This window comes from Silurus meridionalis, chromosome 12 (genome assembly GCF_014805685.1).
Source record: "Silurus meridionalis isolate SWU-2019-XX chromosome 12, ASM1480568v1, whole genome shotgun sequence".
Classification (NCBI taxonomy): domain Eukaryota; kingdom Metazoa; phylum Chordata; class Actinopteri; order Siluriformes; family Siluridae; genus Silurus; species Silurus meridionalis.
The window spans coordinates 19,725,357-19,797,445 of NC_060895.1; the positions used below are offsets into that span (position 1 = coordinate 19,725,357).

The 72,089-nt window shown below is 41.2% G+C and overlaps 3 protein-coding genes, 1 long non-coding RNA gene and 1 pseudogene across 4 annotated transcripts; all 5 read left to right on the forward strand.

Moving 5' to 3' along the window:
- The first annotated feature begins 5,836 nt into the window (after nucleotides 1-5,836).
- LOC124395032 lies at nucleotides 5,837-7,221 on the forward strand. The gene is made up of 3 exons (XR_006927592.1): nucleotides 5,837-5,944; nucleotides 6,024-6,084; nucleotides 6,859-7,221. It is a non-coding gene; the product is annotated as an uncharacterized LOC124395032 (long non-coding RNA).
- A 5,602-nt stretch (nucleotides 7,222-12,823) lies between these two features.
- LOC124394862 (olfactory receptor 52B2-like) lies at nucleotides 12,824-13,943 on the forward strand. Its single transcript, XM_046863345.1, has 2 exons — nucleotides 12,824-12,922; nucleotides 13,004-13,943. The coding sequence occupies exon 2, from the start codon at nucleotides 13,011-13,013 to the stop codon at nucleotides 13,941-13,943; it is 933 nt and encodes a 310-aa protein (XP_046719301.1). The 5' UTR covers nucleotides 12,824-12,922; nucleotides 13,004-13,010.
- A 12,310-nt stretch (nucleotides 13,944-26,253) lies between these two features.
- On the forward strand, nucleotides 26,254-29,485 carry LOC124394288 (olfactory receptor 52B2-like). Its single transcript, XM_046862433.1, has 3 exons — nucleotides 26,254-27,190; nucleotides 28,794-29,264; nucleotides 29,403-29,485. Exons 1-3 carry the CDS (start codon nucleotides 26,254-26,256, stop codon nucleotides 29,483-29,485), a joined length of 1,491 nt encoding a protein of 496 aa, XP_046718389.1.
- A 22,738-nt stretch (nucleotides 29,486-52,223) lies between these two features.
- On the forward strand, nucleotides 52,224-55,657 carry LOC124394780 (olfactory receptor 52E4-like; the record flags this gene model as incomplete). The annotated part of the gene is made up of 2 exons (XM_046863221.1): nucleotides 52,224-53,111; nucleotides 55,646-55,657. Coding segments are annotated over exons 1-2 (900 nt in total), but the record flags the coding sequence as incomplete, so codon positions are not given.
- Nucleotides 55,658-59,188: 3,531 nt separating this feature from the next.
- On the forward strand, nucleotides 59,189-62,765 carry LOC124394289 (annotated as a pseudogene).
- The last annotated feature ends 9,324 nt before the right edge of the window (nucleotides 62,766-72,089 follow it).

The following is a 72,089-nucleotide window of genomic DNA, read 5'->3' on the forward strand; positions in this document are numbered from 1 at the left end:
CCGCCCGTCCGTGGCTGGTTCAAGTGTGGTGAAGTCTACTGCTACAACTTCAAGCGGCCGGGAGGCTACAAACGGTGTCCAGGGCGCTCTAATTTTAGGCTGCGGCATCTTTGCTAGTACACATCGCTGACATTTCTTCCTCCCCAAAAACATCTCTGCCTCAACAGTCCCAGGGTCCTCTCAATACCCTGATGCCCCATCTGGTTGTGAACACTATTCAAAACTTGATCCATCAAGCAGGTGGGTAGCAATAACTGGTGACATTCCCCAGCATGCACATCATCGATTACACGGTACAAAAGGCCATCTTTTTCTCTGATCTTTTGCCATTGTTTGAGCAGAGAACGCACACTTTTGGACGAACCTAGTCTCTCTTGGGGGGTAGGTTTCTTTTGCCGGTTTCAGTTTCCTGAAATTGTTGGAGTTCGGCTTTTGAATATCCCGGTAAGGTGGGGGTATTTTCACACCCAACATCCTCATCATCCATGGCCAATGAAGCCAGTTGTTGTCTGACTGTACCTTGTTCCACTCCTGCAAGTCTAGTCCCAGGACTGATCCTGTCCGAAGCAAGTTACAGATCGCCACACAGCCATCATACTCAGCATCCTCACTTTCATGTTCTAGTTCATCCAAGCCTGGCCTCCTTGACAAGGCATCAGCTGCAGTATTGCATCGTCCAGGGCGGTACCTTACATCAAAGTCGAAAACTGCCAGTTGGGCCGCCCATCTCTGTTCAACAGCACCTAATTTAGCAGTTGTGAGGTGACAAAGGGGATTATTGTCTGTTATGATAGTGAACCTGGACCCAAGTAGGTAACTTGAAACTTTTCGGTAACTGCCCACTTAAGCGCCAACAACTCCAACTTCATACTGCTGTAGTTTTTATCATTTTTCTCAGCCCCTCTCAACCTCCTACTTGCATATGCTATAACTGTTTGTCTACCATTTTGTTGCTGGTACAAAACGGCACCCAACCCAAGGTTGCTGGCATCTGTTTCTACAACAAAAGGAAGGGCAAAGTCTGCATACCCAAGGTTGGTGCACTGTTAAGCTTGTCTTTGAGCTGTTCAAAAGCCTTTTGACACTGGGGGGTCCACGAGCTTTTATAGACCTGAGCTGCTTTGACTGAGATTCTCTCCCTTAGGCACACATTTACTACATCATGTAACAGGCCGGCTACCTGTGAGAACCCCTTAATGAATCTCCTATAATAGCTACAAAAGCCCAAAAAAGATCAGAGCTCCCTAAGAGTGTTGGGAACCGGCCACTCTCTAACTGCACTTATTTTGTCAGGGTCAGTACTCACACCTTGTGCTGAAACTTGATGACCCAGGAACCTGATTTCAGATTGTAGGAAATGACATTTTTCCACTTTTAATTTTAGTCCTGTCTCCTTCAGCCTCTTAAACACCGTCTCCAACCTAACTAGATGATCATAAAAGGTGGATGAATACACCAACAAGTCATCCAAGTAGATAAGTACAATTTGGAACACTAAGTCGCTCATGGTGGCCTGCATGAGGCGCTGAAATGTGGCAGGGGCATTGCAAAGCCCAAACAGCATACGGCGGTATTGATAGAGTCCAAAAGGGGTAATAAATGCAGTCTTGTGACAGTCCTTCTCATGGACTGCAACTTGATGGTAAATGCTTGCAAGGTCTATTGTTGAGAAAATCTGTGCCCCATATAACGCATCCAGGCTTGGTCTTAGCATTTAGTCTCCTATAATCCACGCACAGCTTTAGGCTTCCGTCGGCCTTGTGCACCAACACAACCGGTGAAGCATAGGGACTGAAGCTTTCTTGTATGACACCCTTCTTAAGTAACCCAGAGATGTGTTCTCTGACCTCTTCAAACTGAGTAGGTGGTATGCAGCGGTATGGCTGAGAGATAGGAGTTTCATCCGTCAAGGGGATCTCATGTTTCACTCGGTCAGAGTATCTTAGGTCTTCATCACTGGCTGCAAACACATCAGCATATTTTATGAGTAGTGCACCTAGCTTTTCCTGCTGTTCTGGAGTGCCTCCTACACGCAGCCTACTTAACAGATCTTTTAGGTCAGGTTCCTGCTCCATCGTCACCTTTTCCTGGTCAACAGTGATAAGGTGAAACCTTACCTCACAAGGATTACTCTCAACACACTGACAGGAGTGAAGCATTCCTAAATTAGCTTTTGAGGGCAGCCAAACATCCTCCACAGAAAAATTCACCACCTGAATGGGAAACACCCGATCACCTGAGGACACTACGGTAGGCAAGGCAATCAATCCACCAGGTAGTGGTGTGTTCCCGGTTCCAGCAGCAGAGAGAATTAATGGTCCAGAATTCTGTCTGCTGCTGGAACCGGGGAACACATCACCTGCCTTCCTGTACACGATGAAAGGCGTCTCGCCACACAGAGTCAAGATTTCCTCCAAGGGTGGTGTCAAACTCTGTAAGTACAAGCTGTCTGCACCTCTAAGCAATATTCATGCCTATTATGCCCAAAGATGAGGAGTCTGGATCTGCAGCATCCCCGTCACAAATTATCAGGAACCCACACTCGGGTACAGTTAAACCCATCACTTCAATGTCTAATTCAACATATCCCAAATATGGCAAGGGTAGCTTATTGGCGGCAGTTATCTTTAACCACTTAGCAGTACAATGAAGGTCTTTGTCTTCCCCATGTAGGTGCTCTCGGAAGAAGCTTTTCGTCAAGGTACTCACATTACTTCCCAGGTCCAGAAGGCATCTAACTGGAACACCACCAATGTGGATGTCAACTTCAGGGCACCTCCCAACCGCCCCCTCCAGGAATCGTTCTTTGGTTAATGTGCTGCATGTTGAGCCTTCAGGCTTTCCTCGCATTGCTCGGCTCACCGCAAAGGAGGGACCCCGTTTCCCTGTACCATCGAACCTGTAGTGGCCATGGAGTGGTCTTTGGAATTACGTGATGAGGTACACTGTCTAGCTATGTGACCTACCCCATCACACATTAGGCAGATTGGTTGGCCGTCCTCTGTATACCTGGGCTTATATTTTGGCTTCTCCCTTTGATTGCTATATGAACCGCCTTTTTGCATGGTAAGTTCACAAACTGCATTAGTGAGTTCACCAATAGCTTTACCCTGCTGACTGATTATCTTTACTACCTCTTGTAAGACTACTGCCATATCATTGTTTGCGTTGCTAGCTGGGCTTGACTGTTCTAACATTTCCCCACAACATTTCTCGACTGCTGGAGAGCGGAATTGAGAAGCTGAGAAAGAGCATGAGAGTAGACACGGAAATCTTCTCCCTCTAATTGTCTGCGTGCATAAAAAGCATACAACAACTGTGGTGTGGTACGTTTCTCTCTAAAGGCACCCCTCAAATATGAAAAAAGATCTTGAGGTTGTTTTGCTTCCCCTCCCATACACAGCTTAACTTCATCTAGGGCAGAGCCCCTTAAATGAGAAAGGATAAAGTCTACTTGATCATCAGTGTTTAAACCCCTCACTCTGATTACACGTTCAACCTCATCAATGAACTCATCTACAGTCTGACCGTCTTTAGAAAGATCACCACTAAATGGTACAATTTGACGTTCTCTTGGAATGTACACATAGGATCTGGTTGACACATTACTCATATTAGCAAGGGTAGACAGTACTTGGTCGTGTCTTCACCCTAGCTCTGAAATTTGTGACTGCAGCTGTGTCACTGGATTACCTCCATCACCATGGCCTCCAGCGGCAGCATTGTCCTCATCATGGCTGGTCCCAGCCTGAGCAGCCAACACATTGTCGTCCTGATCCATGTTCTTATGATGTCTTTACCTTAGTTAATCAATCACAGAATAGTCGCAGTTACTGCCATCCAGCCAGAACAGGAAATCCCTTTTTTTGCTTCCTTTGTTGATGTCAGCGCTGACGTGAACACCCTCCTGCAACACTGGAAGACAATCCTCTATTTCTCTGCAGGCTCTCCGAGCACATCACACTTCACCTCATCAGCATCCTCAGCACTGGTCCTCGACCTGCCTTCACCACTACCGTTGTCTATGTTACACCTTGTCCTACCTGACTTTCACCACAAAATAAGCAATGAAACCCCACTCCTGGTACCAAAATCTCTGTAGCCCGGGAGATGAACTAATAATGACCGCGGACACAGATAATATATGTTAACTGGGATCTTTTATTTTCAGACTGCACGTTAAGCAGTGCAGCGTTAACTATGCAAACTTTGGGGAAGATGGAGGTAGAAAGGTAGGACTAGTGAATAACTGGTTAACAAACAAAAAGTCCACTTCTCTTATCACAGTGCTAATATAATTGTTCCAAGTCACAACGGTAATGAACAAAACTCTTTGTTTACCCAACTAACATAGACATAACATAAACCAACAAACATAGACAACGGTAGCAGCCCTTTTTGTTAGGAAACAAAAAGACATGAATAACATCTGCACAGAAGTCTGAATAAGGCTGCTTAAGTAACATGAAAAGTACATGAAAATACGATCCTTCCTACCGTTACATTGTGTGTAATTAGTGCATAATACAGATAACACAGTGCAAATATCATTACACAACATGACATGCTCTCACCTTTAAACCTGGATTATTACATCACATTAAATAACTTTTAACAATAAATTTATAGAGAGAATGAAATTAATTACAATGTCTCAAACTTACTTTTTACCACAACTCTGGCACATGCTATCACCGGATATTACAGACTCGTTCCTTCTCTACACACATTAAAGACATAAAATACAGAATCCATTTCAATAAACATACATGTACATGGCAAATGAACCCATTTTGTGGAATTATGAACAGTGAACAAAACTTACTCTGATGCTTCCCGCTCACCCAGAAACACACAGAGCTTACGAAGCACTTTCTCCCCTCTTGATTAAACAGAGTAACCACATCTCAATATCTCTGGTCCACAAAAAATTATATGCAAAACTATATAAGAAAGTCTTATACTGATATTTAATCACTTACACTTCTTTTCCACACCAAACGAGATATATCCAAAAAGAAATCGGTCATTCTTTGTGGCTAAATACACCTGCACCAATTAGATGTTGCGCTCTGTTCCTTTTTTACTGGAAGGAAACAACCCTTTTGCGTTATAGTCCGGTTTCTTAAAGGGCCAGCGAAACCTTTTAGCAGTGTATAGAAAAGTGCATTAGTACACACTGTGTGTCACCCACTTAACACAAAGCCTAAATAACATGAATAACCTGTTGTCTTTTTAACCTGGTTACATATATATACACACACACACACACACACACACACACACACACACACACACACACACCAGGCCAAATAATGACACCTTGTGACCCTACCCTCACCCGAGCTGTATCTTCATATACTTTATCTGTGCAAATAAAGCCAACTGACATTTCAACCATGTCACCTTAAGCATCCCAAGTGCTACTCATCAGGGAATGTAAGGTAGTAAAAATGCCTGCCTTATCTCTAAGTCCTGTGATTAACTCTGACATCACATTAAACCCCAACAAAGGCCTCTCCAACTGTAGCTGACTGAAGCTTACTGTGGCTTTGACCTACTCACTAAATAGAATGATTTCCCCATTGGTAGCGAAAACCTCCAGACCAGCACTGGGTCTCATTATTTCAGATAAGGGATGAACATCATGTGTTGGTTAGTACTTTTTCCTCCAGTCTTGATCGATGCTAACCTGCACTCCATTGTCGAAAAGCATGTTTACTCGATGAGCTCCAATTTCTCCTTTCAGTAGACACTTTTTTTCCAACAAACTGCATGGTCTTTTCTCCTGAGTCTTCAGGTTAGCTTTTGTAACCCACCTAAGCTAACTGAAGTGCAACACTCTACTCTGCCTGCGGGTGGCCCATCCACCCCAGGTAATTCACCTAAAAACAAGCACGCTTTTCCTTCGGTGAAGAAGTTGCTAGAAAGCAAACAAGGACTGGTATGAGAACTATTCTCTAAAGAACAGAGATTAAAATAAAAATCTCGTACCATATACTAAAATATTGTGTGTCTATTAGGTTAAAAGCTGTGTAAGAGAGAGTTAGGCCGCATGACAGCGAGCTTCTCAAGATACCTCCGGTAAGGATTGGTAATGCTAATGAAGGTTATGCTAATTGTGCAAGCTTAATTAAGGAGTAAAATACCGTTCTTTTAAAACCAATCGAAGTTATGAACCTGATTCTTGCTGTTTGATACCATATAGACATAGATTCAAATTGTTTTATGTTGTTTAAGATGCTTATAAAAGATCGCTAATCGCGCTAGCTGCATGCTAATTGTTAACATTCTATAAATTCTATTTGGTTTGTCATGCTAGCTTAGCTAAGCTAGACACCACTGTAGCAGATCTTTAATAGTGTTTACACCGCTAAAGGTGCCTTTATACTGTTTTTTTTTACTTGTTGACTTAAAAGTTAATATACATTTATTTAAATTAAGGGTAATTTAGTTCATTTAATTGTGAATTAAATGTTTGTGTGTATATGTATATAAGGAGCAGAAGTTTATCTTAGCTGTTAAAAAGAATAAATATGTTAAAATTTGATGGTTAAAATGTTAAGATGCAAAAACTGGTTTAAAAAGTAAAAACGGTTAATATCTGGTTTCATAAATAGGTTTCTGAAATCCTATGATTTATTTTGTACTGTAAGATGGAAATACGTGATTGTTGTTCATTGGAACTGACTTATGTTATGTGGTGTAATGTGTGCCTATTCATTTGCATAATGATTAGAGTATTTATAACCTTTACAATTGGTTATATTTGATTTGACATTTGAATGGAGAAAAGTTGATTAGATTTGAACAGAAATGAGGCAACTGTAATTAATGCATTCTGTACTGTATGTATAGATTGGTTTTTTAGAAAGGGATAGACCATCTGAATCTGACCCTAGTGGTCAGTGGCGAGGCAATCCGCAGAAGTGAACGGATCAAGAGCCCGGTGTGGCCAGCCGTGGCATCTTTGGACCAGCATCATCCTGTGCCTTCATTTGTGATACAGATAAGAACATACGTAAACCTATCCGGGTAGTGAAAAGAACATACTCTACGAAACACACACACACATATCAACAACTTCTATGGACTCTTTCTTTATTTGAGTTTTTTATTTTGAGTTTGTTGTGCGCTGTGCACCCAGGAAGCCTTTTTAGGTAGGCAGGGATTGTAAATAACTGCCAATTTATTTTGTATAATACATTTTTTTCAAATTCACCTGTTTTGTGCTGTCTGTTCTCTGATGACCGTTTACTATTTCAGGCTCCATAGTCGTATCTAGAGCTTCTGATACTAGCCCAGTTTTATTTCTTAATACTTAAATTAGGTATTATTTACATTAACCTGACAAGGAGGTTACACTTTTCTTTGGTTTCCTGGTGGTAGTACAAACCAAAAGTTTGGACACACCTTCTCATTCAAAGAGTTTTCTTTATTTTCATGACTATGAAAATTGTAGAGAATGGCACCCCTGTTTTTTTTATTGAAAACGAGAGGTATTCTATCAAACGAAAGGCCTGGGGGCCACACCAAACATATTAAAAGCAATCTTTTCATGGATAATGAAACCTAACCAGGTATCCAAGAGGTAAGAAACAAATTGGATGGTAAATAATTTATTAGAGGGTATTTTATGGCTGTTTTAAGACAGGGGTCAAAACAGAAAGCTAACATAAGTGGAAGGTTAAGTAAATGTCCACTGTTTTAGTCGCTTTCTTGTGAATGCACAGTATTTCCATGAAGATCTGTCCAACAGCAAATCGATGTGCACATTAATATGCTATTTTGCGTCTCTGCGTTTCCTTTCGAATCAACTGTATCAAATACATATTTAATCATGACATTTTTTTTTAATGTTTTACCCATTTTAGATCACTCACATGGATTTTTAAAGTAAACTATACGAACATCTTCTTCTTCTTCTTCTTTCGGCTGCTCCCATTAGGGGTCGCCACAGCGGATCATCCGTCTCCACACCACCCTGTCCTCTACATCTGCCTCTTTTACACCAACTACCTGCATGTCTTCCCTCACCACATCCATGAACCTCCTTTTTGGCCTTCCTCTTTTCCTCCTACCTGGTGGCTCCATCCTCAGCATTCTTCTACCAATATAATTTATGTCCCTCCTCTGCACATGTCCAAACCATCTCAATCTCGCCTCCCTCACCTTGTCACCAAAACATCCTACATGCGCTGTCCCTCTAATAAACTCATTTCTAATCTTATCCATCCTCGTCACTCCCAACGAAAACCTCAACATCTTTAGCTCTGCTACCTCCAGCTCCACCTCCTGTCTTTTACTCAATGCCACTGTCTCTAAACCATACAACATCGCAGGTCTCACCACAGTCCTATAAACTTTCCCTTTCAATTTTGCAGATACCCTACTATCACAAATCACTCCTGTCACTCTTCTCCACCCACTCCACCCTGCCTGCACTCTTTTCTTCACTTCTAACACACTCTCCATTACTTTGCACTGTTGAACCCAGGTACCTGAATTCCTCCACCTTCTGAAGCTCTTCTCCTGCAACCGCACCACTCCACTGCCCTCCCTCTCATTCACACACATGTACTCTGTCTTACTCCTACTGAGTTTCATTCCCCTTCTCTCCAGTGCATATCTCCACCTCTCCAGGCTCTTCTCAACCTGCTCCCTACTCTCACAACAAATCACAATATCATCCGCAAACATCATAGTCCAGGAGACTCCTGTCTGACCTCGTCCGTCAACCTGTCCATCACCACTGCAAACAGGAAAGGGCTCAGGGCCGATCCTTGATGCAGTCCAACCTTCACTCTAAACCAGTCTGTCGTACCTACTGCACACTTCACTGCCGTCACACTGTCCTCATACATGTCCTGCACCACCCTTACATACTTCTCCGACACACCTGACTTCCTCATACAGTACCACAACTCCTCTCTTGGCACCCTGTCGCACGCCTTCTCTAAATCCACAAATACACAATGCAATTCCTTCTGTCCTTCTCTATACTTCTCCATCAACATTCTCAAAGCAAATATGGCATCTGTGGTGCTCTTCCTCGGCATGAAACCATACTGTTGCTCACAGATGGTCACCTCTTCTCTCAGCCTGGCTTCCACTACTCTTTCCCATAACTTCATGGTGTGACTGATCAACTTAATACCCCTGTAGTTACTGCAGGTCTGCACATCTCCTTTATGCTTAAAGATCGGTACCAGCACACTCTTTCTCCATTCCTCAGGCATCTTCTCACCTTCCAAAATCCTGTTAAACAATCTGGTCAAAACCCACTGCCATCTCTCCTAAACATCTCACGCTTCCACGGTATGTCATCTGGTCCAACCGACTTTCCACTCTTCATCCTCTTAATCGCTGCTCTCACTTCCTCCTTACTAATCTTATCTACATCCTGCTTCACCATCTCCACATCATCCAACCTTCTCTCTCTCTGATTTTCCTCATTCATCAGCTGCTCAAAATACTCCCTCCACCTTCTCAACACACTCTCCTCACTAGTCAACACATTTCCCTCTCCATCCTTTACTGCTCTAACTTGCAGTACATCCTTTCCAGCTCGGTCCCTCTGCCTGGCCAATCGGTACAAATCCTTTTCTCCTTCCTTAGTGTCCAACCTCTCATACAGCTCCTCATATGCCTTTTCCTTGGCTTTCGCCACATCCCTCTTAACCTGCTGCCGCATCTCCTTGTACTCCTGCCTACTTTTCTCATCACTCTGTCTATCCCACTTCTGTTTTGCCAGTGCTAAAGCTGCTTGCTTCGACAATAGAGATACTAGAGCAAAATCTGACAAGGTTTCTTAGATCAGAGATGTCTGGGAGAGATGGGTGCAGCTCCCTCCACTGATGTTTAACCCAGGGCCAGAAGTGATAGTAGAATGAATGTTTTGTCTCTTTTCGTGGAAAATGCCCCTTCCAGCAATACATGCCCAGTAAGCAAGTCAAATGCAGCATAAAAATCTGGGCTTCCATGAGAAAAAACAAGGGAAATGTGTAGTCCTATAGTACTATAGTTAATAATATTAAAATAATTTTTTTCTAATTTTGTATTTATTTATTTAAGAGATGTGTTTTAATACCCCTCAGTAATAGTCAGACAACATGACAACCTATTATTTATTTATATAATTCTCTTGAGGTTCATGTTACCAATTTTTTTTTATTGAAAACGAGAGGTATTCTATCAAACGAAAGGCCTGGGGGGCCACACCAAACATATTAAAAGCAATCTTTTCATGGATAATGAAACCTAACCAGGTATCCAAGAGGTAAGAAACAAATTGGATGGTAAATAATTTATTAGAGGGTATTTTATGGCTGTTTTAAGACAGGGGTCAAAACAGAAAGCTAACATAAGTGGAAGGTTAAGTAAATGTCCACTGTTTTAGTCGCTTTCTTGTGAATGCACAGTATTTCCATGAAGATCTGTCCAACAGCAAATCGATGTGCACATTAATATGCTATTTTGCGTCTCTGCGTTTCCTTTCGAATCAACTGTATCAAATACATATTTAATCATGACATTTTTTAAATGTTTTACCCATTTTAGATCACTCACATGGATTTTTAAAGTAAACTATACGAACATATCTAAGTATATTCACCTTTGGTAACCACTATTACAGAGCATACATCTCCACCAATTGCGGGTTAACATCGTGATTTTAAGTAATGATTAAACATATGTGCAACAGTTCAGCAAAACAAATCGAACTAAAGCACTTGATATGCACTGACATATGTTCTATCCACATTTCTACAGATCCAATTTAGGTGTCTTTAATAGTGAAGAACCGACAATCATTATGCTGAGAAGTGGCTTTTGTCTGGCCGCTCTAACATACAGGTCTGATTGGTGAAGTGCTGCAGAGATGTTGTTCTTCTGGAAGGTTCTCCTCTCTTCACAGAGAAACACTGGAGCTCTTTCAGAGTGACCATTGGATTCTTCGTCACCACCCTAACTTTACGAAGGGTCCTGGTAGTTCCAAACTTCTTACATTTGAGGATGATGGAGACCACTGTGCTCACTGGGACCTTCAATGTGAAACAACGAAATGTGAAAAAGTGAAGCACTGTAAGTACTTTCGGGATGCACTCTACGCCTCATGTATGTTTATATATACCAGATCCACTGTGGTGTCCCTTTGGTAAAGCAGAAGACATTGTGATGAAATTTTGAAGGACATATTATACAGGGAGTGCAGAATTATTAGGCAAGTTGTATTTTTGAGGATTAATTTTATTTGAGGATTTAATTTGAACAACAACCATGTTCTCAATGAACACAAAAAACTCATTAATATCAAAGCTGAATATTTTTGGAAGTAGTTTTAGTTTTAGCTATTTTAGGGGATATCTGTGTGTGCAGGTGACTATTACTGTGCATAATTATTAGGCAACAACAAAAACAAATTCATACCCATTTCAATTATTTATTTTTACCAGTGAAACCAATATAACATCTCAACATTCACAAATATACATTTCTGACATTCAAAAACCAAACAAAAACAAATCAGTGACCAATATAGCCACCTTTCTTTGCAAGGACACTCAAAAGCCTGCCATCCATGGATTCTGTCAGTGTTTTGATCTGTTCACCATCAACATTGCGTGCAGCAGCAACCACAGCCTCCCAGACACTGTTCAGAGAGGTGTACTGTTTTCCCTCCTTGTAAATCGCACATTTGATGATGGACCACAGGTTCTCAATGGGGTTCAGATCAGGTGAACAAGGAGGCCATATCATTAGATTTTCTTCTTTTATACCCTTTCTTGCCAGCCACGCTGTGGAGTACTTGGGCGTGTGTGATGGAGCATTGTCCTGCATGAAAATCATGTTTTCTTGAAGGATGCAGACTTCTTCCTGTACCACTGCTTGAAGAAGGTGTCTTCCAGAAACTGGCAGTAGGACTGGGAGTTCAGCTTGACTCCATCCTCAACCCGAAAAGGCCCCACAAGCTCATCTTTGATGATACCAGCCCAAACCAGTACTCCACCTCCACCTTGCTGGCGTCTGAGTCGGACTGGAGCTCTCTGCCCTTTACCAATCCAGCCACGGGCCCATCCATCTGGCCCATCAAGACTCACTCTCATTTCATCAGTCCATAAAACCTTAGAAAAATCAGTCTTGAGATATTTCTTGGCCCAGTCTTGACGTTTCAGCTTGTGTGTCTTGTTCAGTGGTGGTCGACTTTCTGCCTTTCTTACCTTGGCCATGTCTCTGAGTATTGCACACCTTGTGCTTTTGGGCACTCAGTGATGTTGCAGCTCTGAAATATGGCCAAACTGGTGGCAAGTGGCATCTTGGCAGCTGCACGCTTGACTTTTCTCAGTTCACGGGCAGTTATTTTGCGCCTTGGTTTTCCACACGCTTCTTGCGACCCTGTCGACTATTTTGAATGAAACGCTTGATTGTTCGATGATCACGCTTCAGAAGCTTGGCTATTTTAAAACTGCTGCATCCCTCTGCAATATATCTCACTATTTTTGACTTTTCTGAGCCTGTCAAGTCCTTCTTTTGACCCATTTTGCCAAAGGAAAGGAAGTTGCCTAATAATTATGCACACCTGATATAGGGTGTTGATGTCATTAGACCACACCCCTTCTCATTACAGAGATGCACATCACCTAATATGCTTAATTGGTAGTAGGCTTTCCAGCCTATACAGCTTGGAGTAAGACAACATGCATAACGAGGATGATGTGGTCAAAATACTCATTTGCCTAATAATTCTGCACTCCCTGTAGATACAATGTGTTTTGTGTCAACCTATCCATCATATAAGACTAGATTACACATACTAATATTCTCTGGTGACATGAATCACTGGCATTGTCTATAGGGGACAGAAATGTATTTAAATATAGCTTATTGTGTCCCTTTGTTTGGAGATAGGATCTTTTGAAAGGTGAGTAAGCAATGAAAAGTAAGGAACAAACTGCACACTGATAATTTAATACATGTTTCTTTTTGTTCATATTTCCTATAGGTTCTAAATGGAGCAGCAACTTTTAAATAACACGTTCAGTTTCATTCTTCAAATTGCAAAATTTGATATTCCTACTCAAGCCATTTACACAGTATTTATCATTGGAGCACTAATCTATTTTTTTGCTGTGTTCTGTAATGTAACAATTTTAGCATTGATTATTACACAGAAAAGCCTCCATAAACCTATGTTTTACATTTTGTTCAGTCTGCCTTTGGCAGATTTAATGGGAATTACATGTGCTCTGCCAAGAGTTCTTCTGGATATTGTAACACAAACAAATATGGTCTATTACCCAACATGTGTCCTGCAAGGTTTTTTGCTTCATTCATATGGAGGTAGTGTACTTTTTATCCTAGCAGCCATGTCATTTGATCGATATATAGCAATATGCAAGCCACTCAGATATAACTCCATTATGGGTCCATACACAGTTGGTGGTTTGATAGCACTGATTTGGGGACTAGATATTTCTATGATGGTTGTGCTGTTTGCTCTTCATGCAAGATTTTCGAAATGTAAGTCATTTATTTTTAATGTGTATTGTAGCAATAATACTCTGTTACAGCTCTCATGTGGTGGTGATCTTACTGTGAATAATGTTTATGGATTAGCAACAGTAGCAATTGCACAGGCCATTAGTGTATCTGTTCAGTTATTCTCTTACATTCATATACTTAAAGCCTGTATTTTCAACACACATACAGACGCAAGAAATAAGGCTGTTAACACATGTTTAGGACAGATTATTGTATTTTTAATGTATGAAATAGTTTCTATATTTACTGTACTTTCATATCGCTTTCAGAATATACCACTCAATGCACAACAAGTGTGTGGTTTGCTGATTTTTACTATACTTCCTATTTTTAATCCAATTGTATATGGAATGAAAACAAGAGACATTAGAAAATCATTTATCCTAGTGTTAAAAAAATGAAAGGTGGCATGTTAAATGATTTAAAACAAAATGTATTTAGTTTACTTTTCATTCAAACATAAAAAGAAAAAAATTCTGTTCATTCACATATCAGATACATAACCTAATCTTTTCTAAATATTGTGAATTTTGACTAAATCAGAGCATGTTTGTGACAGTGATTAGCTTTGTCTATCCCTCTAGACATATACTGTATTTGTTTTGTATACTGTATGCATATAAAACTAAACGAAGCAAATAATTTTTTTTTGTTGTGCTTTACACATTTAAAAGGATGTACAGTGGCTCCCCAGAACTTTCGGGGTTACGAAAGATTGGGAGTCCCTATGGTACCTTAGTAAATTCATCTAGACTTTGTCACTTTATAAACGTAATAGTGTACAGTATTTGACCAAATACATAGTTTAAGATGTTATTGCTTACAACAATTTTAAGATAATCTGCAACTTGCTGTTAGTATTGAGAACCCACAAATTTTCTGAGCCTTGAGTTCCTAACTGCAAATTATCGAAGGTTGACTATATTCTATAGTTATGTAGATTTGTCTTCTATTTTTGTGGGTTTTTGACTCATATGTCAGCACTCTAATTCTTTGTCTCTATTATGACAGTAAACATGCAAGAATTAACAATTATTTATTTTTAATGTGTATTGTAGCAATAATACTCTGTTACAGCTCTCATGTGGTGGTGATCTTACTGTAAATAATGTTTATGGATTAGCAACAGTAGCAATTGCACAGGCCATTAGTGTATCTGTTCAGTTATTCTCTTACATTCATATACTTAAAGCCTGTATTTTCAACACACATACCGACGCAAGAAGTAAGGCTGTTAACACATGTTTAGGACAGATTATTGTATTTTTAATGTATGAAATAGTTTCTATATTTACTGTACTTTCATATCGCTTTCAGAATATACCACTCAATGCACAACAAGTGTGTGGTTTGCTGATTTTTACTATACTTCCTATTTTTAATCCAATTGTATATGGAATGAAAACAAGAGACATTAGAAAATCATTTATCATAGTGTTAAAAAAACGAAAGGTGGCATGTTAAATGATTTCAAACAAAATGTATTTAGTTTACTTTTCATTCAAACATAAAAAGAAAAAAATTCTGTTTATTCACATATGATACATAACCTAATCTTTTCTAAATATTGTGAATTTTGACTAAATCAGAGCATGTTTGTGACAGTGATTAGCTTTGTCTATCCCTCTAGACATATACTGTATTTGTTTTGTATACTGTATGCATATAAAACTAAACGAAGCAAATTGGTTTTTTTTGTTGTGCTTTACACATTTAAAAGGATGTACAGTGGCTCCCCAGAACTTTCGGGGTTACGAAAGATTGGGAGTCCCTATGGTACCTTAGTAAATTCATCTAGACTTTGTCACTTTATAAACGTAATAGTGTACAGTATTTGACCAAATACATAGTTTAAGATGTTATTGCTTACAACAATTTTAAGATAATCTGCAACTTGCTGTTAGTATTGAGAACCCACAAATTTTCTGAGCCTTGAGTTCCTAACTGCAAATTATCGAAGGTTGACTATATTCTATAGTTATGTAGATTTGTCTTCTATTTTTGTGGGTTTTTGACTCATATGTCAGCACTCTAAATCTCTAATTGTGTATATATATATATATATATATATATATATATATATATATATATATATATATATATATATATATATATATCACACAATCCACTAATAAATATCACTATAAATATAAATTGTGGATTGATTGTCCCTAAAAATGCAGATTGCAGTATTCTAGTCAGAAAATGATACATGGCAAAAGGGTACAGAGAGTTATAGACAGCAAGATAAAATAAACAAACAGCTCAAAACCTACACAATATGACAATCTTTACTGTGAACAAATTGATAAATTAGTTCTTATCATTTTAGTTCGCATAGGCCACTAATTGCTTTTATTTTTAGGTTGGTTGGCCTAAAGTACAGTATATTATCCTGAAGTGTTACAAATTAGCAATAATGTGCATTGTAAATGAGGTAAATTCATAATTAGGCTTTTTAAAGTAAAATTTGAATGAAGTACCCATCTCCAGAGTTATACAGACCATTGACTTAATGTGACAAATTATTCTCCATTGTACAAATAAAAAAAAAAAAAAAAAAGTTTTTCTTACTTACAAACCACTGCTAGAAATAAGGTGTATAAAATTATTTATACATTCACAATATTTTCATATCATGTTCTGAGATATTTATCCAGTTATATACTGTATGGAATGAAAACACGACAGATTTAATTTATGCCATTTGTTAGACGCCGTTATCCGGAGCGACTTACAGCTTTTTGGGGTATAGGGCCTTGCTCAAGGGCCCAGCAGTGGCAGCATGGAGCTGAGGAGGTCCTAAGGGGCTTGGTGGGCTGTGATTCCCCCCCGTGATGAATAATTTAGGCACACCCTTTCATAGCTGGATCATCTACTCACGCATTGGTCAGCATACATTTCCACGTCTGTGAGCCCCTATGAGGGATTGATCCAAAATGGTGCTACTTTCTTTTTGCAGCCCGCCTTATGCAACATATAAACATCAGAGCAACCGCCGTCCTTGTGTACCATCACCAAACACTCCAGGAACACAAACAACCCTAACAAAATAAATTATGATCTGTGGGAGAAGCTGCATGACCTCGGCTTGCTTCAAGGATCAGGCCTCCAGACCTCGACGTTGCCTGTGGCAGACGAACGAAGGAGGGGGACTCAAAAGCTGTGCATAAGAAGCAGAAGTGTGTAAAGCGAGTCGGGGCCAGTGCTAGGCTAAAGGCTAACCCTAGATGGCCTGCTCTACCATCTATCCTGCTGGCAAATGTCTGCTCCCTGGACAATAAATTGGACCACATCAGACTCTTTTAAACTACACAGCGTGAGTACAGACACTGCTGTGTTGTTGTGTTCACCAAGACATGGCTGAGTGACAGAGTTCCGGACGTCGCCATTTAGCTGGACGGGCTAGCCATATTTCGTGTTGACAGGAATGCAACTCTGTGTGGTAAGACATGTGGTGTTATGGTTGTGAGATGTAGACCTTTTTATTTACCCTGGGAATTCACCTCTGCTATTGTGCTCGGAGTGTACATTCCACCTAGCGCTACTGCTAAGGAAGGGCTTAGTGTACTCTATGGGACCGTTAGCGAACTGCTGTTTATTGTCACCAGATATTTTAACCATGCAAATTTCAGGACTGTGCTCCCTAAATTTCACCAAAATGTGGACTTTGCATCCAAATGAGAAAACATGCTGGATGTTGTTTGCACTAACATGACAGACGCATACCGGGTGAAGCCCGCCCCCACCTCAACTACTCAGACCACATCTGTTATACTGATCCCAGCATACAGACCACTCAACCAGACCTCAAAAGCAGGTGAAAACCTGGCTAGCAGGATCCATGTCTGCTCTCCAGGACTGCTTTGAATGCACTGACTGGGACATGTTTAGGGAGTCTGCAACCAATGGAGATTTCAACAACTTGGAGGAGTACACATCATCGGTGACCAGCTACATCGGTAAGCGCATTGATGATATGACCATCTCCAAGACCATCACCACAGGCCCTAACCAGAAGCCATAGATGACCCCTAAGCTGCGTGCGCTGCTAAAATCAAGAGACTCCGCCTTCAGAGCAGTGGACTAGAAGGCCCAACTGTCCCGTGCCATCACAGAGGACACGTGCAAATGCCAAAAGAATCCACAACCACTTCCAGGACAGTGAAGACACCCATCACATGTGGCAGGGCATCCAGGCGATCACAAACTACAAGACAACTTCACCTGCTTGTGACCATGAAGCCTCTGTTCCAGATGCCTTGAATGACTTCTACACCCAGTTTTAGTTGCAGAACAACATGGCGGTGAGGAAGACCACCTCGATGACTATAGTCTCGTCGCACTCACAACCATCGTAATAAAGTGCTTTGAGATGTTGGTCATGAGGCACATTTAAACCCAGCTTTTACCCTCACTGCAGTTTGCGTATTTTCCAAAGCACTCCACAGATGATGCCATCCCCACGACCCTCCATCTTGCCCTCACCCACCTGGACAATAATGACACATGTACGAATGCTGTTTATAGACTTCAGTTCAGCATTCCACACAATAATCCCTCAGTACCTGATTGAGAAGCTGAGCCTTTTGGCCCTGAACACCTCCCTCTGCAACTGGATCGTGGACTTCCTATCAGCAAGAACGACAAGTCAGTTTACAGGGGTGAGAGGAGGTGCAACAGTTACCAGCCTGGTGTAGAACCAACAACCTGTCTCTGAATGTTGACAAAGCTAAAGAGATGGTTGTTGACTTGAGGAGAGCATGGAGGGGCCATTCTCTACAATAATCAATGGATTCTTGAAATTCCTTGGTGTTCCTCTGGCAGAGATCTTTACTTAGTCTCAGTACTCAGATTCATCACCAAGAAAGCCCTGCAGCATCTCTACTTCCTGAGAAGGGTGAGGAAAGCCCATCTCCCTCACCCCATCCGGACCATGATCTACAGAGGGACCATTAAGAGCATCCTGAGCAGCTGTATCACTGCCTGATTTGGGAACTGCACCATCTCGGATCGCAAGACCCTACAGAGGATAGAGGACAGCTGAGAATATCATCAGATTCTCTTTCCCCTCTATCATGGACATTTACACCACACGCTGCATCCACAAAGCCAATAGCATTGTGGATGACCACACACACTTTTCACTCTTTTCAAACTGTTGCATAGTCTGGTTGTAAGGGCCCAAATGCTTCAGATCCTTTTTCCCGATGATAGAAGAGTGAAAAGTGTGTGTGGTCATTCACAATGCTGAATAATAGCCATGAGAAAACCCACATTTAGATTCAGATGCTTGACAGGGACTTACTCTAGTGGTTTAAAAAAGTGCCCCAACCAGAGCCTTAACTACAACAGCTCAATTTTATGTAGGGACTGTCCCTCTGGTTAGTCGCTCTACGGATGAAGTGGATGACCAGGGGATGCTTAAATACAAAGACCCTGTTATGGTGGCCACATAAACCCAGAGAGTAGCAGGACCTGTACCTGCAAATAGATATCCTTGCAGGAACTCCAGCGCTGAAATAACTTGGCAGTGAACTGGGCCTGCATGGTGTGTCATACAGCAACCTCCAAAGCAGCCATATAAGTCAATAGCGTCTTTTAGTGGAGAGAGCCCTAGCACTTAGAATAGTCTGTACTGAGTGTAGCAGGAACTGTACCTGCAAAGATTTTTTCTTGCAAGAACTCCAGCACTGAAACAACTTGTTTCTGCATGGTGTGTCATAAGGATCCCAAGAGCGAATGACTGGTTGAAATGCGTGAAGACGAAGGCTGGGCCACGTATGGGCCATTGTATTAAGATCCAGGCTAGAAGAGTTTTCTGTAAAGCAAACTCCGAGTGGAGTGAGCCTTGTCCCCTTTAGGGTCACAGAAAGAGCCTGTAGGTCCCCGACCCTTTTCAGGGAGGATATAGTCAGAAGAAAGGCAATCTTAACTGAGAAAAACCTAAGGGCCATCTCGGCCAATGGCTCGAAGAGGGCTTTGACAGAGCCTCCAGCACAACGGCTAAGTCCCACACAGGCACTATACGTCTCATAATAATAATAATAATAATAATAATGTTTAATTTATATAGCGCCTTTCCCAAGCTCAAGGACGCTTTACAGGGTACAATATTTCAATATTTCAAGACTGATGAAATATAATGAACATACATAAACATAAACATATTCGTCGGACATTTGCCCAGGGCGAAGGAACACATGCAGCTGCATGAGTTAATAGCAGAGACAACACAGACACAAAAACATACAGGACAAGAGATAGAACACTACATAGTACATGAAACATACACCACATTTCAGAAAAATTAAGGACTCCTAATACATATGCATTGACTGATAGTGGAGGTTGAAAAGGTGGGTCTTAAGCCTTGATTTAAATTCAGTCAAAGTGGTGATGGTTCTGAGTGCAATTGGTAGGGAGTTCCATAGTATTGGAGCAATGACAGAAAAAGATCTGCCACCCGCAGAGGATAGAACTGCTAGGAACTATCTAGGAACCCATAGAAGTTCAGAATTTGAAGACCGGAGTGATCGTTAAGGAACATAGGATGAGAGAAGATCGGAAAGATTGGGGGGGGGAGCATTTAGTGCCTTATAAGTGAGCAGAATGATTGTATATTTTATGCGAGATGAGACTGGAAGCCAGTGAAGATCAAATAATATAGGGGTCATGTGGGCAGATTTTTTATTGGAGGTTAACATTCCGGCACCCGAGTTTTATATGTACTGTAAACGTGAGATTGAGTGAGCTTATAGACCAGAGAAGAGTGAATTGCAGTAATCATTTCTGCAGATAAAAGGTCGAAGTTTGACAATGCGTTGCAGATGAAAAAAGACGTTTTAGAGAGGCTGCGAATATGGGCATCAAAGGATAGTGAGGGGTCGAGTATAATACCTAAATTTCTAACAGTAGCTGAGGGGAAAATTGTAGTAGCATCCAGATCAAGACTAAAGTCCACAGAGTTGTTTTTTATTAGAAATGAAGGGGACCAGTTATCAGAATGTCGGTTTTACCCAGATTCAGGCTAAGAAAATTTGAGTGTAGCCATTGTTTTAACTCGCTAACACAAGAGGATTTTACATTAGCAGAATCTGGTTGACAAGCAGTATATAACTGAATATCATCAGCATAACAGTGATAACTAAAACCATGTCTACGAATGATGTTGCCAAGTGGCTGAATGTACAGAATGAATAGTAGTGGGCCAAGAACAGAGCCCTGTGGGACACCCTGTTTAAGTAAGACAGTAGGAGATTTGGAATTTTGTATGGAGATGTGATATTGCCTGCCCGTGAGATAAGAGGAAAACCAGGATAGTGCAGAGCCTGATATGCCAAATTCCGCTAAGCGGGAAAGTAAGATCTTATGACAGACAGTATCAAAGGCAGAACTGAGGTCTAATAACAGTAGTATAGTGAGACTACCTGAGTCTCCAATGAGTAAAAGATCATTAACAACCTTTACTAGCGCAGTCTCCGTGCTATGCTGTTGGCGGAAGCCAGATTGAAAAATATCTAAGAGGTTGTTACCAGCTAGGAATGACTGCAGCTGAGAGGCCACAGCCTTTTCCATGATCTTTGATACAAATGGCAGGTTGGAAATAGGGCGGTAGTTGGATAAGTCTGCCGGGTCCAGATTAGTCTTTTTGAGTATGGGAGTAACAGCAGCAGTCTTAAGTGACACAGGTACAGTAGAGGAGATAAATGACATATTACTGAGGTGGGAGATGGGGGCAGAAATCGCCAATGTACAGTCTTTTAGCAGGAAAGTAGGTGCAGGATCAAGAGTGCATGATGAGGAGTTTTTTGTATTAACTCAGTGATTAATGAGTAATTGGTTAGGGCTAGCGTTGTCATAGAATTATTAGATTGAGATTTCATATGCACATCGGTAGTTGGTTCCTCCCCAAATGTCGCATACAGAGTATCTAGCCTACCCTGGAAATGGTTCAAGAAAGAGCAGCACATAACCATGGATTCAGAGTCACTAAGGCTGTGCTTTGGTGCTTGAGTCAGTTTATTAATTGTGCTAAATAATATTTTGGGCCTATTGCTTGCTTTGTTAATGATGCTGGAGATATGGGAAGAGCGGGCTGTATTTAAGGCCAGTTTGTATTGCTGAAGGCATTCAGCGTATATAAGAAAATGGCCAGTTGAACCAGTTTTCCTGAACAGACGTTCATGTTGTCTACATTTTACCTCCAAACCTCGAAGTTCTGCATTGAACCACGGGGAGGAATGGGACATAGGAACAGACCTAATCTTAGTTGGGGCAAACTTATCCAACAATTTTTCAACAGTACAGCAATACTTGTCATAAATCATAGATGGGCAGTTTAAATTTAGCACATCAGGAAGAGCAGAGGAGGCAACAGAATCACAAAAGGAGCTAGTGTCAACAGTATTTAAATGACGATAACGTGTGGTTAGATTTTTGATGTGGTTGACTGGACAGATGGATGTAAAATCAAAGGAGATGAGTCTATGGTCAGAAAGAGGGGTAGCTAAACTGTCAACAGAGATATTATTTAGACCAGATGTACAAACAAGATCAAGCGTGTGACCATGAGTATGAGTTGGAAAATTAACATGCTGGATGAGGTCAAAACAGTCAAAGACAACATTTAGCTGAGTGGCAGTGGAGCAAGCAGTATCAACATGAATGTTGAAATCACCAAGAAGAATAACTTGGGACGACACAGCACATGCTTGGGTTAGTAATTCACTGAGTTCTGAGAAAAAGTCACTTTGTTGTTTAGGTGGTCTGTAAATTAATATAAGTACAACGGGATGTTTGATACCAAGCTTCATAACCATGTACTCAAATGTCGTGGTATTGTGAAAAACCAGTTTAGAGACAGTTAAAGACGCACGAAAAATGACAGCAAGACCACCCCTTTACCAGTTGTACGTGGTTCTGACATATGTCGATATCCAGTAGGGGTAAGCAGATTCAGCTGGATAAAATCATCTGGTACCTGCCAAGTCTCTGTGAGAAATAACATATCAAATTTATTGTCAACTATTAGCTCATTCATGTAGGTGCCTTTGTCTGAGATAGATCGACAATTTAGAAGGGCACTGTTTATTTGTTCCACTGACAGTAGGGGTATGCTTAATCACAGAGTCAGTCATATTAATGTTGACAAGGGAGCGATGTCGATTATGAGAACATGCCGACTGTTTCATAGCCCTGCTACTGGACCAGATAGAGGGTATCGCAGATGATGATGACTGATGAAGGATGTATCTCCTTCTGGAAGAGCGATGTATATATCTTGGGCGACGAAGGATACCAGATGAGCGGCAATGGTCATACGTCACGGGGTCGAGGCGCCAGTGCCCGTTTAGAGCCACTAGCTCGCAGGGCCTGTATACGATTTCCATTTGAGTGTTGAAGCCAAAAATAGCCAGAGATAGAGTAGTAAATGCCAGAAACTTTAACGTGCTGAGAAGAGCCATGGAAAAGTCGTCCAACAGCATTACCGCGTTAGCCAGAACCTAACCCAACATCAACAAAAGCACACGGAAAGGGCAGCTACCTGACCAAACAGTATGCTAGCAGACAATCCACAAGTAGAGTGTTAACTCACCTCATAGTTAGTCAGATCGATGGTGGATCGAGAGGGTAGAGGGCTCGCGATAAACTAGAAACCAAACTTTTCTTGCCACAAAAAAACTCTCCAACACGAGTTCTCCAGCACGCCGAAAGGCAAAAGATAACTCGCAAAAAACTCTCCAACACGCTGAAAGGCAAAAGATAACATCCAGAAGTATGGAAATTCCTCAGATCGGAAAGTAATCCAAACAATAATTCTGAAACGTGAATTAACGCAGCAGGCAAACAAAACAAAACAATAACCCAGCATGGAGCGGCAGCTAGATGCGCACTGCGTTCCCAAACCGGAAGTCAAGAGGTCAAGAGGCCAGTCAAGAAGCCGCAGGCTACAGCCTCCAGGTGTCATGCAGAAAACGTTTCACCAAAGGGTGTTTACCCAGTGACTGCTCAGCAAGCGGCGCACAATAAGCCTCAATAGCAGACACGTAACATTTAAGGGTCGAAGGAGACAACTCTGAGGCAAACTGCTCCTGCAATGATCCAACTGGGCAGTTAACTGCATCCAATTGGACACAGAGAACACAGAGAATCGGCACCATGGTCTGCCCAGGAAACGACTGTAGTGTCATCCACAAACTTTAGGAGCTTTGACAGAGGGGTTTTTAGAGGTGAGACATGGATGTGAGTTTGCCCAGCCTCACTGTCTGCTGCCTGTCTGTCAGGAAGCTGGTGGTCCACAGGCAGATTGGGGTAGGCACACAAATCTAGGTCAGTTTGGCTGAGAGCAAATTAGAAATTATGGTATTAAAGGCCAAACTGATGTCTACAAACAAGATCCTTGCATAAGTCCCAGGTCTGTCAAGATATTGCAGTATATAATGCAGTCACATGTTGACTGCATCATCTGCAGACCTGTTTGGTCTATAGGCAAACTGAAGAGGATCCAGCAGCAGTCCAGTAATGTCCTTCATGTAGGCCAGGACCAGTCTTTCAAATGACTTAATGATCACAGACGTGAGAGCACCAGGTCTGTAATCATTGGAACCAGTGATTTTGGGTTTTTGGGGACTGGAATGATCGTATAGCGTTTGAAGCAGCAGTTGTTGATTCGCCACAGACTGTGGGGGTGGTGTCTTATACTTGGTGATGTTCCTCAGACCAGGTCGTTGGCTGAAAACCGTTTTTCCAGATTTTTCAGATTAGGTTTTTTTAGACAATCTGATCTCCTTTGTTAGTTTGTTTCTGGCCTGGGTATACAAGATTTTATCCCCACTTCTGTAAGCATCCTTTTTGGCATGGCGAAGCTGTTTGAGTTTCCCAGTAAACCACGGTTTACCATTATTGAATAATAAGAATGACCTGGTGGGGATGCACATATTCTCACAGACACTGATGTATGAAGTTACAGTCTCCGTGAGCTCGTCCAGATTGGTGGCTGCAGCTTAAAAAACACTCCAGTCAGTGCAATTGAAGCATGCTTGTAAGATCCTGCTATGCTTCATTAGTCCATCTTTTAACAGTCCTTAGTACAGGCTTAGCTGATTTCAATTTCTGCCTGTAGGTTGGTATGAGATGAACTAGACAGTGATCAGAAAACCCCCAAAGCTGCTCGTGGGACAGAGTGATATGCATCCTTTATTAAGGTGTAACAGTGATCCAAAATATTACTGTCTCTGGTGGGACATGTAACATGTTGTCTGTATTTTGGCAGTTCATGGGAAAGATTTGCTTTGTTAAAATCTCCAAGAATGATTAAAAGAGAGTCTGGGTACCTTTGCTCTGTTTCAGCTGTTGCAGCGCTGCGCTCACGCACGCATCTGGAGGAACTTACACATTCACGAGAATGAAAGAGGAAAACTCCCGTGGCGAGTAGAAAGGTGTACAGATTATGAACAGTGCCTCTAGATTAGGACTGCAAATCTTTTTCAGCATTGTTACCTCCGAACACCAACTTTTTTTGATATAGAAATCACATTATTGTGGCCACGTATTGTGGCAGGGTTAACAAGCTGACTTCCTGGTGGCACTGAGAAGGGACAGGCACCGTATAATGAGGTGTACACCGCCCCCCTTGACCTAAGACCCCTAATTGTCAGGGTTGTGGCCCTAAGAGCTATGTCATGACACCACGAGAGTCCAAAATTTTACTTTTTCACAATATTACAATTTTCTGAGAGTGAATTTTGGGTTTTCATTAGCTGTAAGCCATAATTATTAAAATTTTAAGAAATAAACATTTAAAATATATATCTGTGTGTGGCAAATCTATATAATGAGTTTCACTTTTTGTATTTATTTACTAAAATAAATCAACTTTATGATATTTTAATTTATTGAGATGCACCTGTATATAGTAACTGTTTTACTGCATTTTCATCTGCCTCCATTAGTGTATGCGGACAATCATGAACCCTTGAGCTGTAAACAACTGGTTCCAGTTGAGTGTCCAAACATCAACTTCTACAACCATATATCTAAATTTCTGGTGGCTATGAACCAAAGCAGCAGTGCTTACTACTGACCACTGACATATATCTAATCCAGAAGCAAATCCAATTCTAGTCATCCTGATTCCCTGGGAACCAAAACCAAAAGATAAACCTTTGCCTTTAGGTGGCCAGAAAGACTACCTAAAGACCTTGTATTTTGCTGGTTTTAAAAACAGAATGGTATTAGTTCCCACAGAAGCACTGATTAATTACATTTCCAGAAAGTGCGAAGAATTAAGAAAATAGACATATACTGAATACTGAAAAAGCAACCTTGAATACTGAAAAAGCAACCTTGTTTTAAAAACATTTTTCTGTTTATAGTTGTAGATTCATATCATGTTTTATGTAAAGGGCCCCAATTACCATGTATCTGTATGTAAGTATATACTGGTTAATTTGATTACAAAAAACTCACATTAATGCATTTTGTTAACCTTTCTGTAAATAATTTTGTATTAGAAGCTATATATCTTACTTTGAAACCGGTTTGAACTTGCTAATATCCTCTTGTGGCATCCCTTTCATATCCAGAGGAGGATATAAATGTAGTGAACCATATCCCTCTGTGGACAAAATTTGATCTTTTTTGCAAGGTGAGCAAACTGCTAATTTAGCAACTGTTCTGTTGCTGTTTTATTTCCCCCACAGGTTTTAAATGGAGCAGCAATTTTCCAATAACACGTTCAGTTTCAACCTTCAAATTGCAAAATTTGATATTCCTTCTCAAGCCATTTATCCTGTTTTTATCATTGGAGCACTGATCTATTTGTTTGCAGTGTTCTGTAATGTAGCAATACTAACTTTAATTGTTACACAGCAAAGCCTCCATAAACCTATGTTTTACATTTTGTTCAGTCTTCCGCTTACAGATTTAATGGGAATTACATGTGCTTTGCCAAGAGTTCTTCTGGATATTGTTACACAAACAAATACAATATATTACCCGACATGTGTCCTGCAAGGTTTTTTGCTTCATATATATGGAAGTAGTGTACTTTTTATCCTAGCAGCCATGTCATTTGATCGATACATTGCAATATGCAAGCCACTCAGATATAACTCAATTATGGGTCCATATACAGTTGGTGGTGTGATTGCACTGGCTTGGGGCCTTGCTGTTGCTGTGATTGTTGTCTTGTTTTCTCTTCAGGCAAGACTTACAAAATGTAAGACATTTATTTTTAATGTGTATTGTAGCAATAATACACTGTTACAGCTCTCATGTGCTGGTGACCTCACCGTGAACAATGTTTATGGATTAGCAATGACAGGATTTGTGCAGGCCATTAGTGTGAGTATTCAGTTATTCTCCTATATACAAATTCTTAAAGCCTGTCTTTCCAACACACAATTTGATGCAAGAAGTAAGGCTGTAAACACATGTTTAGGACAGATAATTGTATTTGTAATGTATGAAATAGTTTCTACCTTTACTGTACTTTCATATCGCTTTCAGAATATACCACCAAATGCACAACAAATATGTGGGATGCTGATTTTTACTGTTCTTCCGGTTTTTAATCCAATTATATATGGAATGAAAACAAGAGACATTAGAAATTCATTTATCATAGTGTTAAAAAGCGAAGGTGGTATTTTGAAGAATTTTGGAACAAAAATTATTTTGATTAGCATTTAAATAAATTCTGTTAGCTCTGTTAAAATATAACCATTGGCAAGCTGCTATGATTTCACATATATTAATTAAATGTAAACACATAAAAGAACAATTTTTTTTTTTTATGTCAAGTACCTTCTGATTAGCTCATCTAATTTATATGTCTGTGAATCCATACTAAATTTGAGAATGTTTGTGAAAATGATTAGCCTTGTCTACAGGAATAAATGCTTTTCGGTTAAAAAAGAAAAAAGTCTAATGGTTTTGGTTCATGTTGTGTATCATGCATGCCTTCCATATCATTTGCTTTATCTGTATATTAATTTGATTTTGTCACACACATTGCATTTATCTTACATCTACATTTATATTGTCATAGGGATTTTTTTTATTAGGGGAAAATACACATTATACAAATTATTTTTGCTAAGTTGAGTGTTCATTCTTGTGTAAGCACTCTAATTCTCTGTCTTTCTGATGATAGTAAATGTACATGATCTGATATTTATTGTTTTTTATTTGATTTATTTATTAACTGGTTAAACTTTGAACAGTTGATATGATACTGGTTAAACACAGAAGGATGAAGGTCCAATTTAGTAATATGGACAAACATATACAATAAGCTTAAAACTTATAGCCAATATACCAGTCTTTGCGGTGATTAAATGTAACAATATTGTCAACTGTTTAGTCCATAAGCGTTTATTTTTGAGAAAATTACTTTTTACATTGGTTTACAAGGAACACAATTAACTTGTTGGTGTTATATTCATTATGAATAATGATTTTCAATCAGGAATTTATTAGCTGTGTAAAGCATATTTGTTTCCAGTTTGTATGACCTGAGTACTGTATGTGTATCCATGTAAAAAAGACTTCACTTTTTCCTAACTCTTTAAAGTCTTCTTCTTCTTTTGTTTTTATTAGAGGTATGTTTCAAATATACCAAATATAACACCTTTCTCCAATCAACACTAACAAACTAATTCTGGCAATACAAATGACCCAGGACAAGTAAAATGTATTATGTAAAATTTTTAAAGTTACATATTTATATAATGTTTCTAATTAATTAATCTAAGCATGCAATTTAACTACATTAAATAAAACAAACTCAAACTGAAGAATATATTCAATGTCCCATAATATTTTCCTGTATTGTTTTCTCACGGCCTGTGGTATTCACAATGAAATAGATTTAATCTATTAGTTCCTTTTAGGAACTCGAGCTGCGTCGAAATGTTTTGGGAACGTTGTCCATGCTATAAAATAATGTGTGTAATCAGTTAAAATTAGATGCGGGTAGTCACCAGCAGGGTGACGTCATGACCAGGAATTATAAAACGCACATGGAGTGAAGTCGGTGCCAGCTTCTGTTTGTTCACGAAGCACTCATACACACAGTGTTGAATTGTTCTTTAAAAAAACAATAAAAAATCCTGGGAGTGGCGCAAGCCAATACCCTTCTCGAGAGGGCAGGCTACTTGCATGTCAATGCCATCACTCTGCTCCCGAGCGGCACTCTCTGAGGAGATTGCTTGCGCTCCTCTCCATTCTGGCCCGCTCTCGCTAAGACGGCACAGCATGCCAGTTCCTGGGGCTCGGAAATGGACTTCCCAGAGGGTTTTTGAGAGGGGTTGTCCCTTTCTCCAACCTCACCTGCTCGGTCCAGGACTCGCTCAAAGGCTTGGAAGCACAGCCTACTGCGACGAGAGCATTAGCTCCCCTTTTCTTCCTCCGAGGAGTTAAAGGAAGTTGTGACCTGTGCCTTTGCCAAGCTCGATATAACTTGGCAGCTAATGAGCAGAAAGTCCCTCTATCCAGTAAGCTGGATGAGCGCTTTCTGACACCGGTGTCGCAACCTCCAGGTTCTTTGGCGATTCTGTTAACGAGGTGGTCAAGTGGTTTCAGGAGAGCAAAAAGCAAACAGCAGCGTTCCAGCGGTACCTCCTACACCACTCTCACGGGGCTGCTCAGCGGGTGCAGCTCCAAGCTCAACCCAGCACCTTCTATCGGGAGGCACAAAAGTGTCAAAGTCCTGGGAAGTGACAGATCTGAGGACTGTCATTTTCAATAATAAGGCTTTGACCAAAAGTCCTGACATAGAATGTTTTTGGGAACTGAACGTGAAGGAGCGCATTGCACTGCATTACCTGGTGCCCGCCCTGTCCTGGCTCCCTCAGGGACCTTCTCTGTTAACCCTGTAGTGATCCAGAAGTCGTCAGCGCCTACGTCAAGGCTCCTAGAGTCGCTTCAGGGCACATAAGAGGTCAGTCTCGAGAGATTTAATACCACTAAGAGACTTCCTGGCAGCCTGGAAAGCTCTGCCAGAGGTGTCTCAGTGGGTCCTGCTCACTGTAGAGCGAGGCTATTCGATTCATTTGAGTCTTGTCTGCCCCATTTTGACAGGGTTCTTCCCACTCTGGTGGGAACGAGAAGTAAACACTCTTCTGAGAAAGGAGGCCATCTAAGTGTGAGAATCCGGGTTTTACAGCCACTCGTGAGACTCAGGTTCAGGATGCTGACCCTCAAGTAGGTGGTGTCTTAGATCAGATCTGAGGACTGGTTTGTCACGGAAGATCTAAAGGATGCATACTTTCATGTATACATCCTTACTTCTCACAGGAAGTTTCTGAGGTTTGCTTTTGGGGCCAAAGCTTACCAGTATCGGGTTCATCCGTCTGGCCTTGCACACTCACCCTGCAAATTCACAAAGTGTGTTGATGCGGCTCTGGTCTCCCAGAGACTTCAGGGCATCCGCGTCCTCATCTATATCAACAATTGGTTGATATTAGCTTAATTAGAGCAGTTGGCGGTCCGGCATCGAGACGTCGTTCTCGCTCACATGAAGGCTTTGGGGTTTTGGCTGAATGCCAGGAAGAATGTGCTTTCTCTATTACAGAGAAGCACCTATCTGGGCGTCATATGGGATTCGACCACTATGCACACGCAGCTTTCCCCTGCCCACATTATGTCAATCCTTACACCCATTAGGAAGGACCTCTCACTGTTAAGTAGTTCCAGAAACTGCTAGGGCTCATGGGAGTTGCGTCCAGTGTTATCCCACTTGACCTTCTGTACATGAGACCCTTGGTTTAGGACCCATGGGTTCTCACAGAAGGGCAACTCCCTCCATAAGATCAAGTTCATGCCTCGAAGCCTACGTGCCTTAGATGTTTGGAGAGATCCTAGGTTCCTATCTCAGGGCCCCCATGTTGGGAGTTCGCAGCCATCACATAACGCTAAGGATGGATGCAGCCTTCATTGGGGTGGGGAGCGGTCATAAGTGGCCGCCCAAGGTCTATGCAAAGGTCCCTATCTACTGTGGCACATCAATTGTCTAGAGATGCTGGCTTTGCTTCTAGCATTAAAGCATTTTTTCCCAGACCTCAGAGACCACCACACACTAATCTGTTTAAACAACACCTCAGTGCTCTCATACATCAACCATCAAGGAGGTCTGCGCTCACATCCCCTGCACAGGCTGGTGCATGAGATCCTCCTGTGGGCCCAGGGAAAGCTCCTCTCCCTTTGAGAACAGCTTATATCCCAGGCCGGTTAAATGAAGCAGCAGACACACTGTTAAGGCAGGGGTTGAGACACGCGGAATGGCGGCTCCATCCTTACATGGTGGAGCAGATTTGGGAGAAATTCGGCAAAGTCCAGGTGGAGAGACATCACACTGTCCACTCTGGTTCTCCTTTTCTCCTCCTTATGCTGTGGCTCAGGCATGGCTGAGGCTACACCTGTATGCCTTCCCCCATCGTGCTACTTCCAAGAGTTCTGGAGAGAGGTAGCCATGACGGAGTCCGTCTCCTCCAGGTGGCTCCAACGTCAAGTCAAGTTTATTTCAATAGTTTTTTTTCACTACAGACATTGTCTCAAAGCAGCTTTACAGAAAAAAACAAAAAACTTTCTTAGATGTTGTAAGGAAGAGACCTTGAGAGGAACCAGACTCAAAAGGGGAACCATCCTCATTTGAGTGAATGTGGCCGGGCAAACCACGGTTCTTGGTAGGACCTGGTAGCCCTCCTCAAGCTCCCACCTTGGGAGATTCCTCTGAGAAGGGAGCTCCTCTCCCAGGCTGGGGGTACCTTAATTCACCCCTGCCTGGAATTGTAGAGGCTGTGTCTGTGGCCCCTGAGGGGGCACAGCTCCAGGGTTCTGGTCTCTCCACTGAGGTGGTAGAGACCATTCTCCACTCCAGAGCAACCTCCCCAAGGTGCTCGTATGCTGCAAGATGGTGCCTGTTTTGCACATGGTGTGAGCACCACTATTTAGATCCAGTCTATGCATCCGTCATTTCGGCGTATCAGTCGGGGCGGGGCAGTCTCTGGGCAGAGACCCTCTTATGACGTTTTCTCTGTGGCGCCCGGAGGCTGAGCCCCCAGGTGTGACCTAGTGTGCCTGGGTGGGACCTGGCCATTGTGTTGGAGGCTCTGTCTGAGCCCCCCTTTCAAGCCTCTGGCCGAGGCATCTTGGAGGTACCTCTCTATTAAGACAGCATTCTTAATGGCCATTTGCTATATCAAGAGAGTTGGAGATCTGCAGGCCCTTTCTGTGGCCCCCTCCTTTCTGGAGTTTACTCCAGGTATGGCCAGTGCCTTTTTGTACCCTTGTACTCTGTTTCAGGCCCCAAACCAGGAGAAACTAAACTGGCTGTGCCCAGTGTGGACGGGTCCCTGGAGGAAGTCTGACCAACTGCTCATCTACTCCGGCCCTCCATGGAGAGGCCTCCCTGCTAATAAGCAGTCTTTTAACAGATGGATCATTGATGAAATTGCATTCTCTTATGAGTCCTCTGGTCTCCACGCTCCATTCGGGATCAGAGCTCAATCGACATGGAGTGTGGCAGCCTTTAAGGCTTGGTCCTCTGGATAGCCCCTCCATGACAGCTGCAACACTGTGGACTGGTCCACTCCTCTAACCTTCATCTGGTTTTACAACCTGTACCTCAGTGCCACTCCTGGCCTCAGGTTGGTGTTATTGGACACTCGTTCCCAAAGCATTGTGATGCAGCTCAAGTTCCTGAAAAGGAACGTCTCTAGGTTACATATGTAGCTCTAGTTCCCTGAGGAAATGAGACTCTGCATCCCTGTAGAGCTTCCTTCTCTTTCACAGAAGCTGGCCCCAGCTTCACTCTATGTGCGTTTTATACTTCCTGGTCGTGACATCACCCCGCCGGTGACTGCCCACGTCCAATTTTGATTGATTACACACATTAAACATGCTCGTCAATTTTACCATAGGGGATGTGTACACACTACAGTTTTGATATTAGCTGCCATGTTTTAGTCATTTCATAAGTCAGCATTTGGCACAAGTGCTTGCAGAGAATATTAGCAAGATGTAACTGGTCTCAGACATATGATGTATAGATTGGTGATACACATTACTGTGTTTCACCAATCTTTACATCATATGTCTGAGACCAGTTACATCTTGCTAATATTCTCTGTTGGCATATGAGTTTTTAATTTTTTTTTTGTATGACAGAACAGGATATAAATATAGCATACCCTGTCCATTTGTTGACAGAGTTGGATCTTTTGCAAGGTGAGTATGAGATCAAAACCACTGTAAATGATAAAAGAATAAAGAATAACTAAAACAGCAACTGTTTTGTTTTTTCATAGGTTCTAAATGGAGAAGCAACTTTTCAATAACACATTGTTACAACCTTCAGATTGCAAGATTTGATATTTCTTCTCAAGCTATTTATCCTGTATTTATCATTGGATCAATGCTCTTTGTGTTTGCAGTACTGCTTTCACTGACAGATTTAATGGGCATTACATCTGCTCTACTAAGGGTGCTTCTGGATATCGTGGGTATCGTTCACTCCGGCACCGGGGCACCATGGACCCTGGATGCTGCAGCAGCGGAAGACGCAAGCCAATCCCTGATCGAGGATGTCTCCCCCTCCACCTCCCTTTGAGGTCTCGCCCAAGAACCGCTTCACCCCTCTCTGCGAGACAGCATGCGATATTTGGAGATTCCACTGTCCGGTATATCCGTGCTACCGGAGCCAAAAGTAAGGTGCACACTCGCTGTTTTCCTGGTGCTCATGTTCTCGATGTCGCTGTGCAGGTACCTGCGATCCTGAATGAGAACTTTTGAAGCTGTTGTTCTCCATGCGGACACGAACGACACCAGGCTAAGGCAAACGTAGATCTTAAAGAGGGATTTTAGGATCCTGGTGGAGATGGTATGCAGAACATTACCCACAATGAGGATCATAGTGTCAGGACCTCTTTCCACCTACCAGCGAGGGATTGAGAAGTTTAGTAGACTTTTTGCACTAGATTAATGGTTACAGTCATGGTGTCAAGAACACAAACCACTCTTTATTGATAATTGGAATTTTTCTGTGAGCGTCCTAGGTAATTCCATCCTGATGGCCACCCCAGCAGAATTGGACCAGCAGTGCTATCAGATGCTTCACACCATCTGACTGAAAGTAAGACATCATGCAATTTACAACTATGACAACATTTATACAATAAACCAAATAGTTACAAGTACACATACAGCCCAATTTATAGAAAGTGTCTATTCCTCATGTAGTAAAACCAAGAAATAAATACACAAGATCCAGAAATAATCTTATTGCAGTTAAAACTGAAAAATGCCAGATAAGCAAACACAAACAAGTTCTAAAGTTTGGTCTTTTAAACATTAGATCACTTGCAACCAAAGCACTCATTGTGAATGAGATCATCACAGATAATAATCTTGATGCACTGGATTAAACCAAATGATTATATGGGTCTAAATTAGTCTACACTGTCAAGATTTGCTTACAAGCATGAGCCCTGTCAGACTGGTCGTGGGGTGGTGTAGCTACCATTTAAAGTGTTCTTCTTAATGCTAGTCATAAGTTAGGATTTCGGTTTAAATCATTTGAAGTGCTTGTACTTAAACTTTCAGAAATACATAGAAAACCCCTACTATCTCTTGCTCTGGCCACCATGTACAGGCCCTATGGTGATTTTCTTCAAGGGTTAGCTCGTTTTCTTTCAGACCTCTTGATCAATTTTGATAAAGTGCTACTTGTGGGAGATTAAAGTGAGAGGTGATGAGGAGGTGATGGGTAGGTATGGTTTTAAGGAGAGGAATGTGGAAGGGCAGATGGTGGTAGATTTTGCTAAAAGGATGGAAATCGCAGTGGTGAACACGTATTTTAAGAAGAAGGAGGATCATAGGGTGACGTATAAGAGTGGAGGAAGGTGCACACAGGTGGACTATGTGCTATGCAGGAGATGCAACCTGAAGGAGATTGGAGACTGTAAGGTGTTGGCGGGGACAGTGTAGCTAGACAGCATCGGATGGTGGTCTGTAGGATGGTTTTGGAGGCGAAGAAGAAGAGGAGGAATGTAAGGATTGAAAGAAGAATAAGATGGTGGAAACTGAAGGAGGAAGAGTGTAGTGTGAGGTTCAGGAAGAGGTCAGACAGGAGTCTCCCTGGACTATGATGTTTGCAGATGATATTGTGATTTGTGGTGAGAGTAGAGCAGGTTGAGAAGAGCCTGGAGAGGTGGAGATATGCGCTGGAGAGAAGGGAATGAAAGTCAGTAGGAGTAAGACAGAGTACATGTGTGTGAATGAGAGGGAGGGCAGTGGGTGATGCGGTTGCAGGAGAAGAGGTGGAGAAGGTGGAGGTTCAGGTACCTGGGGTCAACAGTGCAAAGTAATGGAGAGTGTGTTAGAAGTAAAGAAAAGAGTGCAGGCAGGGTGGAGTGGGTGGAGAAGAGTGACAGGAGTGATTTGTGATAGTAGGGTATCTGCAAGAATGAAAGGGAAAGTTTATAGGACTGTGGTGAGACCTGCGATGTTGTATGGATTAGAGACAGTGGCATTGAGTAAAAGGCAGGAGGCAGAGCTGGAGGTAGCAGAGCTGAAGATGTTAAGGTTTTCGTTGGGAGTGACGAGGATGGACAAGATTAGAAATGAGTTTATTAGAGGGACAGCACATGTAGGATGTTTTGGTGACAAGGTGAGGAGGCGAGATTGAGATGGTTTGGACATGTGCAGAGAAGGGACATGAATTATATTGGTAGAAGAATGCTGAAGATGGAGCCACCAGGTAGGAGGAAAAGAGGAAGGCCAAGGAGGAGGTTCATGGATGTGGTGAGGGAAGACATGGTAGTTGGTGTGAAAGAGGCAGATGTAGAGGACAGGGTGGTATGGAGACGGATGATCCGCTGTGGCGACCCCTAATGGGAGCAGCCGAAGAAGAAGAAGAAGAAGAAGAAGAAGAAGAAGAAGAAGAAGAAGAAGAAGGTGGAAACTGAAGGAGGAAGAGTGTAGTGTGAGGTTCAGGGAAGAGGTCAGACAGGGGCTTGGTGGTGGTGAAGAGGTGCGGATGATTGGGAACTACTGCAGGAGTGATGAGGAGGCAGCTAGAAAAGTACTTGGTGTGACATCTGGAAATAGAAAGCAAGACAAGGAGACGTGGTGGTGGAATGAGGAAGTGCAGGAGAGCATTAGGGAAAGAGGTTGGCAAAACAGAAGTGGGATCGACAGAGTGATGAGAAAAGTAGGCAGGAGTACAAGGAGATGCGGCAGCAGGTAAAAGGGATGTGGCGAAAGCCAAGGAAAAGGCATATGAGGAGCTGTATAAGAGGTTGGACACTAAGGAAGGAGAAAAGGATTTATACCGATTGGCCAGGCAGAGGGACCGAGCTGGGAAGGATGTACTGCAAGTTAGAGCAATAAAGGATGGAGAGGAAATGTGTTGACTAGTGAGGAGAGTGTGTTGAGAAGGTGGAGGAGTATTTTGAGCAGCTGATGAATGAGGAAAATCACAGAGAGAGAAGGTTGGAGGATGTGGAGTTGGTGAAGCAGGATGTAGATAGGATTAGTAAGGAGGAAGTGAGAGCAGCGATTAAGAGGATGAAGAATGGAAAGTCGGTTGGACCAGATGACATACCGGTAGAAGCGTGGAGATGTTTAGGAGAGATGGCAGTGGAGTTTTTAACCAGATTGTTTAACAGGATTCTGGAAGGGGAGAGGATGCCTGAGGAATGGAGAAGGAGTGTGCTGGTACCGATCTTTAAGCATAAGGAGATGTGCAGACCTGCAGTAACTACAGGGGAATTAAGTTGATCAGTCACACCATGAAGTTATGGGAAAGAGTAGTGGAAGCCAGGCTGAGAGAAGAGGTGACCATCTGTGAGCAACAGTATGGTTTCATGCCGAGGAAGAGCACCACAGATGCCTTATTTGCTTTGAGGATGTTGATGGAGAAGTATAGAGAAGGACAGAAGGAATTGCATTGTGTATTTGTGGATTTAGAAAGCGTCGACAGAGTGCCAAGAGAGGAGTTGTGGTATTGTATGAGGAAGTCAGGTGTGTCAGAGAAGTATGTGAGGGTGGTGCAGGACATGTATGAGGACAGTGTGACGGCAGTGAAGTGTGCAGTGGGTACGACAGACTGGTTCAGGGTGAAGGTTGGACTGCATCAAGGATCGGCCCTGAGCCCTTTCCTGTTTGCAGTGGTGATGGACAGGTTGACGGACGAGGTCAGACAGGAGTCTCCCTGGACTATGATGTTTGCAGATGATATTGTGATTTGTGGTGAGAGTAGAGCAGGTTGAGAAGAGCCTGGAGAGGTGGAGATATGCGCTGGAGAGAAGGGAATGAAAGTCAGTAGGAGTAAGACAGAGTACATGTGTGTGAATGAGAGGGAGGGCAGTGGGTGATGCGGTTGCAGGAGAAGAGGTGGAGAAGGTGGAGGTTCAGGTACCTGGGGTCAACAGTGCAAAGTAATGGAGAGTGTGTTAGAGAAGTAAAGAAAAGAGTGCAGGCAGGGTGGAGTGGGTGGAGAAGAGTGACAGGAGTGATTTGTGATAGTAGGGTATCTGCAAGAATGAAAGGAAAGTTTATAGGACTGTGGTGAGACCTGCGATGTTGTATGGATTAGAGACAGTGGCATTGAGTAAAAGGCAGGAGGCAGAGCTGGAGGTAGCAGAGCTGAAGATGTTAAGGTTTTCGTTGGGAGTGACGAGGATGGACAAGATTAGAAATGAGTTTATTAGAGGACAGCACATGTAGGATGTTTTGGTGACAAGGTGAGGAGGCGAGATTGAGATGGTTTGGACATGTGCAGAGAAGGGACATGAATTATATTGGTAGAAGAATGCTGAAGATGGAGCCACCAGGTAGGAGGAAAGAGGAAGGCCAAGGAGGAGGTTCATGGATGTGGTGAGGAAGACATGCAGGTAGTTGGTGTGAAAGAGGCAGATGTAGAGGACAGGGTGGTATGGAGACGGATGATCCGCTGTGGCGACCCCTAATGGGAGCAGCCGAAAGAAGAAGAAGAAGAAGAAGAAGTTATATATTAAGCAGATATACAGTCATGTGAAAAAATAAGAACACCCTATAAAAACCTGTGTTTTTTGTTACATATTTGGAAATATGGTATTTAATATCAATTTTAACAATACTGAGAGATTTAAGAAATATAACTAAACAATAAAAAAAAATAAAATAAAGAAAATACACCAAATTCACCAAAAACAAAAAACTGAAATATCACAATGGGACCTTCAGCAGGCTCTTGCTACTGTTGATGTGAAAGTGCATGCCCTTACAATCTGAGAGAGACTACACAAGTTTAACTTTCATGGAAGGTGTGCGAGGAGAAAACCTTTGGTCTAATAAAAACATGAAGGTCAGGCTGAAGTTTGCCAGAGGGAATGTAGACAAATTCCAGGACTTCTGGAATAATGTTATTTGTACAGATGAGTCTAAAATTGAAATTTAAACACCAGAAAAGAGAACATGTTTTGCGTAATCCAAATATAGCATTCCGGGAAAATTTAATTTAATTTCATTTCATTTATTTGACAGGGACAATGCAACATACATAGTGTCAAAGCAAGCTTGTCACTGAAATGCTACATAAAAAGTTTATAGCAAATGCTAATTTTCAACTCCTTGAGGAACATGAGAGCATCTGTAAAAAAATAAAAATGTAAACTGAAGTGGAACTGAACAAATGTAGAATCCTGGAATGAGTCAAAGCCTAAATCTCCTATTGAGATGCTGTGGGGTGACTTGAAATAGACTGTAAATGCAAGAAAACCCTCAAACAACTAACAGCTGAAAGAATTCTGTGTTTTGGGGCAATATTTCTGACTGATGTCAGAGACTGGTAGATGGCTACGAGAAGCATCTGAATAAAGTTATTTCAGCCAAAGGGGATTACACTAGCTATTAGGGGGGTAGGGTGTCCTAAATTTTTCCTCAGTTGGAATATGCATTTTTGCTGATAACTTAAAAAAAGTAAAACAATGTAAATTTTTGTTGTTTACCTGTAATTAACACTAGTAATCACTTTCTTTTCCAGAGATAAATAAAAACAATATTAGACATTGATATGTGAACATTTTTTAATAGATGGCGGTGCGTGCACAACGCGAGACCCGGTGTCTTTACAGATTTCGTGCTTCGGTAGTAATTTCTTTACTAACTGCAAGTTTATTAATTCAGAAAAGGCTTGCACATGTCTCTATAGCTGACAAACACTACTAGACATCGGTCACAACTTGAGAGAGGGACTGATCCAGCTTGTCCAGCTAACAACAGTCCGCACATCCTGAAGGAGCTTTCATCATTGCTGGAGACTTCAACCACTCCAACCTGAGATCTGTAATCCCAAAATGTCACCATAATGTCTCCTGCTCTACCAGAGAGGACAACACACTGGATCAGGTATACACAAAGATACCTGAAGCATACACGGCCATTCCCCTCCCCCATTTGGGTCAGTCTGATTACCTTTCTTTGTTCCTGCTACCCAAAGACACACCCAAATGGGTGAAACCAGTTGTGAGGACAGCAAAGGTAGGCCAGAGGGGGCAATTTTTTTCTTTACAGCAACAGTTTCAGGATATTGACTGGAACATTTTACCTCACAGGCCACACTGGACTCTCACACAGACATGAAAATCTACACATCATCTGTTTTGGACCATATCACCATGTGCATTGACAATGTCGCTCCCATCAAACACGTGAAATGCTTTCCTAATCAGAAGCCGTGGATAACCTCCGAGGTCCGTCTCCTCTACAACAGAGCCAGGGACAACCTGAAAAGAGGTGTTGGGAGAGCCAAACATACATACAAACTCCACATAGAAGAGCAACTCCACATCTCTGACCCCAGACACATGTGAAAAAATATCCAGACCATCACCGTCTACAAACCGACACCACGATCTCAACCAACCAGCAGTGCCTTCCTACCAAACAAGCCCAATCACTTTTTTGCTCATTCGATTAAGACATAGGACATTTCACCTCAATCGCTGACTCTACTACTGCTCACAGTCTACTTTTACTCTCAACAATGGATGTCTATTCAACATTTAGAAGATTGGATGCACGCAAGGTAGCTGGTCTGGACAGCATACTGGGACGTGTTCTCGAGCATGCGCTGGACAACTGGCACAGGTCTCCACTGATATTTTTATCCTGAAGACTACAACCATCAAACAGTGCCTAAGCATTCAGCTGCAGAATGTCTAAATGATTTTCAAACAATTGCACTCACCCTATTGTTATGAAGTGCTTTGAGAAAGAAAGAATCACTTCAAGAAATCGAATCACTTCACTGCTGGCCTACCACATATACTGGACCTACACAGGTCTACAGAGGATGCAGATTCCATGGCTCTTCATTCAGCCTTCACTCACCTGGATTAAAACAAAACCTACATCGAATGCTGTTCATTGACTTTAGTTCTGCATTCAATACAATCCTTCCCACTGTACTGCTCACTAAGCTCAGTGACCTGGGTATCTGCACCTCCACTTGCAGATGGATTCTGGACTTTCTCACTTATATATATATATATATATATATATATATATATAAATATATAAGGTGGAGGTTCAGGTACCTGGGGTCAACAGTGCAAAGTAATGGAGAGTGTGTTAGAAGTAAAGAAAAGAGTGCAGGCAGGGTGGAGTGGGTGGAGAAGAGTGACAGGAGTGATTTGTGATAGTAGGGTATCTGCAAGAATGAAAGGAAAGTTTATAGGACTGTGGTGAGACTCATGTTGTATGGATTAGAGACAGTGGCATTGAGTAAAGGCAGGAGGCAGAGCTGGAGGTAGCAGAGCTGAAGATGTTAAGGTTTTCGTTGGGAGTGACAAGGATGGACAAGATTAGAAATTAGTTTATTAGAGGGACAGCACATGTAGGATATTTTGGTGACAAGGTGAGGGAGGCGAGATTGAGATGGTTTGGACATGTGCAGAGAAGGGACATGAATTATATTGGTAGAAGAATGCTGAAGATGGAGCCACCAGGTAGGAGGAAAAGAGGAAGGCCAAGGAGGAGGTTCATGGATGTGGTGAGGAAGACATGCAGGTAGTTGGTGTGAAAGAGGCAGATGTAGAGGACAGGGTGGTATGGAGACGGATGATCCGCTGTGGCGACCCCTAATGGGAGCAGCCGAAAGAAGAAGAAGAAGAAGATATAGTATAATTGTCAGGGTCTTGACCATGGGTAGGAAACGGGAGTAACTATCATGTTTATTGAGTTTAGAACACAAACCAGAGACAGAGAGAGTTACGAACCGTAACTCAGGGATAATCCAGAATGCGGGTATATTCCACAAAACGGGTATAATCCGTACACCGGGAGTAATCCGTAAAGCGAGTATATTCCACAAGGCAGGTAATCCATAAAGTGAATATAATCCGTAGGATCGGAACAGGGAGCATAAACCAGCGGGAAATGCTGGCAGTCTGGAATCCGGGAGATTCGGAACAATAAGCATGAACCAGCGGGAAATGCTTGTGGTCTGGAATTCAGAAGATCACTAGATCACTGAGCCTCTTCTGAATATTATTAACTCCTCACTATATTTAGGTCACATCCCTAAACCCCTCAAGTTAGCAGTTATTAAGCCCCTAATTTGGATCCAAACACACTATTAAATTACAGACCCATTTCAAATCTCCCATTTATGTCTAAGATTATGGAAAAGATTGTCTCTGCCCAGTTATGTTCCTACTTACAAGAGAAAAATATCTTAGAAGAGTTTCAGTTTTAGGCCCCATCATACTACAGAAACTGCTCTAGTTAAAATCACTAATGACCTGTTTTTAGCATCAGACCAAGGCTAAATCTCTCCGTTAGTATTACTAGATCTTAGAGCTGCATTCGACACTACGGATCATGATCTTCTCCTAGATCGCTTCCAAAATTACATCGGCATTTAGGGACAGGCATTAAGCTGGTTTAAATCCTAACTGTCTAATCATTACCATTTTGTAGACTTAAACGGAGAGCTATCCAGGTTAATGCAAGTAAATTATGGGGTGCTACAAAATTCAGCTTTAGGACCCCTGCTTTTCACAATAAACATGCTTCCCTTGGGAAATATTATTAGAAGCTATGGGATTAGCTTCCACCCTTGCTGATGCTGATGATACCCAGCTATATAGCTCATCGAAACCAGACGATACAGCTCAATTGGCTTGGATAACTGAGTGTGTCAACTAATTAAAAGATTGGATGATTAAATTCTGAAAGACAGAGATTTGCACATCAGCCTAAAAACCAGTACACAGAAGCTCCATAATTTTATCCTGCATTTAGAAGGATGTACTGTATCTACTAGTTTAACAGTAAAAGACCTGGGAGTTATCTTAGACAGCAACTAGTCTTTTAAAAATCATATGTAAAAAATGTTAAGAAAAACAGCCTTCTTCCACCTTAGAAACATTACTAAGCTAAGAAACATGTTGTTTATATCTGATGCAGAGAAGCTCGTCCATGCATTCATGACCTCCAGAATGGAGTATTATAATTCATTACTAGGTGGTTGTCCTGCATCATTAATAAACAAACTACAGTTAGTCCAGAATGCAGCAGTTCTCACAAGGTTGAGAAAATATGATCATCATATGATCAAATTGACTACAAACTACTGCTACCCACTTACAAAGCCCTAAATGGTTTGGCACAGTTGGAAATTCTGCTTGCTTTTAAAGCTCATGCCTGCACAGATTCACACAAAGTGCTTACCTGAACAAACAGAAGCTAGCGTCGGCTCCACTGCATGCGCATTTTGTAGCTTCCTGGTCATCGCGCCTTGCTGTTGTCCGGATTTTACACGTGATTCGGAGCGTGAGCAACACGGAAGTGTTCCCAAAGCATTGTGACGCAGCTCAAGTTACCGAAAGGGAACATAGATCGGCCTACAAAATAACCACCAAAGACTACAACACTCAACAGCTTTCATTAACTCTACAGGAGTGCACACACCTGTACTCAATTACTTGTTTACACTCTATAGCATATATGATCACTCATTCCACCTACAAATTAACTGTTTAGATGCATTTGACCAAATATTTTTAACTTATCTTTAAGATCATTAATTACATAAAATAAAGTTCAAATGTGGGGAACCACAATTTAATAATGTCTTGTGTTATATATTAAGCAGATATACAGTCATGTGAAAAAATAGGAACACCCTATGAAAACCTGTGTTTTTTGTTACATATTTGGAAATATGGTATTTAATATCAATTTTAACAATACTGAGAGATTCAAGAAATATAACTAAACAATAAAAAAAAAAATTAAAGAAAATACATTTTAAACATTTTTACTTTCTGTAAAATGTATTTAAAAAATTCTGGTAAGAAATAAATTAGGACATCCCCACATTTATTCCCACTTAAAATGGCTCAAATCACACACAGGTGACACAGGTGGTGTGCTCCTGTTGTTGAAGGGCGAGTGAACACCATGGTAAGATCAAAAGAGCTGTTTGAGGCCTTCAGAAAGAAAATTGTAGCAGCTTATGAGTCTGGTAAGGGATATGGAAAAAAAGATCTCAGAAGAATTGGAAATCAGCCATTCCACTGTCTGGAAAATAGTCTACAAGTGGAGGACATTCAAACAACTGCCAACATAACCAGGTCTGGCTGTCCAAGCAAGTTCACCCCAGGGGGCAGACCGCAAGATGCAAAAAGTAGTCACCAAAAACCCTGAAATATCACAATCCAGGACTTCTGGAATAATGTTTTTTGTACAGATGAGTCTAAAATTGAAATTTAAACACCAGAAAAGAGAACATGTTTTGCGTAATCCAAATAAAGCATTCCAGGAAAATTTCATTTTATTTATTTGACAGGGACAATGCAACATACATAGTGTCAAAGCAAGCTTGTCACTGAAATGCTACATAAAAAGTTTATAGCAAATGCTAATTTTCAACTCCTTGAGGAACATGAAAGCATCTGTAAAAAAAGAAAAATGTAAACTGAAGTGGAACTGAACAAATGTAGAATCCTGGAATGAGTCAAAGCCTAAATCTCCTATTGAGATGCTGTGGGGTGACTTGAAATGGACTGTAAATGCAAGAAAACCCTCAAACAACTAACAGCTGAAAGAATTCTGCGTTTTGGGGCAATATTTCCTCAAACTGATGTCAGAGACTGGTAGATGGCTACGAGAAGCATCTGAATAAAGTTATTTCAGCCAAAGGGGATTACACTAGCTATTAGGGGGTAGGGTGTCCTAACTTTTCCTCAGTTGGAATATGCATTTTTGCTGATAACTTAAAAAAAGTAAAACAATGTAAATTTTTGTTGTTTACCTGTAATTAACACTAGTAATCACTTTCTTTTCCAGAGATAAATAAAAACAATATTAGACATTGATATGTGAACATTTTTTAATAGATGGCGGTGCGTGCACAACGCGAGACCCGGTGTCTTTACAGATTTCATGCTTCGGTAGTAATTTCTTCACTAACTGCAAGTTTATTAATTCAGAAAAGGCTTGCACATGTCTCTATAGCTGACAAACACTACTAGACATCGGTCACAACTTGAGAGAGGGACTGATCCAGCTTGTCCGGCTAACAACAGTCCGCACATCCTGAAGGAGCTTTCATCATTGCTGGAGACTTCAACCACTCCAACCTGAGATCTGTAATCCCAAAATTTCACCATAATTTCTCCTGCTCTACCAGAGAGGACAACACACTGGATCAGGTATACACAAAGATACCTGAAGCATACACGGCCATTCCCCTCCCCCATTTGGGTCAGTCTGATTACCTTTCTTTGTTCCTGCTACCCAAAGACACACCCAAACGGGTGAAACCAGTTGTGAGGACAGCAAAGGTAGGCCAGAGGGGGCAATTTTTTTCTTTACAGCAACAGTTTCAGGATACTGACTGGAACATTTTACCTCACAGGCCACACTGGACTCTCACACAGACATGAAAATCTACACATCATCTGTTTTGGACCATATCACCATGTGCATTGACAATGTCGCTTCCATCAAACACGTGAAATTCTTTCCTAATCAGAAGCCGTGGATAACCTCCGAGGTCCGTTTCCTCTACAACAGAGCCAAGGACAACCTGAAAAGAGGTGTTGGGAGAGCCAAACATACATACAAACTCCACATAGAAGAGCAACTCCACATCTCTGACCCCAGACACATGTGAAAAATATCCAGACCATCACCGTCTACAAACCGACACCACGATCTCAACCAACCAGCAGTGCCTTCCTACCAAACAAGCCCAATCACTTTTTGCTCATTCGATTAAGACATAGGACATTTCACCTCAATCGCTGACTCTACTACTGCTCACAGTCTACTTTACTCTCAACAATGGATGTCTATTCAACATTTAGAAGATTGGATGCACGCAAGGTAGCTGGTCTGGACAGCATACTGGGACGTGTTCTCGGAGCATGCGCTGGACAACTGGCACAGGTCTCCACTGATATTTTTATCCTGAAGACTACAACCATCAAACAGTGCCTAAGCATTCAGCTGCAGAATGTCTAAATGATTTTCAAACAATTGCACTCACCCTATTGTTATGAAGTGCTTTGAGAAAGAAAGAATCACTTCAAGAACCGAATCACTTCACTGCTGGCCTACCACATATACTGGACCTACACAGGTCTACAGAGGATGCAGATTCCATGGCTCTTCATTCAGCCTTCACTCACCTGGATTAAAAACAAAACCTACATCGAATGCTGTTCATTGACTTTAGTTCTGCATTCAATACAATCCTTCCCACTGTACTGCTCACTAAGCTCAGTGACCTGGGTATCTGCACCTCCACTTGCAGATGGATTCTGGACTTTCTCACTCTATATATATATATATATATAAATATAAATATAAATATATATATATATATATATATATATATATATATATATATATATATATATATATATATATATACATACATATACATATATATATATATATATATATATATATATATATATATATACATACAGTGAGGAAAATAAGTATTTAAACACCCTGCTATTTTGCAAGTTCTCCCACTTAGAAATCATGGAGGGTTTGAAATTGTCATCGTAGGTGCATGTCCACTGTGAGAAACATAATCTAAAAAAATCAAGAAATCAAATGTATGATTTTTTAACTATTTATTTGTATGATACAGCTGCAAATAAGTATTTGAACACCTGAGAAAGTCAATGTTAATATTTGGTACAGTAGCCTTTGTTTGCAATTACAGAGGTCAAACGCTTTCCTGTAGTTTTTCACCAGGTTTGCACACACTGCAGGAGGGATTTTATCCCACCTCCACACAGATCTTCTCTAGATCAGTCAGGTTTCTGGCCTGTCGCTGAGAAACACGGAGTTTGAGCTCCTCCAAAGATTCCTGAAGCATACACGGCCATTCCCTCCCCATTTGGGTCAGTCTGATTACCTTTCTTTGTTCCTGCTACCCAAAGACACACCCAAATGGGTGAAACCAGTTGTGAGGACAGCAAAGGTAGGCCAGAGGGGCAATTTTTTCTTTACAGCAACAGTTTCAGGATATTGACTGGAACATTTTACCTCACAGGCCACACTGGACTCTCACACAGACATGAAAATCTACACATCATCTGTTTTGGACCATATCACCATGTGCATTGACAATGTCGCTCCCATCAAACACGTGAAATGCTTTCCTAATCAGAAGCCGTGGATAACCTCCGAGGTCCGTTTCCTCTACAACAGAGCCAGGGACAACCTGAAAAGAGGTGTTGGGAGAGCCAAACATACATACAAACTCCACATAGAAGAGCAACTCCACATCTCTGACCCCAGACACATGTGAAAAAATATCCAGACCATCACCGTCTACAAACCGACACCACGATCTCAACCAACCAGCAGTGCCTTCCTACCAAACAAGCCCAATCACTTTTTTGCTCATTCGATTAAGACATAGGACATTTCACCTCAATCGCTGACTCTACTACTGCTCACAGTCTACTTTACTCTCAACAATGGATGTCTATTCAACATTTAGAAGATTGGATGCACGCAAGGTAGCTGGTCTGGACAGCATACTGGGACGTGTTCTCGGAGCATGCGCTGGACAACTGGCACAGGTCTCCACTGATATTTTTATCCTGAAGACTACAACCATCAAACAGTGCCTAAGCATTCAGCTGCAGAATGTCTAAATGATTTTCAAACAATTGCACTCACCCCTATTGTTATGAAGTGCTTTGAGAAAGAAAGAATCACTTCAAGAAATCGAATCACTTCACTGCTGGCCTACCACATATACTGGACCTACACAGGTCTACAGAGGATGCAGATTCCATGGCTCTTCATTCAGCCTTCACTCACCTGGATTAAAAACAAAACCTACATCGAATGCTGTTCATTGACTTTAGTTCTGCATTCAATACAATCCTTCCCACTGTACTGCTCACTAAGCTCAGTGACCTGGGTATCTGCACCTCCACTTGCAGATGGATTCTGGACTTTCTCACTCTATATATATATATATATATATAAATATATAAATATATATATATATATATATATATATATATATATATATATATATATATATATATACATACATACATACATACATATATATATATATATATATATATATATATATATATATATACATACAGTGAGGAAAATAAGTATTTGAACACCCTGCTATTTTGCAAGTTCTCCCACTTAGAAATCATGGAGGGGTTTGAAATTGTCATCGTAGGTGCATGTCCACTGTGAGAAACATAATCTAAAAAAAATCAAGAAATCAAATGTATGATTTTTTTAACTATTTATTTGTATGATACAGCTGCAAATAAGTATTTGAACACCTGAGAAAGTCAATGTTAATATTTGGTACAGTAGCCTTTGTTTGCAATTACAGAGGTCAAACGTTTCCTGTAGTTTTTCACCAGGTTTGCACACACTGCAGGAGGGATTTTATCCCACTCCTCCACACAGATCTTCTCTAGATCAGTCAGGTTTCTGGCCTGTCGCTGAGAAACACGGAGTTTTAGCTCCCTCCAAAGATTCTCTATTGGGTTTAGGTCTGGAGACTGGCTAGGCCACGCCAGAACCTTGATATGTTTCTTACAGAGCCGCTCCTTGGTTATCCTGGCTGTGTGCTTCGGGTCAATGTCATGTTGGAAGACCCAGCCTCGACCCATCTTCAATGCTCTAACTGAGGGAAGGAGGTTGTTCCCCAAAATCTCGCAATACATGGCCCCGGTCATCCTCTCCTTAATACAGTGCAGTCACCCTGTCCCATGTGCAGAAAAACACACCCAAAGCATAATGCTACCACCCCCATGCTTCACAGTAGGGATGGTGTTCTTGGGATGGTACTCATCATTCTTCTTCCTCCAAACACGTTTAGTGGAATTATGACCCAAAAGTTCTATTTTGGTCTCATCTGACCACATGACTTTCTCCCATGACTCCTCTGGATCATCCAAATGGTCATTGGCAAACTTAAGACGTGCCTGGACATGTGCTGGTTAAAGCAGGGGAACCTTCCATGCCATGCATGATTTCAAACCATGAGGTCTTAGTGTATTACAAACAGTAACCTTGGAAACGGTGGTCCCAGCTCTTTTCAGGTCATTGACCATCTCTTCCCGTGTAGTTCTGGGCTTATTTCTCACCTTCCTTAGGATCATTGAGACCCCACGAGGTGAGATCTTGCATGGAGCCCCAGTCCGAGAGAGATTGACAGTCATGTTTAGCTTCTTCCATTTTCTAATGATTGCTCCAACAGTGGACCTTTTTTCACCAAGCTGCTTGGCAATTTCCCATAGCCCTTTCCAGCCTTGTGGAGGTGTACAATTTTATCTCTAGTGTCTTTGGACAGCTCTTTGGTCTTGGCCATGTTAGTAGTTAGATTCTTACTGATTGTATGGGGTGGACAGGTGTCTTTATGCAGCTAACGACCTCGGACAGGTGCATCTAATTTAGGATAATAAATGTAGTGGAGGTGGACATTTTAAAGGCAGACTAACAGGTCTTAGAGGGTCAGAATTCTAGCTGATAGACAGGTGTTCAAATACTTATTTGCAGCTGTATCATACAAATAAATAGTTTGAAAATCATATATTGTGATTTTTGGATTTTTTTTAGATTATGTCTCTCACAGTGGACATGCACCTACGATGACAATTTCAGACCCTCCATGATTTCTAAGTGGGAGAACTTGCAAAATAGCAGGGTGTTCAAATACTTATTTTCCTCACTGTATATATATATATATATATATATATATATATATATATATATATATATATATATATGGTGAGAATATATTTTCACATGGCTGTATATGTAAATATTTTTTAATATTTAGAATTATTTTAACTGCCAAAAAGTGCTTTACCTAAGCCATAGTTCCAAATTCCAAATTCACATTCCAAAAGTCACATATGTTTAGCCATGGCTGTAGAGAACACATTGACTTCCACAATTGAATGTTTTCCTTCTTTTTAACACTCTGGTTTAACAATTCAGCTAAGTAATGATATGGAATTGAAGTAGCTGTTACGGACAGAGTAAGGAAAAGCCAAAAAAGACATGAAAGGACTAGAAATTGGTAATTAAAGCTACTGTTCGCTAATTGTTGGTCACATTTTTGTCAAGCCCTTATCTATAATCACTAATAAAGCAGAAAAATTAGATCACAAATATATTTCCTGATATTAAGCCTGTAGCATACACATTAACTAAAATTGTTGCTTTGTTTTGCTCTGGTGATGTTTACACACTGAAGGATTTTCTCTTCATCTCATGGGACGATCACATAATTACTTAATAGTATAAAGCACGTAAGTAGGGAAGAGATAAGTTACCTCAGGCATCTTCTCACCTTCCAAAATCCTGTTAAACAATCTGGTCAAAAACTCACTGCCATCTCTCCTAAACATCTCACGCTTCTACCGGTATGTCATCTGGTCCAACCGACTTTCCACTCTTCATCCTCTTAATCGCTGCTCTCACTTCCTCCTTACTAATCCTATCTACATCCTGCTTCACCAACTCCACATCATCCAACCTTCTCTCTCTCTGATTTTCCTCATTCATCAGCTGCTCAAAATACTCCCTCCACCTTCTCAACACACTCTCCTCACTAGTCAACACATTTCCCTCTCCATCCTTTACTGCTCTAACTTGCAGTACATCCTTTCCAGCTCGGTCCCTCTGCCTGGCCAATCTGTATAAATCCTTTTCTCCTTCCTTAGTGTCCAACCTCTCATACAGCTCCTCATATGCCTTTTCCTTGGCTTTCGCCACATCCCTCTTAACCTGCTGCCGCATCTCCTTGTACTCCTGCCTACTTTTCTCATCACTCTGTCTATCCCACTTCTGTTTTGCCAACCTCTTTCTCCTTATGCTCTCCTGCACTTCCTCATTCCACCACCACGTCTCCTTGTCTTCCTTTCTATTTCCAGATGTCACACCAAGTACTTTTCTAGCTGCCTCCCTCATCACTCCTGCAGTAGTTGCCCAATCATCCAACACCTCCTTAACACCACTGAGCCTCTCTCTGACCTCTTCCCTGAACCTCACACTACACTCTTCCTCCTTCAGTTTCCACCATCTTATTCTTCTTTCAGTCCTCACTCTCCTCCTCTTCTTCTTCGCCTCCAAAACCATCCTACAGACCACCATCCTATGCTGTCTAGCTACACTGTCCCCTGCCAACACCTTACAGTCTCAATCTCCTTCAGGTTGCATCTCCTGCATAGCACATAGTCCACCTGTGTGCACCTTCCTCCACTTTTATATGTCACCCTATGATCCTCCTTCTTCTTAAAATAAGTGTTCACCACTGCCATTTCCATCCTTTTAGCAAAATCTACCACCATCTGCCCTTCCACATTCCTCTCCTTAAAACCATACCTACCCATCACCTCCTCATCACCTCTGTTCCTTCACCTACATGCCCATTAAAATCTGCCCAAATCACCAACCATTCTTTCCTAGGTACACCATCTACCACTTCATCTAATTCACTCCAGAATCTTTCCTTCTCCTCCATCTCACAGCCAACTTGTGGAGCATAGGCACTGATGACATTTATCATCATCCTTCAACTTCCACCTTCACGATCATCACCCTATCAGAAACTCTCTTCACCTCCACTACACTCTTACTGTACTCTTCCTTCAGAATCACCCCTACACCATTTCTCTTTCCATCCACACCATGATAAAACAGTTTAAATCCACCTCCAATGTTCCTGGCCTTACTCCCTTTCCACTTGGTCTCCTGAACACACAGCATATCTACCTTTCTCCTCTCCATCATATCAGCTATCTCTCTCCCTTTCCCCATCATAGTACCGACATTTAAAGTACCAACCCTAACCTCCACTCTCCTACACTGCTCCTTTCCCTGCCGTCTCTGTAGGCGTCTTCCTCCTCTCCTTCTCCTCCTTCGGCCAACAGTAGCCCAATTTCCACCGGTACCCTGTCGGCTAACGATACCTGTGGCGGTCGTTGTTAACCCGGGCCTCGACCGATCCGGTATGGAATTCTCATTTGTGATCCGCATATTTGATTTGGCACATGTTTTCGCTGGATGCCCTTCCTAACGCAACCCTCCCCATTTACCGGGCTTGGGACCGGCACTAAGAATGCACTGGCTTGTGCCTCCCTAATGGCTGGGTTTTATATATATATATATATATATATATATATATATATATATATATATATATATATATATATATATATATATATATATATATATATATATATGGTGAGAATATATTTTCACATGACTGTATATGTAAATAATTTTTTAAATATTTAGAATAATTTTTAACTGCCAAAAAGTGCTTTACCTAAGCCATAGTTCCAAATTCCAAATTCACATTCCAAAAGTCACATATGTTTAGCCATGGCTGTACAGAACACACTGACCTACACAATTGAATGTTTTCCTTCTTTTTATCACCCTGGTTTAACAATTCAGCTAAGTAATGATCTGGAATTGAAGTAGCTGTTACGGACAGAGTAAGGAAAAGCCAAAAAAGACATGAAAGGACTAGAAATTGGTTATTAAAGCTACTGTTCGCTAATTGTTGGTCACATTTTTGTCAAGCCCTTATCTATAATCACTAATAAAGCAGAAAAATTTTATCACAAATATATTTCCTGATATTAAGCCTGTAGCATACACATTAACTAAAATTGTTGCTTTGTTTTGCTCTGGTGATGTTTACACACTGAAGGATTTTCTCTTCATCTCATGGGACGATCACATAATTACTTAATAGTATAAAGCACGTAAGTAGGGAAGAGATAAGTTACATTACATCACAGTATACAGATGGATCACAGGTTCAGCTTGAATAATGAATGGCACCCCACTAAAGTAGCAGACAGAGCTTAGATAATACAGTAAGTAATCATTTCTGAGTACATAAATTGAACAAATTTTCGTATAGTGATTTGACAGTTATTCCATTTTGTGTACGCTGGAGAAGAGGATCTTAGACTTCAACTTTTAATCCCTTGTAATACTCTTGCTTTTGTATTTTATATTTTTCTCCATAACAATGTTAAATATTATGTGACATACTGCATATTTATTTATTTATTTGATTGTAGATACCTTTCCCCATCATAGTAACCGAGAAAACCTTTTTTCACAGGTTGTGAAAAACTAATTTTACAATGACCGATTTCTTTAATATATCTATTATAACACGTCAAGGCTTCAATTTGCCTCCGGAGAGCATCCTCCCTGTATTCCTCTTTGCAACACTGGGATACCTGATAATTCTCTTCTGCAACCTCACCCTACTGAGCACCATCATTCTCAATAAGAGTCTTCACCAACCTATGTACATTCTGCTTTTAAACTTACCCATTAATGATCTTATTGGCTCTACAGCCCTGTTTCCACAAATTATTAATGAACTCTTATGGGATACTAGGACAATTACATTTTCAACCTGTATAACTCAAGCTTTTTTTATACATATTTATGCAACTGGTGCAGTGTTTGTTTTGGCTGCTATGGCATATGACCGATATGTGGCCATATGCTGTCCTATGAGATACAACACAATCATGAATAATATGCGCATGGTGAGTCTCATCTCCATAGTCTGGCTCTCTAATATATTTATAATAGGCATGCTTTTTATCCTTCTTCTGCGCTTGCCATTTTGCAGATCTTTTATGACTCACACATACTGTGATAATCCCTCTTTGCTCCAGCTGGTCTGTGCAGACACAACTATAAACAATATATATGGATTAATGACTGTAGCTGTAACTCAGGCAATAACACTAAGTGTAATTTTATTTACATATATTCAAATCCTTATAGCCTGTTTTAGAAACAAAGGATCAGATACACGCAGCAAAGCACTTCAGACGTGTGCCACACACTTGATAATCTTTCTTTTGTTTGAATGTTTGGGTCTTTTCACAATTATTTCTTACAGATTAACAAATATTTCACCCCATTTAAGAAAATTCAGTGGAGTGGCATCTATGATTTTGCCTCCAACATTGAATCCTATTATATATGGCCTAAAAACAAAGGAAATCAGAATGAGAGCTTTCAAATTTCTTCACAAAATATATACCTCATAAATTAAACAGACCTTGGCATGTTTTATACTTTGACTCAACGTGCTAAATCCATCTAGTTTTCTTTATTTTTTATTAATGAAATTCACTGACTGTAATAATGTAATATCTTTTATAATGTTAACTAAGGACAGGTATAATTATATAAACAACTATATACCAGATATCAACTATATTTTTGTATGCATTTATGTAACTTTCTGCTAAAAGATTCAATAATCTGCAGAAGAAACCTTCACATTATTGTAAAGATTGTACAATACTTAAAAAGTTTAAAATTACTTAGCTGCCGCATATGGGATAAATTGCAGGCCTGATTTTAAGCTCTTAATCAGTTACTCGACTTCATGACTTAATGCGTTAATTCTTTATTCAAAAAAACACTTTGGACGCTTTTGGAAAATATATATATTTTTATATATATGTTGCTATGGCCTAGTTATTTGTAGCCAGTGGTGCCCTGGTTAAAGACACTCATTTGTATTAAACAAAATATTAGGTGATTTGCTCCTGAATCATTATTCACTTTAAACAAAGAATGCACATACGATTACAATTAAACAGCACTGCTATCTCACAGCTCCAGAGTCTCAGATTTGATCTTGAACTTGATTTCTGTCTGTGTAGTTCAGCATGTCCCCCCCATGCCCAATGTTTTTATTTTCTTTGGTTTCTTTAGTTTGGCTATTTTAAATAGTTCCTAATATATGTGTCCATTCTTTGTGCCTTGTGATATCCCATTTGTGGTGTATTTCATTGTATCTTGGGTCTTCTGATCCACCATGACTTGACTTAGCAATTCAAAACCAAACAACAGCAAAAAAAATACAAAACATAGGATACATTTACACCATGCTAAAATCTACTACTAGAAAAAGTGTGAAATAAGGACACTGATATAATAATATTTAGCAACTTATATGTACATAGGATAATCTACACACTGATTTTCCTTGATATTTTAAGTGTTGCTTAATCCTGTTAAAAGCTATCATATTGTGTACAGGTAAATGCACTTTATTTCAACATCTTCACAATTTGCATATTCTTTCCTTCCTTATTTCATACTTGTTTGGACAACAATATTTTAAAAAAGGTCCTTAAAAACAGGTAAAGAAAAAGACATTTTAAGCATTGCACTCAGTTTAAGCATAAGCATTAAGCATTTTACAGGCTAATATTAGTCTAATATTGTCTTTTTCAAATTATTTTGACTACGCCTGTGATCATTTCTGTTTACACCAGATGGCACTAGTGTGTTACTAAAGGTCTGCCAGGTCACAGCAAAAATGAACACCATTTTCCAGCAGACACTGCCTCCACAAATAGCTGCCGTGGACTACAATCCCCAGGTCGCTCTCATTCATTTATATATATATATATATATATATATATATATATATATATATATATATATATATATATATATATATATATATATAATAAACTTTCTTTATATACATACATACATACATACATAGTTTATGTAAGTTTTAGTTTATAGTTTATAATTGTTTGTGTTTAGTGGTTCTTCTTTCCTAATCACTTGTCTATTGCCTGGTATGACCATTAACTTATTGTTTAAATGTTTTCTATATTGTAACTGCTTTAAAGCCTCCTCACTTGCAACTTAAATTGTTTTAGCCATGTTGCAATGACATGATCAGAAAATAAATCCACAATTTTAAAAGTATTCTATTCCTAGGCTAGAAAAAGATGGGTAGATGGTGTCTGTCTTTTGTTTGAAACTACTTTGAATTGATGACCACATTTTTTATATCAAAGGGAAGCAATGCCAAGTTTAAAATAGCCTTTTCTTAGAACCAAAATTTCTGACAAACATTCAATGGTTAAAGTGGAAGAATCTACAAAAATATATACACACACTTTTTACACTCAATTCCCAAATTATTAAATAGTTAAGGCTAGTCCTTTTGTTCATCTTGTTGTATGTAGAAGACCAGAATATTTTAGGGTTTATGTATTGATCAACATTGAACAACACAAAAGATTTCACAATGTGCTCTCAGACTTAATGTTGCTTATCTGTAAATGTTACTGGGGCATTCCAGATCATTAGAGGAAAATTAAAAAAGGCTGTATTGGGACAATTTAATTTGTATTTTGCACAAAAAAAATTAAATAAAATAAAATTCTTTAATAGGTCAGGACCCTAAATCTCAGAATAAGGAGTGTGAGTCAACAATTCAATAACCCAAACAGCCAATCAAATTAACTTGCATGGAGAAGCTAATAATCTTATTCAATTTTCTTCTTTCGGCTTCTCCCATTAGGGGTTGCCACAGCGGATCCCTCTAATAAACTAATTTCTAATCCTGTCCATCCTCGTCAACCTCAACATCTTCAGCTCTGCTACCTTTAGCTCCACCTCCTGTCTTTACTCAATGCCACTGTCTCTAAACCATACAACATAGCAGGTCTCACCACAGTCCTATACACTTTCCCTTTCACACTTGCAGATACTCTTCTATCACAAATCACTCCTGTCACTCTTCTTCACCCACTCCACCCTCCACTTCACTGTCCTCATACATGTCCTGCACCACCCTCACATACTACTTTGACACACCTGACTTCCTCATACAATACCACAATTCCTCTCTCGCCACCCTATCGTCCGCTTTCTCTAAATCCACAAACACACAATGCAACTCCTTCTGACCTTCTCTATGCTTCTTCATCCACATTCTCAAAGCAAATAAGGCATCTGTGGTGCTTTTCCGCAGCATGAAACCATACTGTTGCTCACAGATGGTCACCTCTTTCTCAGCCTGGCTTCCACTACTCTTTCCCATAACTTCATGGTGTGACTGATCAACCTAATTCCCCTGTAGTTACTGCAGGTCTGCATATCTCCCTTATTCTTAAAGATCGGTACCAGCATACTCCTTCTCCATTCCTCAGGCATCCTCTCACCTTCCAAAATCTTTTAAACAACTTGGTTAAAAACTCCACTGTCATCTCTCCTAAACATCTTAATGCTTTTACCGGTATGTCATCTGGTCCAGACAACTTTCCACTCTTCATCCTCTTAATCGCTGCTCTCACTTCCTCCTTACTAATCCTATCCACTTCCTGCTTCACCATCTCCACACCATCCAACCTTCTCTCTCTCTTATTTTCTTCATTCATCAGCTGCTCAAAATACTCCCTCTATCTTTTCAACACACTCTCCTCACCAGTCAACACATTTCCATATTCACCCTCCTATTGCTCTAACTTGCAGCACATCCTTCCTAGTTCGGTACCTCTGCCTGGCCAATCAGTATGAATTATTTTCTTCTTCCTTAGTGTCCAACTTCTCATACAGCTCCTTATATGCTTTTTCCTTGGTTTTCACCACATCCTTCTTTACCTGCTGGTGATGTACTCCTGCCTACTTCTCTATTCAGTCGATTCCAATTCTGTTTTGCCAACCTCTTTCTCCTAATGCTTTTCTGTATTTCCTTATTTCACCACCATGTCTCTTTGACTTCCTTTCTATTTCCAGATATCTTACCAATTACCTTTTTAGCTGTCTCCCTTAACACTTCTGCAATAGTTGCCCAATCATCCAGCACCCCTTCTGTATTTCCTTATTTCACCACCATATCTCTTTGACTTCCTTTCTATTTCCAGATATCTTACCAATTACCTTTTTAGCTGTCTCCCTTAACACTTCTGCAATAGTTGCCCAATCATCCAGCACCCCTTCACCACCACCGAGCCCCTGTCTGACCTCTTCCCTGCATCTCATACTACAGTCTTCCTCCTTGAGATTTCACCATCTTATTCTTCTTAATGTTCTCACTCTCCAACCCCTTCTTCTTCACCTCCAAAACCATCCTACATACCTCCATCCGATGCTGTCTAGCTACACTATCCCCTGCCAACACCTTACCATCTCCAATCTCCTTCAGGTTGCATCCGGGTTTTTCGCAGTTTCACAACCTTCAAAACCAAAAAACTGAGACCCATAACAGTAGACCAATGAAATTGCAGAACTGGTTTAGGTGAACCAATGAAATTCAATGAAATTCAATTAATTTTTTTTTGTATAGCGCTTTTAACAATGAACATTGTCTCAAAACAGCTTTACACAGATAATTTGGTGATTAAAAGTGAATATGTTCTTTATAAGTAAGTTTGTCCCTGATGAGCAAGCCGGTGGCGACTGTGGCAAAGAAAAACTCCCTGAGATGGCATAAGGAAGAAACCTTGAGAGGAACCAGACTCAAGAGGGAACCCATCCTCATCTGGGTTGCACCGAATGTCCATTTGTAGCAGATATACGATGTTGCGGGGTACAGTGATGATAATCAGAAGCGAAAAGTAGTCCTGAGTCAGTGTAGGAGACTGTTGACATTAACTATAGTCCAATCCATCCTCAAAGCGCCCGTTCTTACTCCGGAATTTCATGGAACCACCCAAGGTGTTGATGAGAAACCGTCCCAAGCTGCACAGAGTGTCCTCCAATCGAAGAGAACACTATCCAGAGGCAGGCTTGGACGAAGTGGAAAGATCCATGGAGGGAAGAGGGGCAGGTACAGTGGTCACTGGAGCATATTTAACTCGACCGAGAGAGAGAGAGAAGGATATGGACTATTAAGTGTTCTTATTGTTGTATGAAAGTTAATAATGAAACTCTTTATATTAAATCAGACGCGCTCACACTGAATCAGACCACACCACATTATAAATATGGATGAGGTTCCTCTGACGTTTGACCTGCTGCTCACTCACTAACTCCAGTTGCAACAGAAATCATATAGGCACAGACAGGTTTCCAAAACTCATGCTTTTTATTTTTCTTGGCAACAGCGTTATGGGTTAGTCAAAGAAACTTAGAAATGAGCTTAAGAAAATAATAAGGACATATTCCTCGGCCTTGCACACATGCAGTAATACCGGGAAAATGCGGCGGCAGGCTATTCCCAAAATGTGGACACCAGAGCATTTTTTTTATATGAAAACGGATTTATGTAGACATGCTGTAGCCCTAGAAGTGCTCTGAACAAAAAACTTATCAGGTTGTTGTGAAATTGAATGTTGTCCCACAGTTAATTTCCTAAACTCGTACCTAATCTTGCTTGAAATAAGCTGCAAAAGCATGTATAGTTTTGCTTCCCTGTTTGACCTGTCTCCCTGTCATCTTGCCTTTCCTCAAATGCAGATGCCAGCTCATTTTATTGGGGCATTATGGCAGATCTGCCACACCCCTCGTGGAAGCAGAACACAAAGAGGCAGGGCTTAAAGATTAAATCGCTGTCACTTAGTGAAGAAAATGCGATACAGAACAGAACACCACAAAGTGAGTTTCTGCAGTCCAATTCTATTCAACATAGTGATTAATGACATTTACTATCAAACTTATCATATCAATCATTGTAAACTGAGGAACTGAACCTCCGCTGGAAAACCATTCAGGACTTCCACTCAGGACTTCCGGTGACGTAGCTTCCTGTGTTTGACTTGTTTGCCGCGAGTTCCGTGTTTGTATTTCTCTCTGCGTTTTCAAACAAACTTTACTATCTATCTATCTATCTATCTATCTATCTATCTATCTATCTATCTATCTATCTATCTATCTATCTATCTATCTATCTATCTATCTATCTATCTATCTATCTATCTATCTATCTATCAATTTTTCTATCCACTTTTCCTATTTTAATAATCCTAAATTGTCACTATCACTAGTATTGTCTATATTCATTGCCTCTCACTTATATCTCTGTATCTTAACTCTGTTCATGATTATAAGCACTATGCCGGCTGTGTGTCTGCCTTTGAGCACAGGTGAGGACTCGTTCGAGTTGCAAACGGTGGAGTTGGAGATGGAGGCTTTGGAGAAACAAATTCGCGAGCTGCATGCAAAGCATGCCCAGCTGCGAGAGCAGAAAGCAGTACTGGAAACATCCCGAGCGGACGCTCACTCATCCCAGGTAAATTCCGGGTGGAACCTAACGCTCCCAGCACCTACAACGCGGCCCCCCCAGGTATCGTTCACTCCGGCACCGGTGCACCACGGACCTTGGATGCGGCAGCAGCGGAAGCCACAAGCCAAACCCCAGACCCCAAAGTCTCCGCTGCCACCACTGGCCTTCGAGATCTCGACCGCGGACCGCTTCACCCCTCTCCGCAAGACGGAACGCGACACTGTGATTCTTGGAGATTCCATCGTCCGGCTACCGGAGCTAAAGGTAAGGTGAACACTCGCTGTTTTCCTGGTGCTCGTGTTTTCGATGCCGCTGCTCAGGTACCTGCGATACTGAACGAGAACTTTGGAGTGGCTGTTCTCCATGTCGGAAGGAATGACACCAGGCTGAGGCAAACAAAGATCTTAAGAGGGACTTCAGGATCCTGGTGGAGACGGTGCGCAGTACATCACCCAGAACGAGGATCATAGTGTCAGGACCTCTTCCCACTAACCAGCGAGGGGCTAAGAAGTTTAGTAGACTTTTAGCACTAAATGAATGGTTACAGTCATGGTGTCGAGAGCACAAACTTCTCTTTATTAATAATTGGAACTGTTTCTGGGAGTGTCCTAGGTTCTTCCGCCCTGGTGGCCTGCACCCCAGCAGAGATGGAGCAGCAGTGCTATCAGATAACATCTCTAGGATACTTCACACTATCTGACTGGTAAGACATCAGGAAATCTTCAACTATGAGAACACGCATACAACAGACCAAATAGTTACAAGTGAGCACAGAGCCCAGTTTATAGAAACCATATTCATGTGTAGCAAAACCAAGAATTAAATACACAATATCCAGAAATAATCTTATTACAGTTAAAACTGAAAAATGCCAGATAAAGATTCTTTTAGCCATTCGATCACTTGCACCCAAAGCACTGATTGTAAATGAGATGATCACATATAATAATCTCAATGCACTCTGTCTCACTGAGACCTGGATTAAACCAGGTGATTATATGGGTCTAAACGAGTCGACACCGTCAGGATATGTTTATAAGCATGAGCCCCGTCAGACTGGTCGTGGGGGAGGTGTAGCAACCATTTATAGTGCCTCTCTTAATGTAAGAGGTTAGGATTAAGTTTTAAATCATTTGAAGTGCTCGTTCTTAACATTGTACTTTCAGACATGCATAGAAAACTCGCTCTGGTCACCGTGTACAGACCCCCAGGGCCCTATGCTGATTTTCTTCAAAAGTTTGCTTGTTTTTTTTCAGACCTCTTGATCAATTTTGATAAAGTGATGCTTGTAGGCGATTTTAATATTCATGTAGATGATGCAAATGATGCTCTAGGATTATCATTTGTCGACTTATTAAACTCTTTTGGGGTTAAACAAAATGTCACCAGACCAACTCACCGTTTTAACCACACACTAGACTTAATAATATCCCACAGAGCAGGCGTCACTGATATAGATATTTTACCTCAGAGTGATGACATCACAGACCATTACCTCATACTGTACACACTACCGGTAGAGCAGATTAGCCGTGTTTCACCATGCTATCGACTTGGTAGGACTATTGTTCCAACCACTAAGGACAGATTCATAAATAACCTGCCCGATTTATCTCAATTTCACACTAAACCCACAACTGCTAATAATCTTGATGAACTGGCTAACAACATAGACCTTATCCTCACTAGCACTTTAGACACTGTTGCCCCCATCCGGTTAAAAAAAGGTTAGAGAACAAGCACCTGCACCTTGGTATAATAGTCATACACATGCCCTCAAAAGAAAACAGAACGTAATCTGAGAGAAAATGGAGGAAAACAAAATTGGAGGTATTTAAAATTGAGTATAAAGACAGTATGCTCAGCTACAGACAGACGCTAAAAGCTGCTAGAGCTGAACACCTGAGCAAACTCATAGAAAACAACAAAAACAATCCCAGGTTCCTTTTCAGTACAGTAGCTAAACTAACTACAAATCAGGGCTCTGAAAATTGTGTTCCATCACAGTTTAGTAGTGAGGACTTTATGATTTTCTTCACTGAAAAATAGATAACATTAGAAAAACAATTGTGGCAGTTCAACCTCTGACAGCATCTCCTGAGACAGTGTTACCTTCAACTCCACAACTCCACTGTTTTACATGTATAGGACAGGAAGAGCTGTATAATGTTATTGCCAAAGCTAAATCGACAACATGTCAGTTAGATCCAATTCCTACTAAATTACTGAAGGAAGTGTTATATACAACTGGTGAGCCTCTTCTAAATATTATTAACTCCTCACTATCTTTAGGTCACGTCCCTAAATCCCTCAAGTTAGCAGTTATTAAGCCCCTCATTAAAAACCTAATCTGGATCCAAACACGTTATCAAATTACAGACCAATTTCAAATCTCCCATTTATGTCTAAGATTTTAGAAAAGATTGTCGCTGCACAGTTATGTTCCTACCTGCAAGAGAACAATATCTTTGAAGAATTTCAGTCAGGTTTTAGGCCCCATCATAGCACAGAAACTGCTCTAGTTAAAATAACTAATGACCTGTTTTTAGCTTCAGACCAAGGCTTCATCTCGCTGTTGGTTTTACTAGATCTTAGTGCTGCATTCGACACTATAGACCATGATCTCCTCCTAGATCGCTTACAAAATTACATCGGCATTCAGGGACAGGCATTAAGCTGGTTTAAATCCTACCTGTCCGATCGTTACCATTTCGTAGATTTAAATGGAGAGCTATCCAGGCTAATGCAAGTAAATTATGGCGTGCCACAAGGTTCAGTTCTAGGACCCTGCTCTTCACAATATAGATGCTTCCCTTAGGAAATATTATTAGAAGGCATGGAATTAGCTTCCATTGGTATGCTGATGATACCCAGCTATATATCTCATCTAAACCAGGCGATACAGCTCAATTAACTCGGATAACTGAGTGTGTTAAGGAAATAAGAGATTGGATGACCCATAACTTTCTACTTTTAAATTCTGATAAGACTGAGATTTTGCTCATCGCCCAAAAACTAGTATACAGAAGCTCCAGCATCTCAACCTGCATTTAGACGGATGTTCTGTAACCACTAGTTCAATGGTAAAAGACCTGGGAGTTATTTTAGACAGCAAATTATCTTTTAAAAATCATATCAACCAAGTTACAAAAACAGCCTTCTTTCACCTTAGAAATATTTCTAAGCTAAGAAATATGTTGTCTATATCCGATGCAGAGAAGCTCGTCCATGCGTTCATGACCTCCAGAATAGACTACTGTAATGCATTACTAGGTGGATGTCCTGCATAATTAATAAACAAGTTTCAGTTAGTTCAGAATGTGGCAGCAAGAGTTCTTACCAGGTCAAGAAAATATGATCACATAACCCCAATCTTATCGTCCCTACATTGGCTTCCTGTTAAGTTTCGAATAGACTACAAACTACTGCTACTCACTTATAAAGCACTAACTGGTTTGGCTCCCATGTATCTCTCCAGTCTTTTAACACGCTACAGTCGTCACGCTCCCTGAGATCTCAAAACTCTGGGCTTCTAGTAGTTCCTAGAATAACAAAGTCCACTAAAGGCGGTAGAGCATTTTCACATTTAGCTCCCAAACTTTGGAATAGTCTTCCTGACAGTGTTCGGGGCTCACTCTCCCAATTTAAGTGCAGAATAAAAACGTTTTTTTTTTAGCAAAGCCTACACATAACACACATCACATCATAACCTTGTGCTCCAGAACATATGATCACATGCACATTATCAACTTGTGCTGTTAATATCATAAACAGCAGATACGCTAATTGCTCTCCACTGCTTCTCTTTCTCTCCCCATCCCGAGGGTTCCCGAGGTTTGGCCAGCTCCAGTAACGTCCCACCTCATGAAGATTATTAGATAAATAAATAAAATAAAATATAGACTATAAACAGTAATTTAAAGATGAATATGTACTATAAATGTAGTATACAGATGAATATATATGTACTGAAAACACAATATACAGATGAGTATATATATGTACTATAAATATAATTACAGATGAATATGAATATATATGTACTATGAACAATAATATACAGATGAATGTATATATGTATTATGAACATGCTATACAGATGCCTATTACTTTACACAGAGATTTACAGAAGGATGTAAGCGGTGGACATAATAATATTGCTATAACTATAAACAGAGAACGGGTATATATACAGTGGTGATAAGTTAATGGTGAGCAGCAATACAAAAAAGAGCAGTGTGCAAATGAGCAAGGTTTGTGTAAACAGTCCGTGCAATAACAAAGTGTGAGGTGAGAAATGATCGGTGTCTTGGTGAGCATATGTTTTTGTTCAGAGAGTCCATTAGCAAAGAGTGTGAGGTGTGGGGGGAATGTGGTAGTGTATCAGTGAGTGTCAGAGTTCACTAAAGAGACAGCTCTCTAAAGCTGTTCTTTAGTCTGCTGGTCCTGGTCCGGAGGCACCGGAAACGCCTGCCAGAGGGCAGAAGAGTGAACAGTCTGTGGGCGGGATGAGAGGTCCTTAAGAATGCTGCGAGCTCGACGCAGACAGCGTTTCTTTTGGATGTCCTCCATGGCTGGGAGTGGAGTCCCTGTGATGCGCTGGGCAGTTTTCACCACCCGCTGCAGTGCCTTACGCTCTGCAGCAGAGCAGCTCCCATACCAGACTGTGACACAGCTGGTCAGGATGCTCTCTACTGCGCAGCGGTAGAAGTTCACCAGGATATCCGAGGAGCTGATTTTTTAAGTGTCCTCAGGAAAAGAGGCGCTGGTGAGCCTTCTTGACCAGGCTGGAGGTGTTGATGTTCCAAGACAGGTCTGCCGAGATGTGGATCCCCAGGAACTTGAAACTGGAGACACGCTCAACAGCCATCCCGTTGATGTGGGTGGTGTCATGTGTGCCTCTTGCCTCCTTCCTGAAGTCCACAATAAGCTCCTTTGTCTTGGAGGTGTTAAGGAGCAGGTTATTGTTGTTGCACCATGTGGCTAGGTGCTGGATCTCCTCCCTGTAGGCAGTCTCATCATTGTTGGTGATGAGACCAATCACGGTAGTGTCATCTGCAAACTTGATGATGGAGTTAGATCCATTCACAGGCCTGCAGTCGGAGGTGAAGAGGGAGTAGAGGAAGGGCTCAGCACACAGCCCTGTGGTACACCAATGTTGAGTGTGATGGTGTTGGAGCAGATGGAGCCAGATCGAACCTGCTGGGGTCTTTTGGTCAGAAAGTCCATGACCCAGTTGCAGGTGGAGGTGTTAATGCCCAGATCTAGAAGTTTGGCTATTAACTTGGTTGGAATGATGGTATTGAATGCTGAGCTGAAGTCAACAAACAGCATACGTGCATAGGTGTTCTTATTGTCCAAGTGTGTGAGCACAGAGTGCAGTGCCATGGAAACTGCATCTTCTGTGCTTCTATTGCTTCGGTAGGCAAACTGGTGGGAGTCAAATGTGGTTGGCAGAGAGTCCTTCAGGTGTGCCAGGACCAGCCGCTCAAAGCACTTCATGACAATGGGTGTCAGTGCTACAGGGCGGTAGTCGTTCAGGCACGCTGGGGTGTTTTGGCACTCGCACAATGGAGGTACATTTAAAGCAAGTGGGAACAGCTGCTTGGGCAAGAGACAGGTTGAAGATGTCAGTAAAGACCCCAGCGAGCTGCTCAGCACATGCCCTGAGTACGCGACCAGGGATGTTGTCTGGTCCAGCGGCTTTGTGAGCGCTGATCCGGCTCAGTGCATTGCAGACATCTGTGGAGGAGAGTTTGATTGGAGAGTGATCAGCCGAGAGTTTGAGCTTTGTGGCAGTTTCTTTGTTGTCTCTCTCAAAGCGAGCATAAAAGTCATTAAGCTCATTCAGAAAGAGGACATCAGTGGCAGCGGGGGTGGAGTGGGAGGATTTGTAATCACTGATGGCCTGGATGCCTTGCCACATGCGTCGAGGGTCAGAGTTAGAAAAATGCTCCTCTATCTTTAGCTTGTAGCAGTGCTTGGCCTCTTTGATGCCCCTCTTCAGGTTAGCTCTGGATGTGCTGTAGGCCTGAGCGTCACCTGACCTGAAGGCAGTAGTGCGTGCCTTCAGCAGGAGGCGCACCTCCTTGTTCATCCATGGCTTCTGATTAGGGTATGTAATGATCTGTTTCTGGGTAGTAACACTGTTTGTGGTGGAACTGATGTAATCCAGAACAGAGGAGGTATAGCAGTCAATGTCTGTGTGAGAGTCACTGGTGGCCTGAGAAGCAAATGTACTCCAGTCTGTGTGTAGAAACCTTTCCTGAAGTGTGAAGTGTGCGGGCCACACCTTGATGGTTCTTACTGATGGCTTTACCCGGTTGATGAGGGGTGCATATTTGGGGGTGAGAAACAAAGAAAGGTGATCTGACTGTCCCAGGTGGGGGAGGGGGGTTGCAACGTAAGCTCCAGCCATGTTTGTGTATACATGGTCTAAAGTTTTGTTCCCTCTGGTGTGACATGAAACATGCTGATGAAATTTTGGAAGAACTGCCTTTAAGTTTGAGTGATTAAAATCTCCTGCAACAATAAACGCAGCTTCCGGGTGAACAGTCTGTTGTTTACTGATGGCCGCATAAAGTTCTTTCATAGCGAGCTTAGCATCAGCATCAGGGGGAATGTAAGCAGCAGTAATAATGGTGGAAGTGAACTCCCGCGGTAGATAAAACGGTCTACATTTAACCATGAGAAACTCCAGGTTAGCTGAACAATGATTCGAATCTCCTCCATTTTGTTCACCAGCGACCGAACATTGGCGAGGAAGATGCTGGGTAAAGAGAGCCGGTGTGGTGTTAGCTTTAGCTTAGCTTTCACTCCACCACGCTTCCCCCGCCTTTGTTTACGATCTCGATGCCGCCTGCGAGCACTTCCGCCCGGCCGGGTAGAGTGAGCTGCCTCGGGTGCTCTGGTGACCTCAGGAAGGAGATGAATGTTGTCCATAAAACTGTCAGGGAGTCGTAAACCAATATCCAAAAGCTCACGTCGGGTGTACGATGTATATGCACAGCTGTTCTGCACGAACAGACCCGATATGAGCAACAGAAATACCGCAAAATTGCAGATTCTGGAGAGACCCTGAGCCTCGCGATGTGCTCGCGCCGCCATCTTGGGTCTTAGATGGACTTTATGGTCTTATGGACTTTAAAGAAGTAGATGCTGAACTCGCAAACATCCTGAACCATCTAGAGATGTGCCAGTGCCATTTGGATCCCACTACATGTGTGGAGTTTTGACATTGGACCTCCTGGAGTGTTTAAAGGCTCTGGCATGGAGAAGCTGTTGCTGGATCTGTGATGATCACAAATGTTGAGTAGTAGCTCCTACTTTTATACCAAAAACTGTAGAAAGAACATTTCCTTATAATCTTATACTCCAGTACTCATGTTAGTTTTCTCTCTCCAGTGTTCTGTATTCTTGAAAGATTTATGATCCAACTCTTGATGTCACCTTTTAGATGTACTGAGGAAGGTTTCTTCCTCATTACATCTAAGGGAGTTTTTCCTTGCCACAGTCGTGGCAGCTTGCTCATCAGGGATAAATACACACCATTCACTTGACTGTTGATTTCTGTAAAGCTGCTTTGAGACAATGTCTGTTGTGAAAAGCACTATATAAATAAACTTGACTTGACTAAACAGATGATGGTGCCTTTTGGAAGAGAGGTAGAAATAGGAAATATGTGGTAAATTGCATGCAGGGAGCAGTAAACAAAGTAGAAGACTGGGCAAATTAATGGGGACTTTGATTTTCAATATCAAAAACACAGATTCAGTTGATTCACAAATTCACAGATTGGTTGGATAGCAAATGTGGAAGCACAGGAAATGGGATCGTCTGGGATAGAGGTAGCTTCTTCTGTGGTAATTCCATATATAGCCCCATAGCTGTACCCAAAGCCAGAAATTGACTTATCTATTCATAAGAAAACAAACAAAAAATTAAATAACTAAATTTTCCAATAAAAATGTTTGTTCAACAGTACATAAATCAAGCATACAATAATATGACCCATATATTCACAGATGGATCAAAATACCCAAAATCAGTCAGAGCTGCTGCAGCAGTTTATATTCCTCAGCACAAAGTTAAAATGTCAAAGAGCAACAGATCATATATGTGTATTTTCAACAAAACTGATTTTACTAGCTCTAGAATGATTTGAGTAAAGCAGGCGAAAAACCCTGTGATATGTACAGAGTTAAGATCAGTAATGAAAAGTTTAAGACGTGGAATTTCCACAGCATGGCAAGATCTTTTATATAAATTATTGCAAAAATTGTATCAGGTTCAGGAACACAGGCATAAGGGTCAGGATTTTTTATGGGTTCCAGCACATGCTGGAATATTAGGGAATGAGGAAGCAGATAAATTAGCAAAAGAAACACTAAAGGAATTATGAATTGCCCATACATCACTCAACCAAAATGTAAACAAGATAGAGAACCATGCAGATGGAAATGGAAACACAGACAATAAAATAATGCACTATATACAGAAGTAAAAATATTGTTTAGTTTGGGTGTGCCCCCACATTCCACCCTCAGTTTTCAGATTTCTGTTTAGACACACTAGGGTTAGAGGCGAATGACATCCGCTGTATTTTTTTTGGACAGGTTAGGATGTACTATACCATAGGTAAGTTGGTTTGTTTTGTTCTTTGTTTTGGCACAGTCACTGATTACACCTCCATGATTACCACTGTTTAAAGTTTATTGATCCTGGCAGTTATAACTGGCTGTTATAACTTCAGTTGTTTATAAAATGTTTAATTGTGTGAAATTAAAATAACCAAATATAGTTATTATTAAATTTAAAAACGGGGAAAAACATTTATTGCAGTCACAGATTAATTAATATTATGGTTGTCATGTATCTTCAGATTATTTGTCTTCCTTCTCACAATGTTTTCTTTTTGTGATCTTGTTCCCAGTTTGATTGCATGTGTTTTATGAACTGATGCTTTAAACTTTAGCATATGCAGGGCCTTATTTTAATTAAAATCCATTTGTGCTTATTTTAATAGCTATATATTAAAATAAAAATGGAAAACACACACACACACACACACACACACACACACACACACACACACAGACTATATATATATATATATATATATATATATGTATGCGTGCGTGTGTATGTGTCTGCAAATAATTTCTGTACAGTAAAATGTTAACAGTCCAGATGAAGTAAATTGTAAATAATGGTAGTAAAAGGGAAACATCAGCACATACTTTTATAGTTGAAGATAATACACTAATTAAACATCATATTTTGAATTTTTGTTTTAAAAAAAAGTGAAATATTTTATGTTTATAGAGTAATTAAGGAATGAGTTGTTCATTTTGTTTATTTTGCAAAAAGCATTACACACATTGACATGAAAACACTAATGGGCTACAATGATGTCATCCACCAATTAATATTTTTTTCTGCATGTATATCCCTATCAGGGGACTTGTTAACTTAATCTCACTTGACAACCCCTTTATGTACTATAACACATTTGTTGTTAATTGGGTTGATTATTGTAACATGTTTATGCAATTGCCACGTGTCATAGGCATCTCTCCTGAGCATGGCACATTGCTGTAAACCATGATAATGACTCATGTGGGAATAAACTGTTTAAAGGGGTCTCCAAAGAGCAGGTGATTGCTCAATGGTTAATGTACTGCATTCAGTGGTAGTGTTCAGAAGGTCAGGAGTTGAGAAAACCCTTTATGCCATTCTGCTCCAGGAACACTGTATCATAGCTGACCCTGTACTTCCCCAGCTTCCTAACACATGTACAATTATGTTTATTTGACAAATCAATGTTTCTTCTTTAAACAGTGATATGAAATAATTAAATATTTAACTAGATTATGTTAGGAATGCAGTGCAAACAAATTATTGTGAATTCACAATTGCCATCCTTGAATCAGATGATACAAAATATTGAAAATGTATCATTACCTTTTTTTACCTTGAGATGGATGTACACCACTTCTATTAATTCATTATCTTCTATTAATTCACTACAATCCAAAAAGGCAGTTATTCGCATCGGCCTCTCCAGATCCAAAAATGATGCTTTTACGGTATTTAGTCCGACTTTTCACATTACATTTACACCAGAGACAGCTATGTTCATGTGTACAAACACCAGACACTGTTACAGTACAGGAATCATGCAACCACTAATCTGCATGATGAAGTAATTAAGAACCTTTGTGACCTTGGCTTGCTGCGACCTAGGCCACAAAGACCAAAGGCCACAAAGACCAGGCAGAGGGGTCCAGAGGGGACATCGGAAGTGCTGCTCGAGGAAGTGGAAGCGTGGCAAGCGGGCAGGTGTCCGTGCTCGGCTAAATGCTAATCCTAGCCGGCCAGCTCTCCCGTCCATTCTTCTTTCTAATGTCTGCTCCCTGGACGATAAACTGGATGACATCCGACTCCAGCGGACCATGCGACGAGAGTTCAGAGACTGGTGTGTCTTTGTTTTCACGGCGACGTGGCTCAGCGACAGATTTCCGGAAGCTGCCATCCAGCTAAACAGGAAAACGGCATTACGTGCGGACAGAAACGCAGCTCTGTGTGGTTAGACTTGTGGCGGTGGCATGTGTGTTTATATCAACACGGAATGGTGCAAGAACTCTGTGCTTGTCTAATGCTACTGCTCATAGCTAGTGGAGTTTGTGAAAGTGTATAATGCTGATCATTTTATTTACCACAGGAATTCACCACTGTTGTCATTATCAGAGTGTACATTCCTCCCAGTGCTAATGCTAAGGAGGCACTGTGTGAACTCTAACCGCTATTAGCGACCTTCAGAATGCTCACACTGATGGATTGTTTATTATCGCCGGAGATTTTAACCATGAAAATCTGTTTTGAGGACTTTTTTTGAGTGCACTGACTGGGACATATTTAGGGAGGCTGCAACTAATGGTGATTCCATCAATTTGGAGGAGTACACGTCAACAGTGACCAGCTACATCAGCAAGTTTATCGATGACATGACCATCTCCAAGACCATCACTACACGCTCCAACCAGAAGCTGTGGATGACCGCAAAAGATGCCTTGGCACAGGAGGCCAGGCTGGTAGCCCTACCACAGGATGTGCTTGGGCACAGCCTTCCTCCAGTGGGTGTTTCCCTCCATCTCCGCCCGAGAGATTGCTGCGGATGAAGGAGACCTGCCGCCTCTCAGAAGTCTCCAATGGCTGCAGGGCATTGCTCCAGCCACTCTGGGAGGGTCAGAGACCAGCTAAGTTCCCCTAAGAGATTTCCTGCCAGCTTGGGAAGGCCTGCCAGACATATCTCGGTGGGTCCTGCCTATGATAGAGAGGGGTTACTCAATTCAATTTGGGTCCTCTCCTCCCTGGTTAAATGGAATGTGTCCCACCCTGGTGGGACCTTAGCAGGCTCTGGTCCTGGAACAAGAAGTGCGCACCCTCCTGAGGCCATAGAGGTGGTTCCTTCCTTAGTCAGAGAGTCAGGCTTCTACAGCCAGTACTTCGTTGATCCGAAAAAGGACAGCGGATTGTGTCCGATCCTAGATCTATGCTCCTTGAACCGCTCACTTATGAGGCTCAGGTTCAGGATGGTCACCCTCAAAGAGGTCATGTCTCAGATCAAGTCCGAGGACTGGTTTGTCAAGCTAGATCTAAGGGACGGCTAATTCCACATAGCCATCCTTCCTGCTCACTGATGCCGCAAATGTAAATGCCGCAAATGTAAATGCTCACAGGAGGTTCCTGAGGTTTGCTTTTGTGGGTGAAGCTTACCAATATCGGGTCCTCCCGTTTAGCCTAGCACCCTCACCCCGCACATTTACAAACTGCATGAATGCGGCTCTTGCCCCGCTATGGCTTTAGGGCATTTGCGTTTTAAACTATATCGATGACTGTTTGTTATTAGCTCAATCAGAGCTTCATTTCATTTTCATTTCATTTTATTTATTTGACAGTGACAATGCAAACATACATAGTGTCAAAGCAAGCTCGTCACTGAAATGCTGCATAAAAAGTTTATAGCAAATGCTAATTTTCAACTCCTGTCCCTGGTTGGGCTCTAAACACAATACAATTTACATACTAAACTACTTAAATTTAAACAAATAACATGATATGTACAGTTCCTGTCCCTAGTCATACACAATAAAATTTACCCATGAGATTTACCCGTAAAGTTTACATACACACATATATCATATACCATATCATATAAAAAATGCTCCTCTGTCCTGCACGCTGGTGGTGTTCAAACACACTAGGCAAGCACTGGTCAGTATGGCGTGATTGGACACTCGTTTCCAAAGCGTTTCAACACGAGTTCCTGAAAGGGAATGTTTCTAGGTTACGTATGTAACCCTAGTTTCCTGAGGGAACGAGACTGTCAGCCAGCGGCGCGGGCACTTCCGGTGCTTCCACTTCCGGGGTAGCGCGAACCCGCAACCGTCCAGGCCGCCATCTTGCCATCACATAAATAGACACGGTTTTCTCACGCTTGCTGCCAGATTGTCTCGTTGGCTACCGTGTTTTTTTGTTGAGACATCCCTGTCCCTCGGTTTTATTTTTTCCTGTTTTTTGCTTTCAGTTTCGGATCTTCCGGTTTTCTTTTCTTCTTTGTTTTTCCGCGGTTTCGCGCCGTGCCGCCTGTCGCGGCCTTGCTTTGTTTTTTTCATTTTTTTTTTTTCATTCACAAATTCCCGCTCTCCTATTTTCTCGGGTTTTGTTCGCCTAGCGGTCGTGTGGGGTTTTTTTGTTTGTTCTCTCTGTTTATGTGCGCTTTTTCGGTGGACTATTTCACCTGGAGGAGTGTACGTTTTTGACCCTGTTTTTGTGGATTACTTTACACAAGGGACCATAAGTTTTCGGACACCTTGCTTTTGTGTGGATTACTTTACACAGGGGACCATAAGTTTTCGGACACCTTGCTTTTGTGTGGATTACTTTACACAGGGGACCATAAGTTTTTGGACACTTTGCTCTTGTGTGTTTTTGTGTG

What these genes read in the sequence shown, in the direction of transcription:
- LOC124394288 (XM_046862433.1), top strand. Translation starts at nt 26,254, where the DNA reads ATGGAGCAGCAATTTTCCAATAACACGTTCAGTTTCAACCTTCAAATT. An exon ending in AGTGTTAAAAAGCGAAGGTG is followed by an intron (nt 27,191 to 28,793) that starts GTATTTTGAAGA and finishes GCTCTCGCTAAG; the next exon opens with ACGGCACAGCATGCCAGTTC. An exon ending in AAGTGTCAAAGTCCTGGGAA is followed by an intron (nt 29,265 to 29,402) that starts GTGACAGATCTG and finishes TGGCTCCCTCAG; the next exon opens with GGACCTTCTCTGTTAACCCT.
- LOC124394862 (XM_046863345.1), top strand. Translation starts at nt 13,011, where the DNA reads ATGGAGCAGCAACTTTTAAATAACACGTTCAGTTTCATTCTTCAAATT.